General features: G+C 37.8%; 1 protein-coding gene across 1 annotated transcript; it reads right to left on the minus strand.

The window, feature by feature from the left end:
- Positions 1-27,825: 27,825 nt before the first annotated feature.
- LOC104588972 (eukaryotic translation initiation factor 3 subunit C-like) lies at positions 27,826-38,815 on the minus strand. The gene is made up of 4 exons (XM_010247123.3): positions 38,530-38,815; positions 38,021-38,094; positions 36,104-37,921; positions 27,826-29,112 (listed from the first exon to the last, which is right to left on the minus strand). The coding sequence occupies exons 2-4, from the start codon at positions 38,042-38,044 to the stop codon at positions 28,120-28,122; spliced, it is 2,835 nt and encodes a 944-aa protein (XP_010245425.1). The 5' UTR covers positions 38,045-38,094; positions 38,530-38,815; the 3' UTR covers positions 27,826-28,119.
- Positions 38,816-69,857: the final 31,042 nt, after the last annotated feature.

Here is a 69,857-nt window from a genome sequence, read left to right on the forward strand (position 1 = left end):
AAGGTGAGGGATCTAGACTCTTTGCTACTTGGAATTCAATCACTCCCCTCGTGACCTCGTCTGAGCTATCCTAACTCAGGCCTCGTTCACCTCCCATCGCACCTTTGCTAACTTGATCGTCGGAGTCCCCGCCTCGGGTTAGCACCTAGGGCCTCTGATGTGTTCTCTTCCTCCATAGGGCTGAGCTACAAGACCTCAGCCATAGCGGACCTCGAACTCATCAGCCAGCCCTCATCTCGGAAGCGTAATTACCTTTTGCCCTCGGCCCATCCAAGGCAGCAACAATTGGTGTCATCTGTAGGAATCGTTGCTAAGACTTCCCTGGATTAAAAAACTCACCTTAAAATTAACTTCTAAGCTTCTATCGAGATGGCAAGAAACACAAGGAATGCTCAGAACTTGGTCACGATGGACCAATTCCAAGCGTTCCTCTATCGGCTTGACAACATTACGCAGAGGTTGAATGAGGTGGGCCGCCCGACAAGAGGCCGCCCACAGGGTAGCTACTCCGTTGGGAGCCTGGGGCACCATAGTGGACGATCATCTCCAAACCCACTAGCTTTACGCCCAGTCAAACCCGATAGGGCTGACCCCTCAGAGTCCAACAACATTCGACGTGCCAGTCAGCCAACTAGGGGATGACTCAGTACGGTCTCACGATCACCGCCGAGATCACGGACATCGCTGCCGATAGAAAAGCCCCCGAGACAAAGGTGGACGACCGGGCCACCACAGCTCACCTTCGAGGGCTGAGGGTTGACGTCGCACCGCTCCCTCTCGTGTCTCGGACCTCTGAGATCTCCTGAATTGCTGACGGGCCTGAAGGAACCAAAACGCGCCTGCGTCAGAATACTCGGGGAACAGGGCTGACCCGTTTTGCGTCCGAGAGGACTAGGATGAGGCCCAGGCCCCCATCAACCAAAAGATCATCGACTTACAGGCAGAGCTTGGTGCCATCAAAGATGAACTCCGCTTGGTTAGGGAGAGACGAGGCAATGCCTCAACAAGTCAGAACCCTTTGTCTAGGAAAATGGACGCCTTCACTACTGATATCACCTTAGAGCCCCTCCCACCGCATTTCAAAGCTCCGACACTCGAGATGTATGACGGAACCTCCAACCCGAACGACCACTTGGAAAGCTTTATGGCACTCATGCTTCTCTATGGGTACTCCGATGCCTTGACGTGTCGGGCCTTCCAGCCGACCTTCAAGGGGGCGGCCTGCCGATGGTTTTCCGGGCTCCCCCCTTGATCAATCAGCTCATGGGAGTAGTTTGTCGATCTCTTCCTCGCCCACTTCATCAGTAGCCGACGGTGCCAGAAGAGGTCGTCTCACTCATGACCCATGGTCTCCATGCACGTAGCCATCAACGGCCTCTTGCCGGTCTCGGCCCTCAAGTGCTCGATCTCCAAGACACTGCTCAAATCCGAGGCAGAGTTTTTGAAGAAAGCCCAGAAGTACATCACCGCTGAAGAGGCCTCGACTGACGAGCGCCAGGAAGGAGAGGATGATCACCACCACGAAGGCCCGAAGAAGAAGAGAAATGGAGACAGTCGCAACAACAACAACAACAACAAGGACCACAAGAGGCCACTGGCTTACAACAAGTACACGCCACCCAACTCCACCTAAACACAAATCCTTATGCAAGTAGGGAAGGAGGAGTATGTGAAGTGGCCCGAAAAGATGAAAAGGAATCCCAAGAGGGGTAACCCGAAGAAGAACTGCAAGTACCACTACGGCACTGGCCATGACATCGATGACTACTACAACTTGAAGAAGATCGAGTCCCTTATCCGCCATGGCCACCTGAAGGAATATGTGGGTGGCGAGGTTGGTGCCTCATCCTTGCACCAACATCAGCAGCCGCAACAATTAGCTGGCGTCATTGACGTCATCATCAGGGGCACGGTCTCGGTTCGAGAATCCCACGCTAGACAGTTAAACATCCAAGGGTCAGCTCCCAAGAAGCTGAAGTAGAACGAAGCCCTCACCTTCATGGATGAGGACTTGAAAGGGATCTTGGTCCTCCATGACGACGCACTGGTGATATCAGCCGTTGTCGCAAACTTCATGGTGAAGAGGATACTGGTCGATAGTGGCTCCTCAACCATCAACCTCTTCTACGATGCCTTCGAGAAGATGAAGTTTGCGTCCAAGCTCCTCTAGCCCGCCGACGTGCCACTCGCCGGCTTCTCTGGGAACGTTGTCAGACTGAAGGGAAGAATCTCCCTACTAGTCACAGTAGGGACAAAACCTCGACAAGTGACGAGGATGAATGAGTTCCTGGTTGTGAGGATCGGCTCCCCCTACAACGCTACCATTGGATGACCAACCCTCCATGCACTCAAGGCAGTCATTTCCTCCTACCACCTTGCCCTCAAGTTCCCCACCAAACACGGCGTCGGAGTCGTCTAGGGGGATCAACAAACTACCTGCTAGTGCTATGTGGCAGCACTAAAGGCAAAGAAACAGGAAGCTCTACCATTAGAGGGCCTTGGCCTCAGGGAGGAACCAATGAGCCGAGGCCAACTGGCCGAGGACCTCGCTCGGTACCCCTAGATGACATCGAGCCCAAGAAAACGGTGTGCATCGGGTCCAACCTTCCTCCAAACATCCTTTTCGAGTTGGTAAGTTTCCTCATAGCTAATGCCGACGTTTTTGCATGGTCTGTTGCTAACATGCCTAGAATTGACCCTTCATTCATTACTTACAAGCTAAGCATGGACCCGAGCTCTAGGCCAGTTCAGTAGAAGAAGAGGAACTTTCCACCGAAATATTAGAAAGCCATCGGAAAGGAAGTTGATAAGCTACTCGACGCCAGCTTCATTCGAGAGGTACATTATCCTAACTGGTTGTCTAACGTGGTCATGGTAAAGAAGGCTAATGGGAAGTGGCAGATCTGTATTGACTTCACAGACCTTAATCGAGTTTGCCCCAAAGACAGTTTTCCTTTGCCGAGAATCGACCACCTCGTTGAAGCCATTACAAGGTACGAGCTACTCAGCTTTATGGGTGCATTCTCCGGGTATAATCAGATTAAGATGCACCCTGAGGACAAGGAGAAGACCCTGTTCACCACCAAGCATGGCACATACTGTTACAGGGTCATGCCCTTCGGCCTTAAAAATGCTAGAGCCACTTACCAACAACTTGTAAACAATGTTTTCAAGCATCAAATGGGGAAAAACGTCAAAGCCTATGTGGACGACATGATTGTAAAAAACCTAAAATCTGACCAACACACCTCGGACCTAGCCGAGACCTTTGCCACTTTGCGGAAGTACAATTTGAAGCTCAACCCTAGCAAGTGTGCCTTCGGTGTCACCTTAGGCAAATTCCTAGGCTTCGTAGTCACGTAGTGGGATATAGAGGCCAACGTAGAGAAGATTATGGCTGAGTGGCTGCCCTTAGCCGGCTCATGTCAAAGTTGGCCGACTACTACCTATCTTTCTTCCGAGCCATCAAGAAACTAAAGGACTTCTAGTGGACAGAAGAGTGCTAGCGTGCCTTTGACGAGTTGAAATCCTACCTTGCCTCACCCCCTTGGCTCACTTGGCCACTTCCAGGAGAGTTGCTATACCTGTACCTCTTAACCGAGGACAGGGCAGTCATTTCAGTGTTGGTAAGAGAAGAAGATGGAGTGTAGAGACCAATCTACTATGTCAACAAGGTCCTCTGCGATGTCGAGACCCGCTACCCCGAGGTGGAGAAGTTATCTTTCGCCCTAGTGATCTCGGCCAGGAAACCCATACCGTATTTTCAAGCCCCTAGCATTGCAGTTTTGACCAACCCGCCTCTCAAGTCTGTTCTCGCCAAACTAGAGACCTCGGGATGATTGACCAAATGGGCCATCGAGCTGTCTGAGTTTGACATGCAGTACCATCCGAGGCCTATAATCAAAGCGCATGCCCTGGATAATTTTTTGGTGGAGTGCACTTTTAGCAGACCCCTCAGCCAGACTCCTATATATGATGATGGACCTCGGCCTACTTGGAAGTTGTTCATTGATGGATCCTCCAACTCCAAAGGAAGCAGAGCAAGCCTCATACTCCTCACCCCGGACAATAGCGAAGTGGAGTATTCACTGAGATTTGACTTCTCAACCTCCAATAATGAAGCTGAGTACGAGGCCCTACTCGTCGATCTACAACTTGCCAAAGATCTCGGTGTCGAACACATTAAAGTCTTCAGTGACTCCCAGCTGGTGTTGAACCAAGTGAATGACGAGTACGTGGCCAGAGAACCCAACATGGCCAAGTACTTGGCCAAGGTGCAGGAACTTGCCCACTACTTCTAGCGTTTTACCCTATTGCAAGTCCCACGGGCTGAGAATATGAGGGCCGATGCCCTATCCAAATTAGCAAGCACTTTGGGTCCAGCCCTTGGCCGCACCATCCGCATTGAGAAGTTGGCACAACCCAGTATTGAAGAAGTCTAGGTGCTCCCTGTAGAAGTCGAGGCCTATTGGATGGACCTTATTATTGCTTACCTGCTACATGAGCAACTGCCAGCTAATAGGAATGAAGCCGGACAAGTTTGACGGCAAGCAGCTTGCTACATCTTGCTTGAAGGAAAGTTGTACAAAAGATCTTTTACCTTGCCCTACCTCTGATGCTTTCATTAGGAGGAGGGCGAGTATGTGCCCTGATAGATCAATGAAAACATCTGCAGCAACCACATTGGTGGCAGAGCCCTGGCCCAAAAAGCACTTAGGTAGGGGAATTTTTAGTAGATGGTGCCAAAGGCACTCAACATCTCCCATCAGCCAGCCACAATTATTTTAGCTCTCAACAGTCCGTGGTTCTTTGCTAAATGGGGTATGGATCTCCTCGACCTCTTCCCTCAAGCCATTGGAAACAAAAAGTACCTTGCCGTCACCATTGATTACTTCACTAAGTGGGTCGAAGCCAAGCCCTTGGCTACCATCACAGCCAAGATAATACAAAACTTCTTCTGGAAGAACATTATCTGCCACTTCCATCCCCCACATGTTGGTCACTGACAACGGGAAACAATTTGACAATGCGAGATTCAGAGAATGGTGCGCCAGCCTCGGCATTAAGCAACAGTACAACTCGGTAGGCTATCCATAAATCAATGACCTAGCCGAGGTCACCAATAGGTCAATTTTGGAAGGATTGAAGACCAGGCTGGACAGAGCCAAAAGCCTTTGGGCCGACAAACTATACAACATCCTATGTGCCTATCGAACGACACCTCAGACTGCCACGAGAGAGACCCCATTCAACCTTATGGAACTGAGGTTGCCATTCCAACAGAGATTGGCCAGCCAACACTTCGAACCGAGGCATACAATGAAGCAAAAAATGATGAAGAGCTCAAAAGCAACCTAGATCTGTTGGAAGGAGTCTAAGAGTAGGCCCAACTTAGGGTTGTGGCCTATCAGCAGAGGGTAGCCTACTATTACAACTCTCAGGTGAAGGAAAAACATTACAAAGAAGGAGACCTCATCGTCAGAAAAATCATTGCGCTCAAGCCCAGTGTTGGCAAGCTCGACCCCAACTGTGAAGGTCCCTAAAGAATCAAGAAGGTTATTGTCCTCGACACTTTTCGGCTTAGGTATTTGAATGGAAGACCGGTCCCTCGGACATGGTTAGAAAACCTCTGGATGTACTATCAATGAATGTACTCTTTGATGGCTAAACTGTGAATAAAGTGCAAAGTTCCTCCCCCTCCGCTCCAACTTTAGTGTATAAGTTCTTATTTTGCTAACTACTAGGACCCCTCAGACGTGCAACCGACCGAAGTACATAACCTCTTCCAAGGTTATACGCTTGGAATGGACGACAGTCTAGGCACATGGTTCCTTGTGAGCCATACACCTACTTGGCTTTCTCCCTAAGGCAATGAATGGTGGGGACCTCGGCTATAAGTGTCGACCAAAGACTTTGGCCTATAATGAACAAACACAATGAAAATAAACTAAGTACTTCACCGGCATAGGAAGTAAACTCTATCGTCGGCCAAGCGCACCCTCGCGGCCTCGACTACTCGAGAGATCACACCCCCAAATACCCTTAAGGAAGTCCAAGCTAGGCCAGCTAAGGCACAGTCCTCGCCCCAACACCTCGGTGGCATCAAGCTGCCTCGACTTAGCTTCCATAGTAGAGATGAAGAACAAGCTGAAAAATGTTAAGGTTTTCACCTCCCTTTCCTTCCCACTAAAGAAAGGGGCCCCAAGCCCCTTGGCTAAATAGTGTAGCCTCGTCTAACCAATTTTTGGTGGGGGTGAAGTGCAAGTCAGGAAAGCTAAGGCCTTCACCTTCCTTTCCTTCCTGCTAAGGAAAGGGGCCCCGAGCCCCTTGGCACCATAACTCGGCCTCGAATAAACTCCCTTAGCTTCCTAAGGGAACGTCCAAATAATGATCCACTTCGGGTAACTTCTTTGCTACTTGTGGCCTCTCGGAAGGGGGTATCGTCCCCCAAGTAAAAAAGGGGGGTTGCAGACAATAAAGGCACAAGTTATGCAAAAAAGTATTTCATTGATTGTGTTCATTTATCTTTACAAAATCTGGCATCGGTTGGGGAAGGTCGAGCCCCTTACAAAATATATCTAACAAAAGACAAAGAGAAGAAAAAAGGAGCAAATCATGCAACGTCCTCGGCAGGAGTGAAGAGATGAGAGATCCATCATATGGATGGCCGAACCCTGTAGGTAGGTTGGGCGAAATTTCAAAAATTTTTCTCTCTCCCATTTGGGAATCGCATTCCCTATTTTAGAAAACAACATTTTCAAGGATCAATCTTGAACCCTAAAGAAGACCAGATCGGAAACCAAAAGGTAGGAGAGGGATATACCTGATACAGAGTAGTGGTAACTCCCAATGAATGTGTTCACGCCCAAGGAAATCTCCAAAGACTGCTCTCATTGAAGATGACACAATGTAGGGTGGAAAAGAATTAGCAGGGTGGTCCATCAGCAAGAACCTGATTCCTCGCCAAGAATCTGATGGAGGGCGAGCGAGCACGACTTCAGATCAGTTTTTCTTCCAAAAACTGATATCAAAAACCTTTCTTAATCGCTCCTACAGGTGGAGATCGAACTAGCAATGGTGGCAACAACAGGATAAGGCAAGAGTAGAAGATGATGTCAGTCCAACTGCTGTTGTCTTCTCTCTTGAATCAGTAATCTTGAAGGATGATCTGGGGTTTGCCCTTCTCCTCTATTTATAGCCTTAAAGAGAGGTTATCCTAATTCCATTAGGAGTTTCCTAATCCAAATCTTGTATTTGGATCTAGACTCTCTTCAAGAGATAAGGATAATCCCTTATCTTATCTACAGATAAATATCAGCCCTCCTAATCTTATTACGAGTTTCCTAATCCAAATCTTTATTTAGATCTGGACTCTCTTAGTGGATAGGGATAACTCCTTATCCTATCTGCTGATCTAAATCCCAGAACCGCCCCTCTTTAATTAATCATATTAAACCAATTCGAATTGGGCTTTAGGCCCATTAAGTCCATGTGCTCACTTATCCTCCAAACTGCTACCTAGTTGGGTATCCTTGTATGGCATGGGACCCAAACATTGACCTACACATCAGCCACATGGGTTCAGCCCAGCCTCTGTTACAAGGCCTGGCCGAATTCACTGTAGGAAACAGTGAACCCCTGAGTCCATCACCATGGGCTCTTAATGGGCCCAAGATTTACACTAAATGGTCTTTGGGTTAAGCCACCTTATAAAAACCCAAGGACTGTGGGCAGATGGAAGATTAGCCCATCAGGTATTACTCTCAATGGTCTTACACTTAACCTCTCAGCCCATAATGATCAAACACTGCCCGACAAGAGAGGACCTCTCCCTCGGCTACAAGGAACAGTGCTACACTCTCTACTCACATGGATCTCGGAAATTAAAACATTTTGCAAACATTTTGAAACCATAATATATATATGTATATCTCTATATAAATATATTTTGCAAAACAAATTTCAACGGTTGAAATCAATTGCCGACAGTTTTAGTTTTCATCAGAGAGAGTGCATCCCCGATTATTCACTTTGTCCGACAAAGGGGCTGATCCTGTCACTATGATCACCCACTCAAATGAATTCTCAAACTGTCCCAACATACCCAAGTTTTGACCCCCTCTAAGGATCTCACTGATTGGCATATCAAAGACAGCACAATCCAACACCTAATGTAGTATCATAATCGAGTCTAGGGGTCAGGTGTAACATTCCAGTTTTGCCCATCTATCTCCAAGGTCCAGGGCAATACTAGAATTCTGGTCCGATTCAGGGTTTCAAGAAAACCAACACTGCATGTACCTCAGGTCTCACCCTGGCAGCTGAGACAAGCCACCCCAACCAACTTGGCGGCACACCAATGTCAGCCTTGGCAGGATAAATCTCCCTAGATCTATCTAAGGGCTATGAAGATTCTAAACTAACACGAGTCTCATATGTGTCTAGTTTAAGGGTATTACACATAACATGAATCAAATATGTACTTTATTCATTTACATTAAATGTCATAATGTACATCATTCTGATTGGACCTAAGGGCATCACCGTCCAACAACTCCCACTTGCACTTGGGGTTCAATCTGGTACAAGCCGGAGTCCCAGACTTTCCACATGTTTCTCAAACATTTTCTGTGTCAGTGGCTTAGTCAATGGGTTTGCCACATTCTCCGTTGATGCTACCTTTTAACATCAATCTCCCATAGATCCAGTGTTGTCACACAACAGTGGAATGGGTGATGTGCCGAATTCCAAATTCAAGAATGAATACCTTCATTCATTAGGCAGCCTCACTTACGACAATGTGTTCGGCTTAGGTTGTGGACTGTTATTCTTACTACTCAGGACCCCTGTTTGATGTTTTTCCAACAAACAGCACACGATCCTATCGTGAAGATATAACCAGATGTAGACTTTCTATATTTTGGATATGATTGGAAATCGACATCAGTATACCCTTGGATCTGTAGTGAACTACCATCGAATACTAGACAAAACTCTTTTGTCCTTCGAAGGTATTTGAGTATGTTTTTCACAATAGTCCAATGCTCCTGCCCTGGCTTGGCCTAGAATCTGCTAACCACACTCACTGCCTGAGCGATGTCAGGACGAGTGCACAACATGGCATACATGATGCTCCCTATGGCTGAGGCATAGGGAACGTCCTTCATGCCTTCAATCTCCTCGACAGTCTTGGGTGACATGCCCTTGGAGAGAGTGACTCCATGCCTGAAATGAACATTTTCTTTCTTGGAGTTCTCCATGCTGTATCTCTTGACTATCTTGTCAATGTAAGCAGATTGGGATAATCCTATTATTCTCTTCGATCTATCTCTATAGAGCCGAAGACCCAGTATATAGGAGACTTCTCCAAGATCTTTCATGGAGAATTACTGTGAAAGCCACACTTTCACCATAGTTAACATTCCTACATCATTCCCAATGAGTAGAATGTCATCTACATACAGAACCAAGAACGTAACCTTATCCCCACTGGATTTCCTGTAAATATAGGGTTCATCCGGATTTTGCTCAAAGTCAAACCTTTTGACAATAGAGTCAAACTGGATGTTCCAACTCCTAGAAACTTGCTTAAGTCCATATATAGATCTATTTAATTTACATACCATGTGTTCCTGACCTACAACTATGAAATCTTGCGGTTGCTGCATGTAGATATCTTCACAAAGATCTCCATTCAGGAACGCAGTTTTGACATCAATTTGCCAAATCTCATAATCATGGTATGCTACTACAACTAACAAGATCCTAATGGATTTAAGCATGGCCACCGGCAAAAGGTTTCATCGTAATCGATTCCCTCTTTCTCAATGTACCCTTTCGCCACAAGATGAGCCTTTTAAGTCTCAACCTTACCATCGGGGCCCTTCTTCCTCTTATAGATCCATTTGCAACCAATTGCTTTTACCCTTAAGAGCGGATCTACTAGAGTCCAAACTCCATTGGTCTCCATTGAGTCCATCTCAACTCTCATGGCATACACCCACTTCAAGAAATCTATGTCCAACATAGCTTTCGTATAAGTTACGGGATCTTCCTCACTAGTCGTAGCTTCCACCAAGTAACTATCTTGGTCATAACCAAAACGAACTGGAGGCTTGGAAACCCGGGTAGATCTTCTAGGTTGGGCATTACTTGGAGCTTGTGGGACACCTCCCACTACCCCTGAGCTTTCCTCATCAAGAACAACTTCCTGACGATGATTGTTCAGGATGTAATCATCTTTCAAGAAATGGGCATTTTGTCTACAGAACACCTTCTGTTCTCCTGGGTCATAGAATAGGTAACCCACAGAGCCTTTGGGGTAGCATACGAATAGGCAACGGCTGGTCTTGGATTCCAATTTGTCCGCACTCATTCTTTTAACATGTGTCAGACAACCCCAAATCTTCAAGTGTCTTACACTTGGTTTCTTACCGGTCCAAAGCTCATAGGAAGTCTTTGGAACTGATTTAGTTAGAACCCGGTTCAGCACGTATATCGCAGTCTCCAATGCATAACCCAAAAGAATGTGGGTAACTCTGAGTGTTCGAGAAGTGATCGGACCATATCCAATAAAGTCTGGTTCCTCCTCTCTCACACACCATTTAGTTGTGGCGTAGCAGGAGGAGCTAGATGTGATACTATCCCATTGACCTTTAAGTAGTCCCTGAATTCATTAGAGAGATACTCGCCACCTCGATCCGATCGAAGGGTCTTAATTTCTCTCCCTAACTGTTTCTCGACCCCTTGTTTGAACTCTCTGAACTTTTCAAAGGATTCAGACTTGTGTCTCATTAGGTACACGTAACCATACCGAGAGTAATCACCGGTGAATGTTATGAAATAAACGTGCTGGTTACGTGTCCTAACACTCATGGGACCACATACATCAGTATGCATAAGGTCAAGCGTGCCTGTACATTTTTCAGGCTTATCGTTAAATGGTCGTTTCGTCATCTTACCCTGAAGGCAAGGTTCACACATTGGAAGATCTTCTACAGTTAGAAAATCCAAAGTACCATCCTTTACCAACCTTGTGATACGATCTATGTTAATATGGCCAAGTCGGTAATGCCACAGGCACGTGGGATTAACTGTATCACGGGTTCTTTTCTTGGGGATGTCACCCGACGTAGTTTCGGTTATGTTAGTTCCAAAGAGGGATGGAGAACATAGAGACCATTATCAAGTTCTTCGTATGCGAGGAATTTTTTATTTCTTTTGATGGTAATCGTATTACTAAAAAGAACAGAATATCCATCCGCACTTAGTTTTGAAACAAAAATCAAATTTCTTCTCAAATTCTGTACATAAAGACAATCTTTTAGTACAATAGTTCATTCTCTGAAAATTAACTCTACAGTTCATATAGTTGTAGCTGCAACACTTGCAGAAGTCCCCAAGTAAAGAGTTACTTCTCCGTCACTCAGTCTTCTGCTTATCCTGAACCCCTGCAGTGAGTTACACGCATGAGTCGAAGCCCCGGAGTCAATACACCAGGAAGCAGAAGTTACCAACAAATTGGTTTCTATGACATAGGATTCAAAATTACATTGTCTCTTGGATTCCAGGTACTGAGGATAGTTCCTCTTCCAAAAGCCGGCCTGTTTGTAGAAGTGACAAGCATCTGATGCTTTGTCTTTCCTCTACTTCTTAGACTTGATAGCTTTCTTCTAAGGCTTTCTCTTTGCCTTCCTCTTCTTCTTGCCCGATTTTCTAGCTTCAACAAGCATAGCAATGGGCTCATCCTTCTTTATCAGTTCTTCAGCCCTCTACAACATATTTTTGAGTTCCCGAATGCTAACATTTACCTTATTCATGTTATAGTTCATGATGAACTGATTGAAGGAAGGAGGCAAAGAATTTAGGATGGCGTCCACCTTCGTGACATGGTCAAGCCCGGATCCAAGAGCCTCAAGTTCATTAATATAACCCATCATCTTGAGACAATGGTCATGAACCTGTTGGTTCTTGGACATCTATGCGGTCATGAACTATTTCAAGACCTTCTGTCGAGTAGAACGATTATGCTCTTCATACATCGTCCATAGACTATCCAAGATATCCTTGGACAATTCGATCTGATCAAACTGTCGCTGTATCGGATTATCCAAGGAGGCTATGATGTAGCAGCGGGCAAGGGAATTTTTCTCTTCACATTCTTGGTAGTCCCTCCTACAGGCCTCAGAAGCCCTATCACCCGGACGTTCCGGGATAGGATTCTTAGCTACTTTGTCCAACTTCTCTGAAGTGAGGACCAGCATAATGTTACAGTACCGATTGTTAGACAGTTTTGTATGCCCTTAGCTTCAATCAGAATGATATACATTATGAGTTTAATGTAATTGAATAAAAGTACAGATTTAATTCATGTTCCCTTGGTATGTTTCTGTGTAATACCCTTAAACTGGACACTTAATGAGACTCGTGTTAGTTTAGAATGTTCACAACCAGTGGGTCGGTCTGGGGAGACCTATCCTGATAAGGCTGACACTGATGTGCCACCAAGTTGGTTGGGGTGGCCTATCTCAGCTGCCAGGGTGAGACCCTAGGCACATGCAGTGTAGGATCAATTGAATCTTTGAACCGGACCAGATTTCCAGTATTGCCCTAGATCTTGGAGATTAATGGGCAAAAACTAGAAAGTTACACCCGACCCCTAGACTCGATTATGATATTGCACTAAGTGTCGGATTGGGTTGTATTTGATGTACCAATCAGTGAGATCCTTAGCGGGGGTCAAAACTTGGGTATGTTGGGACAGTCTGAGAATTCATCTGAGTGGGTGATCATAGTGACAGGATCAGCCCCTTTGTCGGACAAAAGTAATGATCGGGGATGCACTCTCACTGATGGAAACCAAGACTGCCGGCAACCGATTTCAATCGTTGAGATTTGTTTGCAAAATATATTTTATATGAGATATAAAAGTATAAATATTATGGTTTCTAAAATGTTTGCAAAAGGTTTTAATTCCCAGGATCCATATAAGTAGAGAGGGCAACACTGTTCCTTGCAGCCGAGGGAGAGGTCCTCTCTTGTCGGGCAGTGTTTGATCATTATGGGCTGAGAGGTTAAGTGTAAGACCATTGGGGATAATACCTGATGGGCTAATCTTGCATCTTCCCACAGTCCCTGGGTGTTACAAGGTGGCTTGGCCCAGGGACCACTTAGGGTAAGTGTTGGGCCCATAGAGCCCATGTGATGGGTTTCAGGGGGTGCACTATCCATAACAGTGTATTCGGCCAGGCCTTGTAATAAAGGCTGGGCAGAACCCATGTGGCTGATGTGTAGATCAATGTTTGGGTCCCACGCCATACAAGGAAGCCTAACTGGGCAGCAGTTTGGAAGGCTAAGTGAGCACACAACCTTAATGGGCCTAAAGCCCATTTCGAACTGGGCTGATTTTATCAGTTTAAATGAGGGGCGGATCTGGGATTAAATCAGTTGATAGGATTGGGCCTTGACCCTATCCACTCAGAGAGTCCAAGATCTAAATAAGATTTAGATCTAGGAGCCTCCTAATAGGATTAGGAGAGGACTAATCTAATCCACAGATAAGATAAGGGTTTATCCTTATCACCTAAAGGGAGGCCTGATCCAAATGTGATTTGGATCAGCAACTCCTAATTGGATTAGGAGCTGATCCTTTAGGGTTACAAGAAAAAGAAGGGGCGGTAGCCTTTAGACAACAGAACAACACACTGAGTCTTTTAGTCTTCAGAGTTGAAATCACAGAAGAAAGTTTTCTGCAATCTCTGCAAAACTCTTTCTTGCCGCCTCCTTCCTACCGCCGCCAGACTTCCAGTTCGATCTCCAACTTTGTAGGAGAGATCAAGATTTGATCTTGATATCAGCCCTTTGTGATAGGACTGATTGAAAGCAGTGCTCACGTACCATCCAGTTATTTTTGCGAAGGATCAGGTTCTTGGAGAACGCTGCTGATTCTGCTCCATCCTGCACTACGCCATCTTCAGTGGGAGTAGTCTTTGGATCCTTTCTTGGGCGTGAATACCTCCATTGGGTGATATTACTTCTCCGTATCAGGTATAATTCTCTCCCACTGCTTCTGTTCAGATCTGGTTCAGTTTATAGTTCAAGATTGATCATTGAAAATATGATTTTCTAAATAGGGAATTTGATTCCCAATTGAAAGGGAGAGAAATTTTTGAAATTCGCCCACCTTATTCCGCAAGATTTGGGCGTCCATACGATGGATCTCTCATCCCTTCACCAATCAGCATAGTTTGGGCCCTTAAATTTGTTGTCGTCCAACAGTTTAGCAAATTGTCCGTTTGCCATTTCTGATAAAAAGCAAATATTAGTCAACAACCTAATTTGATTCATGTTTCTACATAGATATAGCTTTTAATCTATGTTCCATTCCCATTTGTTCATCTCTGAGATTTCCCTCCTATCTCAGTGACGAAGACTGTGAATTATGTCTCTGAAAATGTGAGAAATTACATAGGGTGCATGGAGCCAACTGTTTCAGTTGCATAACCCCACCACCTTTCTGTGAATGATAATATTCACTCATCTTATGAGCTTTCCCTTGGCCTCTATCAGACAATGTTCATTGCCATTTTAGGTTAAACCTTTTTGTCCAGTGAGTGCTCACCCATCATGTTCGTGAATGCCAAACCCCTCCCATAGCGGTCTATGACTTCCCCATCATCTCATGAAACAATCCAACAGATCCAACAACAAATGGATAACCCAATTTTATGGTGTGTTTCTTCATTATTGAATGACCCATCTTCATGCTAATGATGGAAGGCCTTTAGAAAGTTCATCATATGAATCTCCCTATCATTTGCACCCATATTTCAAGAAAGAACAAAATTATTATGCCCTAGTTTAATTTAAGTCAAACAAAAGTGGCTCCCACTGACTTTCATAAAGCCAGATTTCGATGGGCCCTAAACGGCTAGGGTTCCGTACGAATCCTCTTGAGGAGGTGTGGGGCCCACCACGAAGGGAGATCATCCAATGATCTTTAGGGACACCATGGCAATGATGTGCATTCAGCCATGGTCTGCGCAAGAGCCACTATCGTATCAGCATGGGCCAAGCACTGATGGCCCATGAACGTTGCACATCACACATCTATACATCACATGCAGGGATAAAATTGATCCAGTCAATTAATATCTGTAAAACTCATTATTAAATTATTGATAACAGCCCAAGAGTGAAAAACTAAGGCTGAGAACAGCCCCCATCGAACCACAGATTTGGTCCAACCAGTTTGGTCAAATCTGGTTCGAATGGGTCTAGGGTTTGATTTTTAATTCAAGAATTAAGTCAATATTATGATCTGAAATTAAATTACTGACAAAAGACAATCAAGAATCAGTACAATGGCTGTTCGTAGATCTGCTACCCTACAAAACAAAGGTTAGTTCGTAGCTTGCAGTTTCTCAAACTGCAAATTGCAGATGGGTGAACCCTAATCTGCGAAAATCCTTCCTTTTGCGCAATCAGCTTCGATTTTGATTGAAATAAAATAGGAAAACCCTAATTTTCTATTAATATTACATCAAATCGAATTCCTATACATTCAGTCTAAAAATTAAAAAAAATAATAATTACAAACCAGAATGTAAAAGAACTGGAAAGCGCAGATCTCTTGCGCCATTAAAGAATTCGATCTCCATTGTTCGAATAGCCCACAATTCAAGAAAAATATAAAGAACCATTCTAAATATAATTCAGATTTATAAAGATTTAATTTCAGATAAATAGCCCTTAATCTGGGAGTCGATTTCCCAGAAAATCTCTTATCTGTGCAAATCGGGTAGAACGTCGTTTGCCCATTTGTGCAATTTCAGATCTGGTCAATTTTGGTTCAAGATTTGAACCTGGCTCTGATACCACTGAAGGGATGAGAGATCCATCATATGGATGGCCGAACCCTACAGGTAGGTTGGGCGAAATTTCAAAAATTTCTCTCTCTCCCATGTGGGAATCACATTCCCTATTTTAGAAAATTGCATTTTCAAGGATCAATCTTGAACCCTAAACCAGACTAGATCTGAAACCAAATGGTAGGAGAGGGATATACCTGATACAGAGTAGTAGTAACTCCCAATGAAAGTGTTCACACCCAAGGAAATGTCCAAAGACTGTTCCCATTGAAGATGACACAGTGTAGGGTGGAGAAGAATTAGCAGGGTGGTCCTTCAGCAAGAACCTGATTCTTCGGCAAGAATCTGATGGAGGATGAGCGAGCACGACTTCAGATCAGTTTTTCTTCCAAAAACTGATATTAAGAACATTTCTTGATCGCTTCTACAGGTGGAGATCGAACTGGCAATGGCGGCAACAACAGGATATGGCAAGAGCAGAAGATGGCGTCAGTCCAACTGCAGTTGTCTTCTCTCTTGAATCAGTAATCTTGAAGGATGATCTGGGGTTCGCCCTTCTCCTCTATTTATAGCCTTAAAGATAGGTTCTCCTAATCCCATTAGGAGTTTCCTAATCTAAATCATTATTTGGATCTGGACTCTCTTTAAGAGATAAGGATAATCCCTTATCTTATCTACAGATAAAGATCAGCCCTCCTAATCTTATTAGGAGTTTCCTAATCCAAATCATTATTTGGATCTGGACTCTCCGAGTGGATAGGGATAACTCCTTATCCTATCTATTGATCTAAATCCCCGAACCGCCCCTCTTTAATTAATCATATTAAACCAGTTCGAATTGGGTTTTAGGCCCATTAAGTCCATGTGCTTACTTATCCTCCAAACTGCTACCTAGTTGGGTATCCTTGTATGGCTTGGGACCCAAACATTGATCTACACATCAGCCACATGGGTTCAGCCCAGCCTCTGTTACAAGGCCTGGCCGAATTCATTGTAGGAAATAGTGAACCCTTGAGTCCATCACCATGGGCTCTTAATGGGCCCAACATTTACAATAAATGGTCCCTATGTCAAGCTACCTTATAAAAACCCAAGGACTATGGGCAGATGCAAGATTAGCCCATCAGGTATTACCCTCAATGGTCTTACACTTAACCTTTTAGCCCATAATGATCAAACACTGCCCGACAAGAGAGGACCTCTCCCTTGGTTGCAAGGAACAGTGTTGCACTCTCTACTCACATGGATCCCGGGAATTAAAACCTTTTGCAAACATTTTGAAATCATAATACATATATGTATATCTCTATATAAATATATTTTGCAAAACAAATTTCAATAGCTGAAATCAACTACCGGCAGTTTTGGTTTCCATCAGAGAGAGTGCATCCTCGATCATTCACTTTGTCCGACAAAGGGGCTGATCTTGTCACTATGATCACCCACTCAGATGAATTCTCGGACTGTCCCAACATACCCAGGTTTTGACCCCCTCTAAGGATCTCACTGATTGGCATATCAAAGACAGCCCAATTCAACACCTAGTGTAGTATCATAATCAAGTCTAGGGGTCAGGTGTAACATTCTAGTTTTGCCCATCTATCTCCAAGGTCCAAAGCAATACTGGAATCTTGGTCCGGTTCAGGGTTTCAAGAAAACCCACATTGCATGTACCTCAGGTCTCACCCTGGCAGCTGAGACAAGCCACCCCAACCAACTTGGCGGCACACCAGTGTCAGCCTTGGCAGGATAAATCTCCCCAGATCTATCCAATGGCTGTGAATCAAATATATACTTTATTCATTTAAGGGTATATATTACACAAAAACACAGAAACACACCATAATAACATGAATCAAATATTTACTTTATTCATTTACATTAAATGTCATAATATACATCATTCTGATTGGAGCTAAGGGCATACACTGTCCAACAAGGAGTAGGAGCCTCGGCGGAAGGAGGGATGCCAGTAGTTGGGACCTCAGCAGTAGGCACTTCAGCAGGAGGGGCCTCGGTAGGGAACCCCAACTGGTGGACCGAAAAGCCGGGCATCAACTACAACACCTGGGGCTTGGTGTCCTCGATGCCTTCCAAGTAAGACTCAGCCTCATAGTCAATGAGCGCCATCTTGTACTCAATCGTTGTCTTCCAAACCTCGACGGCATCCTTGGCCTTCTCCTCGGCCTCCACCACTTGCACCATGCATCCGCCAGAGCCTCGTCCAAGCTGAACATGCTTCAGCTCGGACTGCTTGAGCATGTCATTAGCCTTCTTCAAGGCTTCCTTCATCTCTATAGTAAGATCCTTCTCCGCCTTAAGGTCCTCATCCAAGACCTTCCTCATCTCCTTCTCATCGTTCATGGCCGAGACAATTGAGTCTTGGCCACTCTCGACCTCAATAACCCGCACCTCGAGTTTCTCCCTCTTCTTCTCAGAGTTCTTCAAGTGTTGCAAAAGAACTTCAATCTTGTCACAAAGTCCGATGACATACCGGGATGACTGCAACAAGAACACTTTCGTCAGTAACTTGGAATAAAAAATACAAAAATTCACTAAGAAAACAAGGCAAGAGTGCAGCATACCTCGGCCAAGTGGTCCAGAGAAGCATCACGGAGATCCTGTAGGCTCTGGTTTGTCATTGCAAGACAATCCCCTTGAGGGATCATTCTAGTCACTAGGGCCCTCCTGATGCCCCTTTTGTTGAGGGAGTCCCCCTCTTTGACACTCCACTGAGGGCGGAACATGCATCGCATCACTAGCTGCCCTTCACCCCGCGGCTCGGGTGAGGATTGAGGGTCCAAAGGATGGGACCCCCTGTGTCCCCCTCGGCATATGAATCCACTTGTTAACCTCACACAAATTTTAAAACATGTTAGGCAATTTCTATTACAAAGTAATGTCTTTCGACCTCAAAAACACAAGAGCCACTTACTAAAAGGCTGATGACCTTTATCTTCCAAGACATGATACACAAGAAAATAGTGTTATGTGGATGATGTGGTAGTTAAGGTAAAAAAAGAGAAAAGACCATGTGGAGGTGTTAAGAAGAATATTTACGAGGTGTAGGGAGTACAGATTGAGGATGAACCTTGCCAAGTGTGTCAAATCGGGGAAATTCTTGGGTATAGAGTAGATGTAAAAAAAGTGGCCTACCTAAACAGATTCACCTTGGATCTCATAGCAGCCATAATTTCTTTCTTAAAGTTTACAAAGAATGTCCCTTTTCAATGGAGCTCAAAGCAAGATAACACCTTCCAATAAATCAAACAAGCCTTAAGCAAGTTCACCCACAATGATAGCAATAGGGTGTCTATTAGCACAAGAGAATGAGGAAGGGCAATAGAGACCCATTTATTATACTAGCAAAATCCTTAAACAAGTAGAGAGAATCTACTCACCTATGGAGAGAAACAATGTTTCACCTTAGTCTTTACCACTCAGGAATTCAAGCATTACCTTGTAGGAACATGAGGTCCGGTGATGGTGGAGCTATCATGTAAAATATTTTATGGACAAAACAACACTCTTAGGAAGACTAAGGCCCCGTTTGGCACATATTTTCATGCGGTTTGTCAGCTATTTACAAGCTTAGTAGACCTAATTCGATCTATTCCCATTTGGTTCATGGTAGATCTAGCCGCCAAAATCCGACGTGTCAAAAAGTCGTGAGAAGCTCAAAACGGGCAATTTCTAGGAAGCTCCAAATGGAGCTTTTGTGTTTTTTTTTTCTCCTATTTGTCTTGTCTTCACACGAAAAGACATGCCTTTACCAAATGGGCTTCAGGCTACTTAGATCTTAATGCAAAAGTTCAAAGCTGTCTTTTGACTGTCAAAGCTACAAAAAGATCTTCCCAAAAAGACTTACCAAATGACCCCTAAGTAAATTGCCGATGCAATTGAGTACTTCATTACCTATGTACATCCCATAACTATAAAGTACCCCTATTATTTATGAGAATTGACATTGTGGTTAAGCACTAATGAGAAAAATGAAATGTCGAATTTTTCCTCCACTATTTCTCAAGTTTTCAAAATAAAACCCAACTCATAAAAATTTTGAAAAAGATAAAGGAGTGCGAGCTATTCGCAATGGACTTGATGTTCCTTTGCATAATCTACGACTCAAAGGTCCATGATGCGAACAAGTTTACCTCCTGGCACGAGTGAGTCTGGATGTGCAAGGTTTGAATAAGCTACACTGAGTGTCACCTAGCTGCTCTCTATGCTTCTTTCTCCCTGAAAAATCTTTGGGTTGTCACATCTCTTTGTGCCTATATTTGTCTTAGCGCATGTCGCTCCTACCATGTCTGCCGAATCCACAACTGCAATTCATAGAAGCCATGTCCACCCCTAACTCTACCAGATACAAGGCCCCTAAGGCCCGCAAATCTAGTCATCGAGTCACCCCAAAATCCAATGTGGGATTCTCTTGCCAGAGCTTCTCAGTGGAAAATCCCCATCCCAGCATCCCTTCCTAGAGGTGTAAATCAGGTCGTGCCGCTCGCAGCCTGGCACAGCACGGTATGATGGCACATGGGCCGTGCCAAGCCCAGCATGACCGTTTAGGCCGTGTTGTGTCAGGGGTTCAAAGTCCATGGGTCAGCATGGCCCAGCCTGCGACACAACCCACCACGAGTTAGCATGGTACGGCTCGTGGCCTGTAGCACGACTCACCCAAGAACTAGTCATTGCCCCCCCAAAAGCTATATAACAGCTAGTTTGGGGGGCATTTTGGGTAAAGTGATAAATAACTTTACAATGACCAAAGTGCCCCTCCTAACAACTAAAAAATAACTAGTTTTTAGGGTATTTTGGGCAACTGGATTATTTTCAATTCCTATAAATAGCCCTATCCTCCACCATTCTCATCACACCAATTCAACAATTCTCTTTATCTCTTCTCTCATAAATTCTCTAAAGTTTGAAGTGATCTAAACTCTGATTGATTGATTCTCCAATTCTCAACTTTATTGAAGTTTCAACAAAAAGAAGGGATTGCTGAAGGGATGAGAGATCTATCATATGGATGGCCGAACCTTGCAGGAAGGTTAGGCAAATTTTCAAAAATTTCTCTCTCCCATGTGGGAATCACATTCCCTATTTTAGAAAACTGCATTTTCAAGAATCAATCTTGAAACCAAACCGGACCAGATCTGAAATCAAAAGGGAGGAGAGGGACATACCTGATATAGAGTAACAGTAACTCCCAACGAAGGTGCTTACGCCCAAGGAGAAAACCAAAGACTGCTTCCACCGAATATGACATGGTACAGGATGAAGCATCATCAACAGGACAGCTCTTCAACAAGAACCTTTCTACCAAAAGGCAATATGAAGAACCTTTCTTGATCACTCTCACAGTTGGAGATCGAACTGATAGGGGCAGCAAGAGCAGGAAAGAACAGAAGACAGGAACAGTCAAACTACAGATTCTTCTCTCTATGTAATTTACGAACTGAGTATTGTATCTTGGAGGTTCACCTTGCTCCTCTATTTATAGACTTTAAAGAGAGCATCTCCTAATCCCATTAGGAGTTTCCTAATCCAAATCTTGTATTTGTATCTGGACTCTCTTTAAGAGATAAGGATAATCCCTTATCTTATTTACAGATAAAGATCAGCCTTCCTAATCAAATTAGGAGTTTCCTGATCCAAATCTTTATTTGGATCTGGACTCTCTGAGTGGATAGAGATAATCCCTTATCCTATCTACTAATCTAAATCCCAGAACCGCCCCTAATTAATTAATCTTATTAAGCCAGTTCGAATTGGGCTTTAGGCCCATTAAGTCTATGTGCTCACTTAACCTCCTAACTGCTGCCCAGTTGGCTATCCTTGTATGGTGTGGGACCCAAACATTGATCTACACATCAACCACATGGGTTCAACCCAACCTTTGTTACAAGGCCTGGCCGAATTCACTGTAGGAAACAGTGAACCCCTGAGTCCATCACCACATCCCCGATCGTTCACTTTGTCCGATAAAGGGGCTGATCATGTCATTATGATCACCCACTCAGATGAATTCTCAAACTGTCCCAACATACCCAAGTTTTGACCCCCTCTAAGGATCTCACTGATTGGCATATCAAAGACAGTCAAATCCGACACCTAGTGTAGTATCATAATCGAATGTAGGGGTCAGGTGTAACATTCCAGTTTTGCCCATCTATCTCCAAGGTCCAAGGCAATATTGGAATTTTGGTCCGGTTCAGGGTTTTAAGAAAACCCACACAACATGTACCTCAGGTCTCACCCCGGCAGCTGAGACAAGCCACACCAACCAACTTGGTGGCACATCAGTGTCATCCTTGACAGGATAAATCTCCTCAGATCTATCCAACGATTGTGAAGATTCTAAACTAACACGAGTCTCATATGCGTCCAGTTTAATGGTATTACATAGAAACACACCATAATAACCTGAATCAAATATATACTTTATTCATTTACATTAAATGTCATAATGTACATCCTTCTGATTGGAGCTAAGGGCAAAGACTGTCTAACACTTGCTCTGCTCAACCAACTCAAGTATCTCAAGTTAATTAGCAATTTGAGAGGCTTGGACTATTGGAGTTGAAAGGCTTCAACCGTTGAAATCAAGTTAAGATTTTGAACCAACAATTTGGGTAAATCCAATTAAATTATTTTTTATTTTTTTAGAATTAAAAAATGGCCGACTCCTTCCAAAACCGATTCCCCAACATGTTCAATGTTGACGATATTCAGTTGTATCATGATAGTGTTAGCACCGATATGGATGCTATTGATATTGATGAAACTTCCACCCCTAGTACTAATAATAGGGGAAAGAAAAAGGCCACTAAGTTGGTTAGCCCAGTTTGAAAAATATTTAAAGTAGAGGATGTTAAGGGGAAGGGAAAAAGAGCTATTTGCCAAAAATGTAGGAAAGACTTTAGTTATTGTAGCAAGAGTGGCACTGGCCATTTGGGTAGCCATTTGCTCAATGATGAGAAAGAAGAAGAAGAAGAAGAAAAAGAAGAAAGAAGAGAAACAACAAAAACACAAATTGGGTGGGGGTTTTGGTATATTTAAATATTCTAAAGAAAAAATGAGGCAAGAATTAGCAAAATGCATTGTAGATGCTGAAAAACCATTTTTGTTAGTTGAAGATGCTAAACTTGAAAAATGGGTACGTAATTCTATAAATCCACAATATAAAAAAAGTTTCTAGTAATACTATTAGATCAGATGATTTAAAAAAATTTTATTCATATAAACAAAATATTATTTATTTGTTATCAAATCTTAATTCTAAAGTTGCAATTACTTCCGATGTTTAAACTTTTAAAATTAACATAAGTTATATTTGTGTTATCGATCATTTTATTGATGAAAAATGGTTTTTAAATAAAAGAATTTTAAGTTTTGCTAGGCTTGAATGGCCACATACTAGTCCAACTATTGCTGCAAACATTTTAAATACTTTACATGCTTATGAAATTGAGAATAAATTATTTTCTATTAGTTTTGATAATGCTAGTAATAATGATTTTGCAATAAATATTTTAAAATCTCAATTAAAACCATATTTAAATGGTAAATTATTTCAGATGTGCATGTCACATATTAAATTTATGTATTCAGGATGCTTTAAATGTTATTTCTATTCATATTTCTAAAATTGCAAATTGTATTATATATATTAAAAGCTCTGGAGCAAGAAAACAAGAATTTAAATATTTATGTCAAAATTATGGTTTAAAATATAAACATTTTATATTAGATGTTAATCATAGATGGAATTCTACCTATGCTACATTAGAAAGTTGTATTTCTCATAAACAAATTCTTAGTGATTTTCATAATGCAAAAATGCCTAATGATATTATTTTTGAGAAAGACTATGAAATGACAATTTGTATAAGAGATTTTTTAAAACATTTTTCGGAAATTAATTGACTCTGTATACACTTTTGGCATTGTTATCTTTATCTCACAACATTCCATGCCTTAAAATAGTAAGGGATACAATTACATATGCTAATATGATAATACAAGCTTAACTCTTTGCGATTATGGTGATTCAAAACTGGAATGACGGAAATATTGCAATCTTTTCTAATGCTAAGCAAGTGATTGGCGCATTACAAGAAAAAGGCAGTCTTCCCTAGTCATGCCACTGGCTTTTGTTAAAGACCAAGGAACTGGCTAAGAGAATGTCTAGTGTTTCTTTTCGTTTTGTGCATAGTCTATATAACTAGTCTGCCCATATGGTATCTCAACTAGCTAAACAATATTCTCAATCTATTTTCTTTTTTGATAATTACCCTAGTGGAATACTGAGGGTTCAATCTCATGTAAATTTTTCTGTTAGTGAATAGACTTCTTTTATCCTTCAAAAAAAAAAGAACAAAGGTAAAAGGTATTTTACAAACAAAGGTTAAATGGGTATTTTAAGAATTTTTGAAAAATATATCAGTCGCATGATGTTAGAAATAGTAGGAGTACTTTAAGACAATATATAAACAATAAGGGTGAGTAGTCAATTAGTTAAACCGTAAGGGTAGTTTAAAAAATTGTCTTTTCCGAAACTCTAATAATTCTTTAAATAGGTTTTAAAACTTTAGGTACTTTTTAATAATTGTTAGGACACTTAAGAGGTACTTTAAGTAATTAACCCACTTATAAATCAATTTTGGAGCATTCCGTGATCATATAATCTTTTGTAATTAATTTATTCCAAGCCATGTTCCAGCCCAAGTTCCAACAATTTACATTGGCAATAGGCTCAAGGATTAAAGTATCGGTATCGGGTATCGTATTGGACAACTCGGATACGGATACGTTTTGGAAACACATAATACGAGAAAAAAAGATGGAAACGCATGAATACGCTAGGGATCGATATTTAAATCCTTGAATAGACTATTGATGATGTACCCACAAGAAAGGAAAAAAAATCACTGGTAGATATGAAAAAATCGAAACGATAAAGGTTTTAATAATGGATGGGCGCCCCACCCATAATCATTGAAAGAGCTCATCAAAGTATTTTAGAGCAAAATATTGATGATTCTAATTATCTTCCTCTCAAGCAAAATGAAACTTTACCTATTAGATGGTTAAGTCCTGATTTGGATAAAATCAAAATTAACATTGATGCCTCTTGCATAATGTGGCTAGAGATTTTATGGGCTGCATCTTGGATCTCAAAGCTAGTAAAATTGGGTTTATTATAGTAAATGTAGCTGAAGCCTAGGTAGTTTGGAAAGCCCATAATGTGGCTTTAACTTTTTCAATAGAAGCATCATCATCGAGGGAGATTCCAAGCTAGTCATGGCAGTTTAAAGAAATTGATTCCCCCACGGAGAGTGCATGGATCATTGAAGAGTGCGGAGTTTTGGTCGAGAGATTTGAAGGAAAGGTCATCACTTATAGGGAAGGCAAAGTGACTGCAAATTGGTTAGCTAACTATGCACACTGTAACAAAGTTTCAATTTCTTGTATTCTTAGTCCTTTAGGCTGCATTTGGATGCGATGTAAATCAAGAACCGATGTAAAATTTACATCGGTTCAGTTTTATAGGCGTTTGGAAAGAGGGTGTAATTATGATCAATGTAAAACTCCACTCCAAATTAGTTTTGCGTGTGTTTTGATGGAGTGGAGTTTTACATCGATAATCGATGTAAACCTCATCAAGCATAAGTTTTACATCGATAATCAATATAAAAATTACATCGATTTTATTGATGTAAAACTTTACATTCTTCCACCCATCAAAACCATTGAAGGGAGGGAAGGGATATACTTGATACGGAGTAACAGTAACTCCCAATGAATGTGTTCACGCCCAAGGAGAAAACCAAAATCTGCTCCCACTGAAGATGACACAGTGTGGGGTGAAGTAGAATTAGCAGGATGACTCTTCAGCAAGAACCAAATTCTTCAGCAAGAATGTAGTAAAGGGCTGGTGAGCACAACTTCAGATTGCCTCTTCTAGCAATAAGCAATATCAAGAACGGTCCTTAATAACTCCCACTGGTGGAGATTGAACTGGGTAGGGGCGGCAAGAATAGGAAGAAAAGAGCAGAAGACAAGAACAGTCGAACTATGTAATGTCTTCTCTCTTAACTTAGCAGACTGTGAGTGTGTTTGGATATTCGCCCTACTCTCCTATTTATAGCCTTAAAGAGATGTTCTCATAATCTTGTTAAGAGTTTCATAATCCAAATCTTATATTTGGATCTAGACTCTCTTTAAGAGATAAGGATAACCCCTTATCTTATCTGCAGATAAAGATCAGCCTTCTTAATCAAATTAGGAATTTTTGATCCAAATCTTTATTTGGATTTGGAATCTTTGAGTGGATAGGGATGATCCCTTATCCTATTAGTTGATCCAAATCCCAGAGCCGCCCCTTATTTAATTAATCTTATTAAGCTAGTTCGAATGGACTTTAGGCCCATTAAGTCTATGTGCTCACTTAACCACTTAACATACTGCCCAGTTGGCTATCATTGTATGGCATGGGACCCAAACATTGATCTACACATCAGCCACATGGGTTCAGCCCAGCCTTATTTACAAGGCCTGGCCGAATTCATTGTAGGAGACAGTAAACCCCTGAGTCCATCACCATGGACTCTTAACGGGCCCAACATTTACACTAAATGCTCGTTGGGTCCAACCACCTTATTAAAACCCAAGGATTGTGGGCAGATGCAAGATTAGCCCATCAGGTATTACCCTCAATGGTCTTACACTTAATCTCTCAACCCATAATGATCAAACACTGTCCGACAAGAGATGACATCTCCCTCGACTATAAGGTACAGTATTGCACTCTCTACTCACATGGATCCCAATAATTAAAATCTTTTACAAACATTTTAAAACCATAATATATATATATGTATATCTTTATATAAATATATTTTACAAAACAAATTTCAACGGTTGAAATCAACTGCCAGCAGTTTTGGTTTCTATCAGAGAGAATGCATCCCCGACCATTCACTGTCCGACAAAGGGGTTGATCATGTCATTATGATCACCCACTCAGATGAATTCTCATATTGTCCTAACATACTCAGGTTTTGACCAAAGGCAACCCAATCCGACACCTAATGCAGTATCATAATCGAGTCTAGGGATCAGGTATAACATTACAATTTTAGCCATCTATCTCCAAGGTCTATGACAATACTGGAATTTTGGTCTGATTTAGGGTTTAAAGAAAACTCATACTACATATACCCCAAGTCTCACCCTAACAGCTGAGACAAGCCACCACAACCAACTTGGTGGCACATCAGTATCAACCTTGGTAGGATAAATCTTCCCAAATCTATCCAATAACTATAAAGATTCTAAACTAACACGAGTCTCATTAAGTATCAAGTTTAATGGTATTACACAAAAACACACCACAATAACACGTATGTACTTCATTCATTTACAATAAATGTCAAAAAATACATCAATTTGATTAGATCTAAAAGCATAACTGTCTAACAAGCCCCTCTTTGAAGTTTATCAAAAGATGTACCCACAAGAAGACATCATTCAAACATGGATGTTGGGGAAAACTATCATTCATACACATCTTATGAATATAGTTGTTTGTCCAAACACATGCATAAGAGAAATTATTCTTCTATTACCAAAATAATGATCTTCGGAGCTTCCAATTCCGATGCACTTAGGCCTCATTCGCTTGAGAGTAAGTTTTGGAAAGGAGAGGAAATTGGTCAATGGAAAAGTTGAACCTTTCCACTTTCTTTAATTAATGAAATGTGGGTCTCACAAAAGAACTTTTCTATAAACAAATCTTTAACAATTTACTTGAAAAGTTTTTAAAATTGTCTTGAAAAATTCGCTTATTTACCTATCTAGCAAAAATTAAGGATAAAAATACATTTACCTGAACATATCTTTTCAAATAACACTTGCCTGGATAAATGCATGATGCCTGCACCAATAGAAATTTGAAGCACTCCGTGATTAAATCATCACCATCAAATCAAATTTGGCAGTTCGAAATGTTCAGTGCAACCTTGATACATGTAAGAGGTAGACACCAAGTTGATGAAATAAATAGATAAACAAAGTCACATCTAATAATACACTTAGTCCTATATATATATTTTAAAATCAATAAAGTTGAACGCCTTGAAGCTTCTCTGGAAGCAAAAACCAAAAAGAAACTACAAAAACAAAACTGCATTCCTTAACTTTCTCTTTAATCCTCAGGTCCTTTTGTTCTCTTCTTTGTTTCTCACTACGAACGACCTGCCCTATTGAGACTCACCATGCGGGCTGATGCATCCACCTGCAATCCCCTTCCTGTTGTACCAGTCTGGTAAGATCTACCAACCCCTCCATATGCATCTTGGTAACGTGTGCTCTGGTAGCCAGAAGAATAGCCCCCTGTTCCCCGTGACTGACCTGCTCGATCCTTTGTAAAAACTCCGCCAGAAGACTGAGTGGATGCAGATGGTCTCCCACCAACCCCAAAGCCCAAGCGCCCACTGCTTTGTCTTCCATGAGAAAAGTTCTCTTGCCACTTACCCATGGCAGCACCAGCATAATCCTGGCCCTCTCTACGCCTTGGGGGCAATCCATCCAGCCCACCACCTGTCCTTGCTTCTAAAGCCCTCTCATTGCTCTCAGCAAGAACCGAAAGCTTCTCCGTCAACTGGAATGCAAGGCTCTGCAGTCTTGTGTGCTCAACATTGTGGAAGACAATACACCGAGTTGGTTGGTCCCAGCTTGCATGAAGCTCCTCCATGATCATCATCTTGCTCACAATACTGTGGACAAGGCGGTCTGAAAGGTCAAACATAGTTGTAAGCTGATCTAAGCTCAGGGAATCATAGGATGAAGAGTAAGTGAACAGGTAAGTCCGCAAGGCCTCTTCCTTGATCTTGGACATGAGCATCTCCAAAACATTTTCGCGGTTCCTGAGGAGCTTCCAAACATCAAGGGACTTTATGACACCAAATGACTTTTGGAAATCTCCCTTGCTCAGGGCTCTAGTGGCAGCCATGACATGGTCTCGAACATTTTCAGGGGGACCTGTGAATGTCTGTCTCTCATTCACCTCAAGCAGTCTACGGAATGTCTTACTGATGACCTTGCGTTTGGCATCATGGGCATTAGCAGCCATATTGGGAACCTCCAAAAGCATGGCACTGATCAAATGGACAGCCTCTAGGAGTTCAAGATTTATATGCATGTGGTACGGCATCTGTCGCCTCCTTTCAAGCTTTTCCTTTAAAGGTAAATTACAAGACAACCAAGAACACAGCTCAGGATCATAAACATGTATCATTGATATTGCACAGCTTCAATGTATAAAGAAAAACAGCATATAAAATGATACAACATATTTGCAACTACAAAGAAAATTTTTCTATGATTTAATTTATGTGCCATTTAACAACAATTCCAATACAAAAATCACATTATTAATGAATGCAGTGATTCTAGTGATACTACAGGTTGTATTTGAAAAGAAATCCAACAATTACAAGGAATAGATGTAGCAATACTTCTTTCCAATAAACAAGAAGTTTTAGCCCATCCCCCAATTAGAACACATCCATATGAATACTATACATAAACGGACTTCAGTGAACGGAAAGTTACATGGAAATAGAAAAAAACTGGTGAAGCATGTTCTCAAGACAGGTATTTGCACAACCTACTCCAAATAATGATTAATGATTAGGCAAGTTCTGATGGGCATTTAGTATTTTAGTATCCAAACCTGATTCAAACCCAAACACAGTTCAACTGAACAAACCAGCTAACGTGCCAGGTTTTGCTCCAGGCCAGTTGGGCACAAGTCAATGCAAAAATCAACTTTCAGATAGGTTTAAAGATGCTGCCTAGTAAACTGGTAAACTCGGGTAGGGCTGTCAATGAACACTTAAAAGTCTGATGCCCAATTCGACTCCGAATCCGATTATCCTGGATTTGGATGTTAGAACTTGCATCAGATTAATAATCAGATCAGATGTAGATTTACACTATCTGATCCAATTGAAACCCGAATCCAATTAAAAAATATTATTTAATGTATATATGTAGTATAATTATGTATAAATATAGATATTATGTATAATTATATAAAGTTTATGATTGATAAGTCTAATGTTTTATATTTATAGACATTTGTTATACATAAATAAGTTAAAAATAATTAGTTTTTTTAACTTTTTGATCATTTTAAACACAATAAGATGGTTGTGGATTAAATCCAAATCTGATCTGATATCTGACATGATAATCGGGTGTGGATATGGATCTAGAGGTATCATAATCGGATACGGTTGCAGCTGGATTCGATCTGAATCTGATCCGTTTACAGCCCTAAACTCGACATTATGGGGTCCATACCCCAGACATGGGACTGTCATCTTTACACATTCAAACCACAGACCCCTGATCAATGATGCTCACTAGCATACCCCTAAATTAATAGAAAAAAGAATCATAGCTTTAAAAGTACCTTAATTTTATTTTCTATCATCAGAAATGCAAGAATATATTGCCTTTTAACCAGGAACGTTATCATCTTCATTTGTAAAAAATAGGGAAATGTCCAAATCCATGTATATGCCACAGTTCAAAGTAACCAATTAATAAAAATCTATTATAGCACAGATGCGAGGAGAAAGAGGAGATCAGAGTCCAATAGGGAAAAATCTCATATATTCACCTCATCCAAGAGGGAAAAAGCACATGCACACATAACAAAAGATTGAATGAGGTAATTTGGCAGCCAGGATTTCAATAGGAGACTGAAAGCCTATGAAGTGGACAGCCTTATCTCCCTCCTAGAAAAATAAAATCAATCATATATTTCCTTAGAAAAAGAAAAAAGAAGGTAGATCATTTAGATGGTTCTGTTTCTCTTTTTGGAGGATCAGACTTCCTTTTCATGGAAGTGAACATGACCACTACATATTTCCACCAAAGACTCAATCAAGAGATTCAATCAAAAAGGTATGATCTTCTCTTTCCCCTTCAATTTCACATGAAAACAGGAGCCCCGCCCCATCCTTCTTCCTTCAATTTCATGCCAACACAGAGGCTCCGCCCATGCTTTTTCTTTCAGCTTTTACTTCCATAGAAGCTCTTCTTTCTTTCTTTCTTTCTTTCCCCTTTGATTTCATGCCAAAACAGGGACTCCACCCATGCTTTTTTTTCTTCAGTTTTTACTTCCATATCAGGGGCTCCCTCTTACACTAAAACAGGGGCTCTGCCCTACTCTTATTTTTTTTAATTTATCATCTCAGTTTTTACTACCAAAATAGGGGCTCCGTCCCATTTTTCTTCTTCCATTTATCTTTGTTTTTACACCTAAAACAAGGGCACCGCCCCATTATTCTTCCTTGATTTCCTGCTGCTTTTGATGTTGAAATAAGGGGTTTTCTCTTTTGTATTAGATTCCAAACGAGGAGTTTCAACCCATATTTTGTGTTTGCCTTTTTTTATATTAATTGCTATTTTATTTGCATATACACACAAATTCCTTAAAACAGCACCTTAATATTGTTTGGTAGTTGAGAAATATTGAAATAACTCAATATTGTTTTTACATATTCAGTGTTAATTGTCAGCTGTGAACCTGTCATTTGTGTCATTGCCTACTCATAATAGATTTTGTTGTGGTCTTGTGGATTCACATTCAGGTAAACTTTTTAAAAGGTAAACACATTTATTTTCTATATTTTTCTTTCATGGTTTGTTGTATTTAGTTTTTTTTTATTTTTTTATATTTTCTAATACAGTTACACTCATAACTCAATTCAAGAAGAGAATGTATTTTTTCTTTCAATAATTAATTTAGTTTTTTCATAGAATAAAGGTTAAGGTGATTTCATGCTTAAATATCAATATTCAATAAAGAATGGCTTGTGTGGGTGCTAGTCAAGAAGGAACTCAAGGAAATAGAAGGGATCCAACTTGGAAGTATTGTCACTTGCATGATCCCAAGAACACCAATGGAGTGACATATAATTTTTATGGAAAAGTTACTAATGGAGGAATTTAGAGTCAATGAACACATCATTGGTGGTGGGAGCAATATAAAAACTTGTAGTAAATGCCCTAAAAATGCTAGGGAAGAGATTGGCTTATATGAACAAAAAAAAACAATAAAAGAAGGCATGATTAAGGAAGAAGAGGGTACTCGCATTTTAAATTTTGATGACTTTGAAAACATGGTTGAAGATGAAAATGATTTGGGAGATGCTGTTCAAGTACTTGGAGTTAGTAGCCAAGGGAAATTTACTGTGAAGCATCATAAATCTTCATCTCCATTTATCGGTACCAATAGTGGGAGTGCAAATGCAGCTTCAAATACTGGGTCTTTAGGGTTTAAGAGATCAAGTTCTAAGCCCATTAGGCCACCACCTATAAAATGACAAAGGGGCCCCATGAATAAATTTATTTCTACACCTAACCCAGAACAAATTGTGGAAATGCAAAGACAGCAAAAAAGATTAGCAAGCAACCATTCGTGATGCCATCAGTGTTTAAAAAGCGCAAGGTGCAAAAAAGGCCAAGGGCCAATTTGCACCCGAGGCAAGAGGTGCACGCCTTTTTAAAGCAAGGCGCAAAAATACAAAAAATTGCTAAAAATTCAAAAAAAATGTCAGAAAATTCAAAAAATGCCAAAAATTCAGAAAATGCAGAAATATTAAACATGATATTAATAAGAAATATAAACTTAATTTTTAAAATTAATGTTTTAAAAAACATATTATCTAAAATTAAAATACATAAACATAACATGTAAAGCATATTCAAATGAAAATTTAAAAATAAAATCAAACATATAAAACATTTTCAAGCATGTAAAGCCCACGATCTCTTTTTTTATTCAATTGCATTACTTCAAGTAGCTAATGTGATGTAACACATATTACATTCCTAATTCTACTGGTCACCTTTGTGCCATGCCCCTCGAGGCAAGCCCAAACAAGTCCATGTTAGGGCCTTAAATTCTTAATTCTCACACAAAAATAATGACTTTATAATTTCATTTGCCCTTTAAGAAGATATTTTATTAAGATGAATGAATGAACAACAGAAGAAAATAGAGGGTTCTAACTCCGGAAAAGCGTACAGTTTTCAAAAGGTGCATGCCTGGGCCAAGGCACAAGGCACATCAGGTGCACACCTAGGCAAACCAGGCATGCACCTTTTGAAAGTGCTGCGCCTAGGACCTGGGTGAGGCACCTACCCTAAAATGTGCCTCGCCTATGCGCCTAGAAACACCTTTTAAATCACTGGATGCCATATAACAAAGAGAAAAGAAAATAAGTTTCTATATGAATTGGTAGATGGTTCAACCAAGTAGGAATTCTTTTGAATACTATTCGTTTAAAAAGTTTCAAGGCAATGGTGAAAACAATTAATATGGACTGGGATTTAAAGTCCTAACTTATTATGAGATGTTGGTCCCTCTTTTATATTTTTCTATTTTTGTTTTTCTTTTTTTTTTTTGAAAATTTTGTGAACCTTTTCAAAAAGGTGTGGAGTTTTGTGCCCTTTTCTATGCCTCACTTTGAAAACACTGGCTTTATTGAACTCTTAGTTAAAGATTGAAATTAATATATTTAAGTGATGAATATGATGGCATTTTATGTTTTTGCATGAAACTTACACTTATTTGAAAGATTTCATGTAATTGTTGCTGAATATATGATGGCATTTCATTGAAATTAAACATGAAATTATTACTGATAGTTAATGTACAGGTTTGTTGATTCGTATACAAGACTAAGAAACTAGCTTAGGAGGGGTAGGGATCTATAGATTTTATATTTTCAAATTCCAGAGCTCTTAGTTAAAGATTGAAATTAATATATTTAAATGATGAATATGATGGCATTTTATGTTTTTGCATGAAACTTACACTTATTTGAAAGATTTCATGTAACTGTTGCTGAATATATGATGGCATTTCATTGAAATTAAACATGAAATTATTACTGATAATTAATGTACAGGTCTGTTGATTTGTATGCAAAACTAAGAAACTAGCTTAGGAGGGGTAGGGATCTAAGATTTTATATTTCCAAATTCCAGAGCTCTTAGTTAAAGATTGAAATTAATATATTTAAATGATGAATATGGTGGCATTTTATGTTTTTACATGAAACTTACACTTATTTGAAAGATTTCATGTAATTGTTGCTGAATATATGATGGCATTTCATTGAAATTAAACATGAAATTATTACTGATAGTTAATGTACAGGTTTGTTGATTCGTATACAAGACTAAGAAACTAGCTTAGGAGGGGTAGGGATCTATAGGTTTTATATTTTCAAATTCCAGAACTCTTAGTTAAAGATTGAAATTAATATATTTAAATGATGAATATGATGGCATTTTATGTTTTTGCATGAAACTTACACTTATTTGAAAGATTTCATGTAACTGTTGCTGAATATATGATGGCATTTCATTGAAATTAAACATGAAATTATTACTGATAATTAATGTACAGGTCTGTTGATTTGTATACAAAACTAAGAAACTAGCTTAGGAAGGGTAGGGATCTATAGATTTTATATTTTCAAATTCCAGAGCTCTTAGTTAAAGATTGAAATTAATATATTTAAATGATGAATATGATGGCATTTTATGTTTTTGCATGAAACTTACACTTATTTGAAAGATTTCATGTAACTGTTGCTGAATATATGATGGCATTTCATTGAAATTAAACATGAAATTATTACTGATAGTTAATGTACAGGTTTGTTGATTTGTATACAAAACTAAGAAACTAGCTTAGGAGGGGCAGGGATCTATAGATTTTATATTTTCAAATTCCAGAACTCTTAGTTAAAGATTGAAATTAATATATTTAAATGATGAATATGATGGCATTTTATGTTTTTGCATGAAACTTACACTTATTTGAAAGATTTCATGTAATTGTTGCTGAATATATGATGGCATTTCATTGAAATTAAACATGAAATTATTACTGATAGTTAATGTACAGGTTTGTTGATTCGTATACAAAACTAAGAAACTAGCTTAGGAGGGGTAGGGATCTATAGATTTTATATTTTCAAATTCCAGAACTCTTAGTTAAAGATTGAAATTAATATATTTAAATGATGAATATGATGGCATTTTATGTTTTTGCATGAAACTTACACTTATTTGAAAGATTTCATGTAACTGTTGCTGAATATATGATGGCATTTCATTGAAATTAAACATGAAATTATTACTGATAATTAATGTACAGGTCTGTTGATTTGTATACAAAACTAAGAAACTAGCTTAGGAGGGGTAGGGATCTATAGATTTTATATTTTCAAATTCCAGAGCTCTTAGTTAAAGATTGAAATTAATATATTTAAATGATGAATATGATGGCATTTTATGTTTTTGCATGAAACTTACACTTATTTGAAAGATTTCATGTAACTGTTGCTGAATATATGATGGCATTTCATTGAAATTAAACATGAAATTATTACTGATAGTTAATGTACAGGTTTGTTGATTTGTATACAAAACTAAGAAACTAGCTTAAGAGGGGCAGGGATCTATAGATTTTATATTTTCAAATTCCAGAACTCTTAGTTAAATATTGAAATTAATATATTTAAATGATGAATATGATGGCATTTTATGTTTTTGCATGAAACTTACACTTATTTGAAAGATTTCATGTAATTGTTGCTGAATATATGATGGCATTTCATTGAAATTAAACATGAAATTATAACTGATAGTTAATGTACAGGTTTGTTGATTCGTATACAAAACTAAGAAACTAGCTTAGGAGGGGTAGGGATCTATAGATTTTATATTTTCAAATTCCATTGCCTAGGCACCTTGGCGCCTGGGTGCCCAGTGCCCTGTGGTCATCTAGGCTTGCCTAGGCACCTTGACAACTATGTTTTTTTTTATCAGAAAAAAAAAAGTTTCATTAATAACAGAGAAGGAACCTTGACAACTATGTTCTTTAATTCATAATCAATATAATGTATTGTTGCTGACAAAACATACTCTGTTTCAATGTAAAAAGAAAGGAGGCAAAAAAAAAAAAAAAAAACTAAATATCCCATGCTTGGAGATGTATCAAATAACAATAAAGATTATACAACTAATCCAACTCCTGTAATAGATATTCACATTCTTTTAAATAAAATTCTGCCAGGAAAACATGGAGGAAGTAAGCAATGCAACAAAAAGTTACAACAAACAAAAAAATGTACCTGTTCTGGAGTCTTGTCATGATAACGGCTCTGTGACACACCCTGTGCAAGTAACTCCTTTACCCTACCACCTGCATATAGTTCAGAAAGGCATCCATGTGCCTCTGCTATTAGCCCAACCCTAAATGCACAAAGACCAAGTTGAGCCATAGCCCTGTTGAAAAGAATCTGAGTTGAAATATCCATGTGTTGAACCCCATCCTGCAAATGACTCATCAATAATAAATCACGGGAAGTTGAAAATTCATCCAGAATAGCATGGTGGTATATATCACAGAGCATTGCACGGGCTTTAGTTCGCTCATCCCCATACTTGTAAATGAGGGAAACCAGTAGATCCATCAATGTCCTGCTATTTTCCGGAAAAGTGGGCCTTCGAGGCACAAGCTCAAGAGTAACAACAAAGGAAGGAGGGCCCCTAGTTTCCTCAACTGCTTGGGGCTCCTCATCTCCTTCAGCTTCCCCATTCCCTCCACTCTCTGTATGCTCAACCAGCTTCCTCATGGCATTATAAACTTCTTGGGGTTTATAATATATCAGCTCAACACGTCTCAGTGCAACCTTTGCAGCTGCCTTAAAATCTCCAATCCTTTCCAGATAATCCTGAACATTCTGGGCAAGAACAAGGAATGTAGGCTCATCCCTCAGTCTCTCAACATACTCCCGAGTGTGTGGATCAATGCATTGCAAGCTTTTAAAAAACTCAGCATCAATCCTCTCAAGGAATGCAACCAAATTCCCCCAAACACGAATTGTCCCCTTATAGTCTGTTCCTTTCTGGGTCTCCTTTTCCTCAGGCTCAACCGAGTCATCTACCACAATGTTTGGATATTGTTCAAGGATGTCAAGTATCACAAGCATGTTTTGCACACACTTCTTCCATACATTTATAGGCATGTGTCCACTGAGACTTGGGTTCACATCAAACTGGGCAGAAACAACATTAAATAGGATTTCAAGCTTCTGGGCAGGAGTCTTGGCAACCCTTGTGAGGAAGGTGAGCTGCTCAACCTGCTCAACCCTTCCAGTTCCTTTCCGACCCCTTGCAGCAACAATCTCCTTAAGCTTCTTATCAACTGTATCCCAGGTGATTTCACTCGGGTCTTTCATGAATTGCTTGTCCATAAGTTTATCTTTCTTGCTCATCTTTTTCTCCCAAACCCCAGTCCCCTCAGCTTGGTTATCCCCGCCCTCTTCATCTTCTTCCTCATCCTCTTCCCCAGAATCCGACATCATTGAAATCTTTGATGGGTCCTCCTCAAACTCTGATCCTGACTCATCCTCATCTTCTGTCTGCTCTTGCTCTCCTTCATCCTCACTCTCAGGATTTTCCCTGTATTTATTAATCAGATCCTCAAATTGCTTATTGTTCTTCTTAAGCTTCTGTTTCATCGAATTCAATGCTTTGGCATTGCTACTACTCATCTTCTTCTTTGCATCCTTATTGGCTAATGCCTGAGCCAAGAAGTCCTCCAACATCACAAGAGTCTTGATATAAAGTGTAGGGACCTTTTCGGACTCTGTGACCCGGATAACCTTCTCAAGCTGCTTGTTTATCTTGTCAAAGCTCTCCTGGAGACTGACCCAATCATTTATCTTCATGGCATTCTTCATCTGGTCCACAGTAGCCATCATCTCCTCAAACCGCTTATCCTTTGCAGATCTGACAACACGCTTCTGACCATCTGAATCATCACTATCACTTGCATTCCCTTGGAGATATCTGCTTCCAGCAGCTTCTCCAGCAGTCTCACCGGCACCACCAGCATCAATGTCATCCTCGTAATCACTCTCCTCCTCCTCGGTGTCATTGTCACTCTAAAACAAAACACACAACGTATACAACTTTTACATTAATGGAATCTACATGCGTCTCCAGAATTTGATAATTGTGCGAAGTTAAGAGAATGCACAAACCTGAACCCAGAATCGAGAAGCCATTGTTTCGAGTGTTTTAAGCTCTCAAACCAGTCAAAAGCCTTGAAAAACAACTGCAAAACCAGGCAAATGGAACATGAATTATTAAAGAATCTGACTAATCAAATCACTTGAAGATTGAGATACGGAAAGAACATTATGTTCCAATAAAGACTGACATCAGATGAATTATATAAGATCCGTAAATTCTCAAAAAAAAAAACAAGAAAAAAGCTTTCCACAATAAAAGCTTTTCCACCGAGGGAAAAAGGAAAAAAAAAAATTGCAACATAAGGAGGGGGTTCCCTTGTGAAATTGAAGAAAGCCCTCTGTAACCCATGGCAGATCGGAGAATCTATAAACTAAATACAAAACGATAAAAGCAGGAATGTTGGGTTTTCAATTGAAAAAACGGAATTACTGTCCAGTCTTCGTCTTGGATTCTCAGCTTTTTCATAAAAAAGGGATAATACTCAAGCTAGGGTTTCATCTAAAAGTGTATTAATTACCTATAGATGCAACGCAAGATTTTCCTCGAAATCTCGTCCACTTCGACTTCAAGCCACAACCGCTCAAATGGCTCTCGTCTTGAATTGAGTTGAACGTCAACCCTTCAACGTATCGGTTCTCCCTCAGAGTTCAGACTTCAAAAGCCTTCAGTCGCTCGTTCTTTCTTGTTCTTCCGAGATGGGTTGATGGCAGTTCTAAGCCGTGAAAACACTAGGGTTTTAATCGAGGGTTGCAACTTGTAACGAATCCAAAACCTCAAAGGCATGAGAGATTACTTCCGAAAAATGGACGGACGAGATTGGTTTGAGCCTTCGAGGTATCAAGGGGGTATTCGCCGGCCTATTCGGTGCACAGTGCCCCTTGGAAGGTGGGCCCCATACGGATACTACTTACAACACAAGGGTATTCGGGCTGGGCCGTGGGTGATACGAACAGGGTGCTCAACCGAAGCCAGTCGGTTAATCGGTTGATCGGTTCGGTTTGTTGATTTTTTAATTTTTATAATATTTATTATAAAAAAAAATATATATATATATATAATATAATATAGATAAATATATATAAAATATATAGAAATATATATACCAGTCGGTTTGATTAATCGTTGATTTTTTATATTGGTTAACCGAAACTGAACGGGTATCTTCGATTTTTTTAAAACACCGAATCGACCAGTTCGATCGGTTCAGTTTTCCAGTTTTTTTGCTCACCCCTAGATACTATTTTATTTAAATTTTTGAAAATAAATGTAATGCAAAAGTTTAAATAAATTAACAAAATAAACAAAAAATTGAAAAAATATCTTAAAATTTTATTCCATAAGAATTTTGATTCATATAAATATATAATTGCTTGTATATGAAACAATAAAATAAAATAAAATAAATAGTATAATAAAATCTAAAATAAAAATTTATATACATATATATTATATAATAATTATATATGTAAATATACTTATTGTAAGATGATGGCAATACATAAATATGTAGACCCGGTTGACTCAGGCTGAACCTGGGTCAAATCGGTCCATTTTCACATCAATTAATTAAAAGATTAAATACCAGACATTTTAAAATACCAATAAATCAGCATGTGTCTTAATTAAATAATTGAGTATCGTAGAAGAGCAAAGCATTGAGATTAAGCTGCAAATATTTTAGAAAGGTAAATAAACATGAGCACTAAATAAGTAAATAACGAAAATTGCAGATTAGAGGGTAAATTTCAAAAAAAAAAAGAAAAAAAAGAAAGATCTAGACTAAGAAACTTCTGGATTTTGACCCACTCAAACTCTATAAATAGGAGGCTCCATACCCATTTTGATGACTTTTGGGACCCTCCCATGTTGATCCATTTATTCTCTTTCCTTCCCTCTCCTCCTTTTCCTTGTGCACAATAATCATTTTCTTTTTCTATTCTAGAATTTGATCTTCGGCAAATTTAAACTATATTGGCCTAATTCCTTACAAAAGAGTATATAAATAGTCTCCTTTTGGGGTTGGGCTTCCCTTTCTTCTTATTCCCTTTCTCTACTGTCGTCAGTAACCAGTTCCTCAGATTTCAGGGTATCCATCGACACCATGCCTTACATTAAAAGTCTTTAGTTAGGCCCTAATATCTAGGGGAGGTGGACCAAAGACTTCCGGTTTTGTGCCTAAGATCACGGATAGAAATGTCCATGACGATGTGCCAGAACAACTAGCCGGTTTGATGAGGTTGAGATTTCAAGCTTTACTCAAATTCCACTAAAATTAAAATTCCAAACTTACTCCGCATGGAGGCTCCCAATAATCCAAGATCAAAAGCTTTGATTTGGTTACAACAATGGTGATGGAGACAGTCTTATATATTTTCAATTGCCTAAGAGTGATAGCTCTGAATTACTTATTCTCATGTTATATATTGCGAAAACAACTTGGTTACGATTGTTGAACCCTTTTTAGTTAGAAATATCCTTTTTTATTTAGTGATTATTCAGATAAGTTTCCTTTCCATTATTCTATGCATTTGACACTTGCTGACAATTTTCTCTTAGATACATTGAATAAATTTAAACCCATTTGTATGGTGCTTGATTAAGTGTTCTTCAAATGGGTTTTCTTTAAATTATTTAAGTTATATTTGTTTGGTGATTGACTGGTTGTTAAAAGAAGTACTTGTTGCACAAGTACTTTTTAGAAGTGCTTATTTTAACAATCACTTAAGGTTGTTTGGTGACCCACTTGTCAAATCATTTATTATATTTTTAAGCACTTATTGGGGTGAGGATGTTTGGTGAGCTACTTTCCCCAAAGTGCTTATATTGATACAAATGACAATTTTAACCCTCACTTCACTCATACATATAAACAATACTTTTCACATATTATACTATGCATTTCAATGAAAAATCGCCATATCATGACAATTGAGAGCCCGCGACACACATGGAGCACCATGTTGACCCAATTAATAGTAATAATAAATAATAATAATAACAACAACAACAACAATAAAAATAAATATTATTGATAAATAATAATAATAATAATATCATAAATAATAAGAATAACTAATGATAACAAATAATAAATAATATTGATAAACAACGCAAAAAAATCTACTCATGCATAGGAACCATCACATAGATAATGTAAACAAAAACAAGCAAATATTTTGGATTTTCTCACTTGAAAAATCTGAAAAAAACGAATCCAAACAAATATTCACGCAAAAAAAACAAGAAAATAACATCAAGCATGGTGGGGAGAAGTTTGGGCGAACTCACCTTCGTTCACAGGTAGTTGAATGGTCGAGTGTCGCCGGTAAACTTGCCAAATCACAAATTTGCGAACAGAGAGAAGAGTGCCTTTTCGGGCATTAAAAAACCCAAGAACAATGCTTCAAATCGAATAAAATAAGCAAACAAATAGTCACAAAGGGAAAAATGGTAGGTTTGCCATCCGTATTTTTGCACTATCGATCATCGTCGGTGGACCTGCAACTAGAGTCCCCGCCCTCTGCTTGTTGTGTTCGAATAGAAGGAGAGGGAAGAAAACCCTCACATGGGGCAAAACTGGTATTAAATGAATTATTTAGGGACTTAATCATCCCTAAATAATTCATACCCATTTTCAATTGGAGCGCCATCTTGACCCAATAATAATAATAATAATAATAATAATAATAATAATAATAATAATAATAATAATAATGAATGATGATGATGATGATGATGATGATGATGATGATGATAATAATAATAATAATAATAATAATAATAATAATAATAAGAAGAAGAAGAAGAAGAAGAAGAAGAAGAAGAAGAAGAAATAATAAATGTTATTGATAAATAATAATAATAATATCATAAATAATAATAACTAATAATAACAAATAATAAATAATATTGATAAATAACGCAAAAAAAATATACTCATGCATAGGAACCATCACATAGATAATGCAAAAAGAAAAGCAAATATTTCGTATTTCTCACTTGAAAAATCTGAAAAAAAAAAACGAATCTATACAAATATCCACCCAAAAAAACAAGAAAATAACATCAAACATGGAGGGAAGGAGTTTGGGCGAACTCACCTTCGTTCGCCAGCAACTAGACGGTCGGGTGTTGCCGGCAAACTTGCCCAATCACAGATCTGCAAACAGAGAGAATAGTGCCTTTTCGGGCGTTAAAAAAACCCAAGAACAATGCTTTAAATCAAATAAAATAAGCAAAAAATAGTCACAAAGGGAAAAATGGTAGATTTGTCGTCCGTATTTCTGCACCGTCAATTGTTGTCGGTGGACCTGCAATTGGAGTCGTTACGCTCTGCTTGCTGTGTTTGAATAGAAAGAAAGGGAAGAAAACCCGCACACAGGGGTAAAACTGGTATTAAATGAATTATTTAGGGACTGAATCATCCCATTCGTTTTGAAAAAAACACTTCTCCAAGATGTGCTGAAAAAAAAAGTCACTCTTAGGTCACTTTTTCTATAAGTACTTCTTTTAAAAAAAAAGTACTTCTTGGTGACTTTTTTTTACCAAATACACATAAGTACTTTTTTACCACTTAATGTGTGGTCCCAACACTTAAAAGAAGTACTTGTTAAAAGAAGTACTTTTTAGAAGTGAAATCAAATAGGGCCTTAATCTGATTCAATCTTGTTTGAGAAGTGGTTGACCTATTGTTCCATGATAGTTTTTACTTTCCATTCAACGGGTTTACTAACACTTGTTAGTCCCAATGAAGTATCTAATCATTTTTCAATAGCATGAATGCCACTAGTTGAATGGGGAGCTTCTTCTCAACATTTGTTTTCATGAGCAATGAAATTATGGCAAATATTTTGTAATGTTGGTAATAATTAATTTTTTTAACCTGCCCTTTGATTTCAGCATTCCCCTATTGGGGCCAATGGCCTTAGCCAAGAGGGGGTGAATTGGGTATAGCTTAAAAACTTGGTTTGATTCAAGCTTAAAACCTTCCCCAAATTTTAATTTTAGCCATCTTAAAGATTCAATACAAAATGTAATGGAATAAAGGCTTGGTTAAAATAACAGTTGTTGTTAGAAGATTAATCAATAGGATCAACTAACTACTAAGAGATACACTATATCTAGATACAACTGAAAAAATGTGCAATAACAATAGTTATAAATGTTACCAATTAAATAAAGATAAAACAATAATCACAAGTAACTATTTAAAAGTAAATAGCAGCTAATTAAAAGTAATTAGAATAATAAAGTAAATAAGTTACTATAAATGTTAGTAAAATGCAGCTAAAGTAAAAATTAAACAATAAGCTCAAATAATTGCAAAAATGTAAAGGTAACTGAAAGTAAATGAATTGAAAAATAAATGGAAGTTGTAGAAGATGTGTGTGTTGAGTTTTGCAACTAGAGATTAATTGGGACCAATCATAAGATGGTAGCCAAGAGAAAGACTAACTACTAGTAAATATTGACTTGAGATTCAAGTTAGTTGAATGATAAATAAAATAAAAGAACTACTACCGAAATCTTAAGAACAATTTAACTATTGAAAGTAAACAATGTAGTTGAATAATAAATAAATTGATAAATGTAAACAACTATAGAAATGCAAAAGTAAAGAAATTAAATGTTAGTAGTTAATAATTAGTAAGAGTTAATAACCAATGAATCTTAATAATTGCTAAATGAAAATATTAGTGCAATAATTAGTAGGGTTAGTAAAATTAGTAGCTCAATAATTGCACTAAGAAATCTATATCTTATAGTTTTAAAGAAAAATAAACAAAGTAAAGTGCAAAAAATGTAAGATCCGGAGATATTTAAAGTTAAGCATTTAGCTAAAGAGTTAATAAATGTTAATAACAAAGCAACAACAGAAACTTAAAAATTAATGAAAAGTTAAAGCAAGAAAAATGACAAAGAAGGCATGCAAGATTTTTATTGAGATTTGGTAGAAACCCTTGCCTATGTACTCTACCTTAGACATCTTTATCAGCACCTAATTCTTACTCGGTCTGCCACCTGAACCTCTAATTTACCCCAAACACCAAATCAAGCCTTTCTGATCCCTTCAAATTAAACACTAGAAAGCCCAAAGAACCCAAATTTTACCCCGAGAGCCCCTAAATCTACCATTAAATTTGCTTGATACCAACCCAATGATAATGATTAACCCCTGTCTACACCTTGACCCTCATATCAGACACAATTGTTAGACCTAAGACCTCAAAATACCTACCCATGAAATTTTAACCCAAGATTCTCTCGTTTACCCTTTTATTAAACCAAGATTCCATTTCAGATCCTCTCGTTGACCCAAACTCCTACGACCATGACCCCTTGAACCAATCAGATATTACGACCATACCCCAGATACCCTAAAATACTGACCTGTAAAATTCCATCCCAAAATACCTTTGTTTTCCCCCCAATCGCACTAAGATTCCATTTCGAAGCCTAGATTGATTGAATCAAGCCCTTTTTCTAGATTTACCCGATCGAGGCCTAATTGACCCAATTTGACATCACCAATCAACCCAGAATGTCCAAAAACCCCACCTTGCCAATTTTCAGCCATAAATACCCCAATTTACCCCCTTATCTAAAAAGATTTCATTTTAGTCAATCTCACTAGCCCGAATACACAAAACCACTCTCTGCAGTCAGATCCATCTCAACCCTTTATTTTTTGACCCAAAAATCCCCACCATTGAACCAAAAATTCTGGATTTACCCATGGACCAGTTTTGACCTATGTTCATAAAATTACAAAAATACCCCTAAAGTTTACTGAATTTATGAAAATACCCATGAACTCAATATAAATTTAATCAGATGCTCACTGCCATTGCTCATCGTCTTCTTCGTTGAACAGTGGCGGTGATTTTCCCTATTCCGGCATATAATCATCTTCCTTTCCCCCCTTTCTCTCTCTCTCTCTCTCTCTCCTTCATTCGACAACATCTTCTTCTTCTTTTCGTTCTTCTCCCCTTTACAACACTTTGCTCATCATGGTAATCTCTGTAGGAGTAAGTCATTTAATTGGTGGTAAAACTCCCCTTTCCTATCGGTTTTATTCGAATTTTGGTTGTTTTCAATCGGTGGTAAAACTCCCCTTCTCAGTAGTATCTTCCATCTTCTCATCAATCCAATGGTGGATCGAGGCTTCTTCTGTTCTGCCCAACGTCCCCTTTCGAGACAAGCAAGTTGCACACATCCTCCTTAGATCCTTACGCACGAAAGGTGAAAGCCGATTCACTTCTTTCATCCTAGCCCATAGCAGTTGGTAATAAACATGTAAAGAGTCAATCACATTCGATTAGAATTTCAGTTTGCAACATCTAGGAATTAGACAAGACATCACCCATGTGAGTTTGAACCGAACCCTCTCTAAATTTTCTTTTGCAATAAGGATTTAAGGTTCGAGAGCAGGTCGATGGAGTAGGTTCCATCGAATTCACTCCTATAGACTTTCATCCCTGACCCAATCCGACCTGAGATTTTCTCTCATGTGTTAGCTAGATTTGATTGCAAATATTGGTAGTGACTAGATTACTATTGATTTTCTTTTCTCTTTCTCTCTTCCTATTTTACTTCTGAGAGGAGATTTCTTATTGTTAGGAATCCCATGTCGGCCCCACCTACTAGACTTGGGAGAGGGGTGCCTAACCCCTTCCCTCTCCCATCTGAGTCTTACCCATACTGGTTTAGCCGGTGCCTCAGGCTACTGGAATCACTATTTGATAAGAATGATTTTGATGCTATTCTTAAAGGTCCCATCACCTCCATTTCCATAACTAATGGGTGGCGATTCCATTTCAGCCCAAGTGAGTCGTTTTCCTGAAGCTCACAGAATGGTGACTCCACTAGGTAGTTCTTGGACCAGAGGTAGGGCTCACATGAGGCCTGTTTGGCTTGATTGCCTTTTTTTGTATATATGCATGCTTCTTTGTTGCTTTCATTTTGTTAGAATAATAACTGCTTATTTCATGATGATTATTAGATAGTTGTTTATTGCTCTATTTCTATTATTGCTTATCTTCTTGTTCACACTTTGCACACATCATTTGCATTAGTTCTAGCATTCTATGTCCCATTAGGAGAGGGGTTAGTATGTGGTCAAGATGCGACGGACCTTGCTCCCTACGGCCGCACACAAAGCCCCTGAACCAACTACTAACCTAAGAAGCCCATTTGTCCAATGGGTGGAGGTTTGAAGGCTGACAACCTTGTTGGAACCTTGAGTCTACATGATAAACCTACCCTTCATGCATCACACTTCATGTGTCAGCCTAGTCAATTAGGATGTCAACCACCTAATTTGGTTTGCTTGTGTACCCCTTGTGGAGCTTGTGAAAAAATAATAACCTAAAATAGAAAAATAAAAAAAATAGAAAAAAGAAGAAAAAACAATTGAAATAAAAGGGGCAGGGAAGTTTAGTTAAGCACAAATACACATACAAGAAAATAAAAAATTAAATTAAAAATCCAAAAAATGGAAAAAAGAGAAAATAGAAAGAAAAGGGAAAAAAGAAAAAAGAAAATAAAAAATATAAAAGTATACAAAATAATCAAAATTCCCAAAAAATTAATAATCAAATAAAAAGTAAAAAAATATAATAATAAATCTCGGATATCAAAAGATAGAAAAAAGTTAAAGAGGAAGTTTTTATAAAAGAGAAAAGGAAAAAGAAAAGAAGAAAGAAAAAATGCAAAGAAAACAAAAATAGAAATAATAATAATAATAATAATAATAAAAAAAAAGAAAAGAAAAAACATAAAAAAAGAGAAAAAGAAAAAAAGAAGATGAAAGAAACAAAATCATTTAAATAAGAAAAATTCTGCATATTTCTTTGGAATAATTAAGAAAAATTAATCATATCACAAATATAAAAAGTAAAAATATCGAAATTCAAAATTCAAAAATTCAAAAAAATAATAAGCATATAATATAAATTCATAACAAATAAAAAATAATAATAATAATCTAAAAAAGAAAAGAAAAAAAAGTAAAATGAGGAAAAATAAACTAAATTATTTAAATGGAAAAGATTAACTATATTTCTTTTGGATAATTAATTAGAAGACAAGAAAAGATAATTATAGCAAAAATAAAATAAAATTAATAAAAATCTAAAAAATAAAAAAATTAAATCACTAGGTCAAGTCAAAAAATAAGTAATAACTAAGTTGTAGTAAAAATAATAAATAAACGCCATAAAAAATCCAAAAGTAATAAAAATAATAAAAAATGATTCAAAATGAATGAAGGAAAAGAAAGAGAGAAACAAGAAGAAAGAAAAAAATTGAAACATATAAACATTATAAAGGGAATTAAAAGAAACAATAAAAAAAGGAAGAAAAAGAGAGGAAAAGAAAAAAATAAAAAATAAAAAAATAGAAGGGTGGGGAGATATTAAAGAAATAATAATAAAGGATAAAAATAAAAATAAACAAAAAAATCAAGGTTAAAAGGTGCAAAAGCCTAAAGATTAAATAAAAATAAAATTCAAAAAAATAAAAAAAAACAATAAAAATCCAAAGAGAGAGTGAGTGAGAGCAGAATAAAGAAATAAATAGTTGCTAACTAGGTTATATTGACAAGAGAATACCATTGGGAATCCTAAACCTCCAACTTGTTGTGTATTAACTCAATCAAGTTGCCCGAGCCATGACACAAGACTCACCCAAGTATGATCCTACAATCGCCTCCTTATCTACAGGTTTGTCTGTTTCGGCGAACCCAAATGTACCAACCTCGATCCCATATACTAAATACCTCAGGCTTCAAGAGAAGCTAGAGGAAGTGATAATCCAATTTGCAGCCTTTTGTGAAGAACATACCTGATCAGAACCACCTCCTCCTCCCCCAACAAATCAAAGCACCCAACCACCAGCATCGTACGCCTTTCCCGTCTTCACACCTCCAAGCACATCAACAACTTTCCCACCTTTCACATCCTCTTCGTTCTCAACATCTGCCACACCCAATACTACCTTTACACCCCCTCCTTTTATGTTCACTACTTTGTCACACCAACCTCCACCCCAATTAACATTTAGCTTTCTAGAGTAGTCCTATTGCCAACCTAATCCAACCCTATTCGACAAGGACGATCCCAAGATTACTACTATACCACCCCTTCCTATGTCCCAAGCCCCTTGAAAGGATGATATGGAAAAATTAAAGGAAGAAATGAGACAAGTGAAGGGAGTGCAACTCAGGTCACTTCAGATCTTGAACCACTGAGGATTGCGATTACGCAACTGACATCCACTGCTTTCCCACGCAACTCAGGTCACTCAGATCCTGAATCAGTCCAAGAACTTCATTCTCTTTAAGATCTAAGGCTTGCCGCCAAATCAAAGGAGACAATCTACTAGTCTAAAGTCTTTTTCTAGTGATTTCTTCCAGCTTTGATAATTATGATTCCCTCCGATTTTGGTGGTTCAACTTTGACAGTGATCTGGCATCACAATGGAGAACCAGTATTAACCCCCAAGATTACGTGATCCCCATCACCATATTCGGCCGAGATGCACATTGAACACTACTGTTTTGTTTCTTTGTTTGTTCTTCATGCTAACCTTTGTTTCAATGACGGAAAGTACGAACCATATACATGACTACTCACCTGTGGATGCGATGATCCATTAGTAGTTTGTTGCCACAATTAAGACGATAGGCCGGTGTGGTCTCCTACAGCCACTTCCCACGATCGATTCCAAGTGAGTTGCAGGGCAACGACTCTTATTACATTGACAAGCAGAAGCTTTCGTCCTCGTGCAATAACCGTTATTGGGGATTCGGGAAACACCATCTAAGAGAAAAAAAGAACCTTGTTACTGACTGGCATTGAAATTCCCTTCACCCTCTATCATTAAAATTTATTGACAATTTTAAGATGCTTAGTAAACTTTGAATGGTTCACTATAGATATCTTTGAGATAGCTAGATTATTGTTTGAAGTCTATTCATCGCACTCATAAATCTTAGGGAATCCAAGAGTAGCGTATTGCCTCCCCAAGCTCTGTTGTGGTATATTGTTTCATTCCACTATATTAAATTTTGATTAATAAAACATGGCCAGACTCATGCCCTACACATGTCCACTCTTCTGACACGAGGTTGCTTTCTTCGACTTCTCTAGGTGTTTAACTCTACAAACAGACGAATTCCCAATCCAGTTAGTGTTATATGAATAGTCCAATCAGTGATTTAGTAGTATGTTTTTTCAAAATATCTTCAAACTAAAAAAAAAAGAAAAAAACAATAATAGATGTAGTAGGGTTCAAGACTCTTTTCTCCCTGAAATCATACACACGGTTTTGCCACCATACTTTCACCTCATCTCTTGCTTGGATCGATGGATTTTCAGCTTGAACATCCATGACTTGGAAGAAGATGGGCAATTGCTGGTAGGTTTCTTCCAACTAGCATTGTGAAACCCTAAATGCTTTTCTAGTTCCCATGAATATAGGATAGGGTTTTAGTTGCCATAGAATTGAGATTAGACCTAGCAATTGGGTTGGGTGGGTTAGGTTCGGGTTGGGTCAAGATACTTCGGGTTGATTTTGGGTCGGGTTGAATTTCAGGTTGGGTTATCAAATGCTAGATCCTAGCCCTAAATGTTGGGTTTAGGGTTGACCCATGGGTCAATTCAGGTCATCCCAAAAAATAACTAAAATTTATAAAAATAAAGAAAATCTACACGAAAAATGCCAAAATTAAAGGAATTAACCTTAAAATTCCAAATATAAAATAAAAAAACTTGAACACTTAACAATTTAAAGAGTAAACAATAAAGAGTAAAGACTAAATAGAAAAAATTAAAGAGCGGAAACTTATAACAATGCATAAATAGTCCCAATTAGACTTGACAATTGAGTCAGCGGGTTGACCCATGACCCAACCCAACCCAAGCCAAATTTTTCCGAGTTGGATTGGGTTGGGTCATTCTCACATTCAGGTAGCTAAATATGAGACCCTAACCCTGTTTTTTAGGGTTGGGTTGGGTTAGGTTCACAGGTTGGGTCAACTTTTTGCCAGGTCTAATTGAGATTATTCCCAGGATACTTGGCCTCGAATTTGCTCTGCTAGGACCAGATTGAATCGAACTACTTTCATATAAATCACCCCGTAGAATAAAACCAGACTCCTATCCAAATTACTTGGATTTTATGACAACCCAACCCATTGAATTGTTAGCATAAGTGGTGGTCTATTACTCCTAAGTTCCAACCACCTATTCTCCTATTATCATGAAAATTGGTATGAAGTCATGAGATTGAAGAATAGTTGGATTCATGCCCTACTTGCTGATTACTCAAAGAAAGAACCCTTGTTTCTCAGAACTGCTCCATTTGTGTCCAATAAAAGTTGGTCCATGCTCTCTTTGACTTGTTCCACACATTGGTTGGTTGTCCAATAATTTTGTTAACCCTAGCATCTACTATCTTGTAAGTCTCTTCTCAACTTGTTAGGCAATAAACAATAGATTGCAAGATTTCTTTCTTTGGGTCATCATTTATATCCCACCACAACATCAACATGTGTCAAAATTCGAAATTTGATAGTGGAAGGGAACCAAAGATAAAGTGCCAACCACACTACAAGTTTTGTCAAAAAACACAAAGAAAGTTAAAGAAATCATAGGATCCAACCCCTTTGAGTCCAGGTACTGGAATACTAACCTTTTCAAAGCAAGAGAAAAGGTATCCTCAAATTACAGGGTTCATTGAATCTTCTAGATTCATTATTGGTCCACAAGGTATCCTCAGGTTAGGTTTCATTCTTGTATTTTAAATTGTCCCAAAGAAAGAGAGAATTCCTTATATTAGACCATATGATATCACCATATCTTTGTTAAACACCTAAAGGCCCTATTCGCTTTTTGGTAAGTTATTTATCCGGGTAAATGCAGTTATCTGGGTAAGTTTTTCTTGGGAAACACTTACCCAGATAAGTGTATTTACCCATGTTCTTTTATTTCCCAAGTAAAAAAAGAAAATGACCATTTTAGCCATAAAAATCCATTATTAAATGGGGCATTTTTGTCCCATCTAAGTGTTGGAATCTTTCTCCCCAGGTGGAAAAGTTATTTACCCGCCTAGGAGATAGGTATCACTTACCCATCTCCTAGGGTAAGTGATACCCAAGAAAATAAACTTTCCCTGGTTCTCACATTAATCTGAAAAAAGAACATAGTATTCTTGGTCAATGGGAACCAAAATCCCATTGACCAACTTTCCTCCTCTCAAAATCCAAAAAAACAACGCCCTCAAAAAATTAGTTAACCTACGACAGAGTTCCTTTGAATTTATTTAACAAATAGATACATTAAGGGAATAAACAATCAAACTACTTGTTACTAAAGGATTTAAGCTTTACCTGCTAAGAACAGGAAGAAACTGAATAAGTCAAGTAGGTAGGGAATCGAGATTTGTAAATGTTGACTGTGACCCCGGATGGTTGCAGGTTAGTAGATTCACATAGGTTATGTGTTTTGATGTTTATAGTTTTCATTCCGTGAAATTTTGATCACTTGGACACCAAGTGTCAATTGTTGCACTTTGACTGGGAGGTTGTGTTCCTTTCCCACTAAACTTTCCACAAGGCCTTAAGACTTCCTGACAGTAAGTCTTGGGTTCATCCCCCTATCCACCACCTCCACGTAATTAGGATGAAGCCTACTCCGGTGATTCTCAGATGGTTTTGCTTACATTTTTATGCACAAGGAATTTTCTGATCTCTAAAACATGTTCAACCCAAGAATTTTCCAGGGCTTTCCTATGCCAGGACTTATGTTTTCTTACCATGCAGTATGGATCCACTTAATAAACATTTTAAACAACACTAGGCAATTGGTTGTGTCCTCATGTCTTGAGGACAATCCATGTGATTATCTTCTAATCGGTTGTCCCCATGATTTTAGAATTAATAAACTCTTAAGTTTTGTCATCGGAATTGGAATCCCATTCCCATTCCCATTCCTGTTGGAATGACATTCCCCTATTTGAAGGAATGGCCATTCCCAACCCCCTCCTTAGGGAATGAAATCCCATTCCTACTGATTTCAATTTCCATTCCCATTACTGTCTGAACCAAACAGACTATGGGAATGGGCCATTCCGATTCCGATTCTGGTGAATTTCAATTCCAATTCCGATTCCAACTGCAAACCAAATGGACCCTAAGTTCAAATACTCTACCCTTTTACATTACATTACTATATGACTCCCCTTTGATAAATAAATTCTCAATGAGATAGGTCAACAAGGCCCTCCATGTGCCTTGCTGGTCATGGATGGCTGAACAATTATTACTAAATTTGGAATAATGTAGAATGAATTTTATCTCACACCTTTATTTTGCTCCTTGACAACTTCATAGTTGTGTTGTGCATTAAATCGTTAGTTTAGATCATTAATTGCTAATATCTGATATTTTTCTTATTATGTTACTTATTTATTCTAGTAGCAAATTATCGGAATCGTTTGATTGCTATAACTTCATTATATATAGAACGATTATTTTGAAATTTAGCTTTGAAGAATATTTGTTTAATGCATTGGTTTTTAAAACCGGATCGGAAAAATCGGGAATTGGATCTCTGAGCGATTCATTTTCTGGATTGGTTTTAAAAACCTTGATTTACTACCATTTTGTTAGACAATGTATGCCCTTAGCTCCAATCAGAATGATGTACCTTATGACATTTAATGTAAATGAATAAAGTACATATTTGATTCATGTTATTATGGTGTATTTTTGTGTAACACCCTTAAACTGGACACATATGAGGCTCGTGTTAATTTATAATCTTTACAGCCGTTGGATAGATCTAGGGAGATTTATCATGCCAAGACTGACATTGATGTGTCGCCAAGTTGGTTGGGGTAGCTTGTCTCAGCTGCCAGGGTGAGACCTGAGGTACATGCAGTGTGGGTTTTCTTGAAACCCTGAACCGGACTAGAATTCCAGTATTGCCCTGGACCTTGGAGATTGATGGGCAAAACTGGAATGTTACATTTGACCCCTAGACTCGATTATGATACTGCACTAGGTGTCGGATTGGGCTATCTTTGATATGCCAATCAATGAGATCCTTAGAGGGGGTCAAAACCTGGGTATGTTGGGACAGTCCGAGAATTCATCTGAGTGGGTGATCATAGTGACATGATCAACCCCTTTGTCGGACAAAGTGAATTTTCAGGGATGCACTATCTCTAATGGAAACCAAAACTGCCGAGGGAGAGGTCCTCTCTTGTCGGGCAGTGTTTGATCATTATGGGTTGAGAGGTTAAGTGTAAGACCATTGAGGGTAATGCCTGATGGGATAATCTTGCATCTGCCCACAGTCCTTAGGTTTTTATAAGGTGGCTTGACCCAGAGACCACTTAGTGTAAGTGTTGGGCCCATTAAGAGCCCATGGTGATGGGCTCAGGGGTTCATTGCTTCCTACAGTGAATCCAGCCAGGCCTTGTAACAGTGGCTGGGCTGAACCCATGTGACTGTTGTGTAGATCAATGTTTGGGTCCCACGCCATACAAGGATACCCAACTGGGTAGCAATTTGGAGGCTGAATGAGCACATGGACTTAATGTGCCTAAATCCCAAATCGAATTGGTGTAATTTGATTAATTAAAGAAGGGCGGTTCTGGGATTTGGATCAGCAGATAGGATAGGGAGTTATCCCTATCCACTTAGAGAGTCCAGATCCAAATAATGATTTGGATTAGGAAACTCCTAATTAGATTAGGAGGGCTGATCTTAATGTACAGATAAGATATAGGTCTATTCTTATCTATTAAAGAGAGTCTAAATCCAAATACAGATTTGGATTAGGAAACTCCTAATGATATTAGGAGCTGCTCTCCTTAAGGCTATAAATAGAGGAGGAGGGTGAACCCTACTTAATAAAAATAAGATCTCAGATACAAGAAAGAAGACAACTCCAGTAAGACTGACGCCATCTTCTGCTCTTGCCTCCCTCTATTGCTGCCGCCATTGCCAGTTCGTTAGTAGGAGTGATCAAGAAGTGTTCTTGATATCAGCTTTGGAGAAAAACTGATATGAAATCGTGCTCACTCACCCTCCTTCGAATTCTTGCTGAAGAGTTCGGTTCTTGTTGAAGAACCACCTGCTGATTCTGCTCCACCCTACGTTGTGTCATCTTCAGTGGGAGCAGTCTTTGGTGTTTTCCTTGGGCGTGAACACCTTCGTTGGGAGTTATTGCTATTCCGTATCAGGTACATCCCTCTCCCATTTGGTTTCAGATCTGGTCCGGTTTGGGGTTCAAGATTGATTCTTGAAAATGCAGTTTTCTAAAACAGGGAATATGATTCCCACATGGGAGAGAGAGAAATTTTTGAAATTTCGCCCTAACTACCTGCAAGGTTCGGCTATCCATATGATGGATATCTCATCCCTTCAGTGGTATCAGAGCCAGGTTCAAGTCTTGAACTGAAACAGATCAGATCTGAACTTGCACAAATGGGCAGAAGGTGTTCTACCCGATTTGCGCAGATAATTGATTTTTTGGGAAATCGGTTCCCAGATTAAGGGTTGTTGATTAAATTAAATCTTTATAAATCTGAATTATATTTAGAATGGTTCTTTATATTTTTCTTGATTTATGGGTTGTTCGTATGGTGGAGATCGAAGTCTTTATTGGCGCAGCAAATCTGCGATTTTGCAGTTCTTTAACTTTTGGTCTGTAATTAATTTTTTTTTAATTTCTAGACTAAATGTATAGGAATTCGATCTGATGTAATATTAATAGAAAATTAGGGTTTTTCTATTTTATTTTATTCAAGATCGAAGCTGATTGCGCAGAAGGAGGAGATTTTGCAGATTGAGAATTCGCTATCTGTGATTTGTAGTTTGTGAAACTGCAAACTGTGATCTAACATCTGTTTTGCAGGTAGCAGATGTGCGAACAGCCCTAGTACTGATTCTTGATTGTCTTTAATCAGTAAGTTAATTTCAAATTAATTCTTGAATTAAAAATCAAACCCTAGACCCATTCAAACCAGATTGGACCAAACTGGTTGGACCGAATCTGTGGTTCGATGGGGGCTGTTCTTAGCCCTAATTTCCCACTCTTGGGTCAAGATATTGGTATTTAATTGCAAGACCTAATTCGGCCCACACCTGTAAACCCCAGTTTTAAAGTGTTAAAACTGCTTAAGCCCACTAACTGCATAAAAGGTATATGGGCCGAACTGTTCTTTGCTATTTAGCCCACATACCTAGATGATATTAATCAATAATATTATGGATAATTATGGGCTTTAATGATGGGCTTTACAGATATTAATTGATTGGATTAATTCTATCCTTGCATGTGATGTATGGATGTGTGATGTGCAACGTTCATGGGCCATAAGTACTTGGCCCATGCTGATACGATAGTGGCTCTTGCGCACACTATGGCTGAATGCACATCATTGCCATGATGTCCTTAAGATCATTGGATGACCCTCCCTTCGTGGTGGGCCCCACACCTCCCCTGAAGAGGAACCGTGCGGAACCCTAGCCGTTTAGGCCGACCTAAATCTGGCTTTATGAAAGCCAGTGGGAGCCACTTTGGTTTGACCTAAATTAAACTAGGGCGTAACTTTTGTTCCCTCCTGAAATATGAGTGCATGTGATAGGGAGATTCATATGATGAACTCTCTAAAGGCCTTCCATCATTAGCATGAAGATGGGTCCTTCAGTTATGAGGAAACACACCATAAAATTGGGCTATCCAAGTGCTGCTAGATCTGTTGGAATGTTTCATAAGATGATAGGGGCGTCATAGACCGATGTGGGAGGGGCCTATCCTAAAATTCTTGCTGAAGAGTTCGGTTCTTGCTGAAGAACCACCTGCTGATTCTGCTCTACCTTACGCTGTGTCATCTTCAGTGGGAGCAGTCTTTGGCGATTTCCTTGGGCATGTTCGTTGGGAGTTACTGCTACTCCGTATCAGGTACATCCCTCTCCTACCTTTGGTTTCAGATCTGGTCCGGTTTAGGGTTCAAGATTGATCATTGAAAATGCAGTTTTCTAAAACAGGGAATATGATTCCCACATGGGAGAGAGAAATTTTTGAAATTTCGCCCTACCTACCTGTAGGGTTCGGCTATCCATATGATGGATCTCTCATCCCTTCAGATTTACTACCATTTTGTTCTTTTATAGCTGAAAAGAGGTCCTTGATGCTTGTCTTTTCCCTCAAAGAAATTAAGTTTGATATGTAGTCAACATTACTGGGATACTTCATACTAACAGGTATACTAATGCATGAGTCTCTACGGCTCCAAACTGCACGCCTAGGTAATATAATAGTGTTGGCTGAATTCCTAAGGGATAATAGTTAGGGAGGGCTCATTGACAATTGTTTTACATATAGGTAATATAATACTATGGTTCTTATTGCTTTCACATCCCAATAGGGTATACGTTTCTTTCTAGATCATAAAATTAAGACTCTCCTCATATGTAATAGCCTTCTAACTTGTAAGTGATAATTATATCCGTTGACCCATTGTCTTAAGATCTTATTTTAGAAAATACCCATATATTATAGAACCCCTTGCTCCTTTTCTCCCTTATTTTGATATTTCATCTGGTGCATAGATATATGCTCCCTCTTTTCAAAAATCGGACACATATGCTCTTTGGACGATACATTATAGATTTTGTGTATCAATTCACACATAACAAACTTCATTATATATTACCATCTTTCTAATTAGTTCACTATTATAACTAGGGGCCAGGGGTTATGTGCTTAAGCATTAATAGATAGAAAATTGGATTAATTATAAGAATGGTAAAAAGAAAAATAATGAAAATTCATTGTGCCGCTTATTGATTGATTTTATTTTTGACATGTTTCAACTTATAGTTATTCAAATCCAAAGCTCTACATATAATTTCAGCTCATGAAGCATTACCTAGTCCCAACATCTTACTATGATCCTTTCAAAACAACTAAGAAAAACACACATGATTTTGGCATTTTAATAAAGAGTTATTTTCCAAAATCACTTTCAAAACATATTATTTCTGCATGGTATTTCTAACCAAACAATTACTTTCAAAACTTGTTTTCAGCACTGCATCCCAATGTATCATGACTTGGTTGTGAAATTATATTTTACCATCATTTTTTTCTCTCTCAAAACATGTTCTAAAAACCGGTCTCATTTACTTCACATGATTCCAAATTCATCTAGCATTTTAAAATAAGTTTTAAGCAAACATTTATGCATTCATCACATATCTTGTAACTTGCTAACATGTTTTTTACAACATCACATAGAAGTCTTGAGCAACAAGCACTAATCACCAACCCAACTTACTTATTACAGGCCTGGTCTACCACACCCGGGCTGGCACCCTAGTTGTAATAAGCCCTGGTAACCCAAGGAGCTCATCACAATTCCCTAGCAACCCCAAGCACAAATCTCATTTCCCTGGCAATCCTAGGAGTGATCTCACATACCCTGGAAACCCCAGGATCGATCTTACATACCCTGGAAACCTAGGAGCAATTTTACATAACCTAGCAACCCTAAGAAGGCCCTAACAACTTCAGGAGTGATTTTACATACCCTAGCAACCCTAGGAAGGCCATGACAACCTTAGGAGTGATCTCACATACCTTAACAACCCCAAGAAGGCCCTGACAACCCCAGGAGCAATCTCATATACCCTAGTAACCCCAAGAAGGCCCTGGCAATCTCATGAGCAATCTCACATACCTGAAAACTCCAAGAAGGCCCTAATAACCCTAAGAGTGATCTTACATACCCTGGTAATTTCAAGAAGGCCCTGGCAACCCCCAGAGGGATTTTATATACCCTAGCAACCCTAAGAGCGATCTTACATATCTTGGCAAAAACATGAAGGCCATGGCAACCCCAAGAGCAACCTTACATACTTTAGCAACCCCAGGAAGGCCCTAGCAGCCTTAGGAACGATCTTACATACCCTGACAACCCAGGAGTGATCTCACGTACTAGCAACCCTAGGAAGGCCCTAGCAACCTTAGGAGCGATCTCATTGCACATTACTTATGAAGCTATGAGTAACAAGTCCTAGGCACTAGTGATTTACCTTATCTTTGCCTATATCACAAACAAACATGAATATAGCAGACCATAAAGCTTATAATTGCACAAGAACTCAGCACTAGTGAGCTTCGACGCCGCTCATTTTACGCCAAAACTAGCGGATAAAACACTCTTTCAATTGACTGTTAATAGTTCAACACAATGACCAAACTACGTGACCATATATCCCATACATAGTTCAAATAAAAATGCATACACGCATCATGACTTGCAATATTATCATTACGGGTTTATCGGTATGCTGTAACAAAGTAATTACAACAAAAGCTTAAATCACATCACAAGAATAATACTATATTCCTTCCAAAATTCTGTATACTAAATAAGGGCTTCCTATCACATAACCTGTGTGCCATATTTTATCCCCTACCTGATACTTCATTATGTAAGAGTCCTAATACTTTAAACTATCTTTGAACCTTTTCTATTTTTGGAAATCCTCCAACAACACATTAATCACATTGGCCTCACAACGTATGCTTATCGAAAGCACTTTGTAATCATTTGGTGTCCCAACAACTTTAGGCATTTATCTATGCGCCTAAAGTTCTATATACCTCTCAACAAAACATGCTCAACCCAACCCCAAAAGAATTTAACTAGGGGGATGCAAACTAGACCTGACCTTTTATCTCCCAGATGGTTCCTAATAGAACACTTTCTATCAAGAAACAGGGGGTCATAAACTTAAAATGACAAGTCATAGCAAACATGTTTCTTGATAGAAGGCCTTCCATCAAGAAATAGGGGGGCTAAATTAGAGGAAACATTGAGCTATACCTCAATAAATGCCCTTACAGTTTCACCATCACTCATACCTTCAACACTTCATATGTGACTCGAACGACCAACAAAACAACTGTAGTTAGTACAACAACACCAATAAGGAGAAGTCCAATCTTAACAACTAGGCCTAGCCATGCCCTTTAATAGAACATAAAATCACCAAGCTTCCTTTCACGACACTCATGAAGCTGTAATCTGCAAATCAATCAACTCTTTCATTATCAATCATTTAATCAGATACACAACACCAAATGAGACAAGAAAAATTCAAAGGATGCTTATTGACAAGAATACTCTAATCAATAAGCAAGGGGCTAATTGTAAGTACATGTAATTTACCATCACCGAGATTATGATGAAAATGCCGAAGGAAAACCATATGTAGGAATCCCGATTGAGATACCCATGCAACAGTACAAAAACATTATATCGAAATAATGGAAAGATCATACACTTGCAATAAGCACAGAAAGCCACCTCTTGGAACCTGCGATGAGCATAAAACACTTGTTGGAACTTGTGGTGAGCAATAAACATCACCTGAGTCTTGTGATGAACATAAAATAACATTGCCAGTCTAAGACAAACCCATTACACTGCTATCACCTTGCGATGGACACGAAATGACAATCCACGCTGTAATTAATGGTGGACAAACCCCAAGGCTGGCGACACCTGCCTATGGGAGATCAACATTCTGGTCGTGACGAGTTATGATAAGTTATCCCTAAGGAAATCGAGCAAACACTCGAGCACGCTAGTCAGATTCAGATCTTTTCCTTAACACATAGTCATAGGGAAACCCATAAGGGGATGTAGCCTACACACGCCACACAAGAATCCTTAGGAGAAAGGAAACTTTGCCTTTGAAGGATCTCACTGGACATGTGGCAAAATCCCAATGGTGTTCCCTTGATAGCCGACATAAAGACAGAGATCACCTTTCCTAATAGGGAATGTCTCCTTTTAGATCCTTCTCCTTACAGCATCGGGGTCTTTTCCATAAAAGGGAGAACAACTCTCCTCCCACATCAGACAACCCTAGAACCTTAATCCTAGGGTTTCTTAGAACATCTTTCTCTCTCCTCACCACCGTTCTCTTTAATGATTCTTCTCCATCTTCTTCTCTCTCCATAACCATTCTCCCTAGACCCTCGGATGCTTGACCAACCGCTGACTAAAGCCATAGAACCTACAATATCTAAATCCAATTTTATTGATGATATTCACATTGGTTTTTGATTAGTCATGTCAGCCTTTATGCTTTGACCCACATCAGAAATTCCGTTGGTTATATCACCCTCTATGGCTTGACTCATGTTAGCATATTCCGTTGGTCATGTCAACCTCTATGCTTTGACCTACATCAGAAATCCCGTTGGTCATTAGCCTTTATGCTTTAACCCGTGTCAAAAATCTCATTGGTCATGTCAGCCTCTATGCTTTGATCTGTGTTAGAAATCCCGTTAGTCATGCCAGCCTCTATGCTTTGGCTTACGTCAGAAATCCCATTAGTCATATCAACCTCTATGCCTTGACCCATGTTAGTATAATCTGTTGGTCATGTAAGCCTCTATGCTATGATTTGCATTAGAAATCCAATTGGTCATGGAAACCTCTATGCTTTGACCCATGTCGGAAATTCTGTTGGTCATGTCAACCTCTATGCTTTGACCTACATCAGTATCCCGTTGGTCATGTCAACCTTCATGCTTTAGCCTATGTTAGAATTCTAGGGGTGTCCACGATTCGGTTAACCGAACCATGGGCAATTTTTGTAAATAGAACCGATACCACCGGTTAACCGGTCCGCCAATTTTGGTTTTTGACCGGTTTGGTTCTTCGATTTTTTATATTTATATTATATATCATATAAATATATGTATAATATTATATTATAAATAATAAATGATATATAATATATAATATGTTATAAATAGTATAAAAATATATAATATATAATATATTTATAAATAGATTATTATAAATATAATATATGTATATATTTATATATAATGATGAATATATATTTATATATAATATATAGAAAATATGTGACAATAATTAAAATATATATAAAATATACATATAAATATATACTAGTCGAAACCACCAGTTTTTTATAGGTTAATCAAAAACTGAACCGATCCTTCGGTTTTTCAAAAATACCAAATCGAAACTGAACGATCAGTTCAATTAACCATATTTTCCGATTCAGTTTTCTCGGTCCGGTTTGGTTTTTTGTTTTTTTTCGATTTTTCATGGACATCCCTACAGAAATCCTATTAGTCATGTCAGCCTCTATGCTTTGACCTGTATCTATCTTCCGTTGGTCACATCAACCTCTATGCTTTGACCCACGTTTGTCTTCCATTGGTCTTGTCAACCTCTACGCTTTGACCCGCATCAGAAATCCAGTTGGTCATGTTAGCATCTATGCTTTGACCCACATCATTATTTTGATTGAGTAAATGGTGATAATATAAATAATAATAATAAATCATTATTATTAATTAATGACAATATATATAAATGGTGGTTGGCCATAAATCAACCACCATTTAGCCTAAAAATAGTATATATATACATTTTAATATAAATATAAAATGTATAATATTAAAAATAAAATTAATTAGTTAACAACTTGATAATTTAACATTAAAGAATAGAAAAATCAAGAATATATTAAAATTTTAATTTACTTGGGTCAGTTCTTGTTCTTGCTTTAACGGCCACAAGATCTGCAAAATCACTTAATGCTTACAAAATATTTTTGCCTTAATCGAAAATAATAGATATTAGTATCAAATTATCAAAATACATTATTATATAATTTATCAACTTACATAATTACATTTTTACCTCTTGTAAGGCAAGGGCTGCTCTGGTTTCATCTAGCTTGAACCGTGTAATAACTTTTTTCAAAGATGACAATAAATCCTCATTCATAGCAAGATCATGATCATTTTGGAAAGCTGGGTTTAAATAATATGCTTAAATTAAAGAAAAAATAATATTGTTAATTGCATTAGCATAAAAATATAAAATATTGGAAATTGTGAACAATATTTTATATAAAGTAAAAAAAAAACCTGCTTTATGTAAATTGTGAACAAGTTGTGCATTCCATCTCTTGTTTATAATGTTTAGGATGTGCTTATTTGAATTTGGAAATTTCTCTTCAATCATTTTCTTCACTCTATGCATTTCCTCATATACAATTCCCATTGTTGCTCTTTTTTCACCATCAACAATTCAAAGCATTTTTACAAGGGACTCAGTCATCAAAGCATATTGTTGAACTAATTTTCAAAAGTTGTTGTCATTGATAATTTTCTCAACTTCTCTCTTTTTTGTATTTGCTTGTGGTAGCGATTCCCATTCATCTGAATCAACCATGCGTCTTAATGTTGTTTTTTGAGAATTCAAACTTTTAAGAGCAATATAGTGAGTAGCAAAGCGAATTGGCCTTGAACATATTAACTTTATATTATTTGTGTAACTCCTCATCAAGTTGAGAATAATTGAATGATTATAAATGACATTGGTAATCGTTTTTCCCCTTTCAATGACTCTGGACACCATAGAAACTTTAGCGATATCTTCTAACATTAAATCAAGGCAATGAACTGCACACAGTATCTAATGCAAGTGCTTTCTTTTTTGTTTTAACATTTTGCCAACTGCTTTATAAGCACTTCCATTATCAGTCACAATTTGAACAATATTTTCTGCACAAACTTCATCAACTACTGTATTCATTAACTTAAACAAATATTATGCATTATGTCGATTAGTAGATGTATTAATGGATTTGTGAAACATTGTTTTTCCATTACAATACACTATAAAATTGATGATCAACAATCTAGTTGGTCATGTCCAACCATCACACATAATAGTGAACTCATACATTTCAGCTTTTTGAAAGAATGTTTTGAAATGGCTTTTCAACTCTTCAACTTCTTCATCTAAGAACCTCCCCATAATTTCATAAGGTGTAAGCCCCCATACACCTTTTCCTGCTTTTACAATTTCATCTATCATGATTTTATAATATGGAGATGTTGTTGCATTTGCAAGGATATGATTGTATAGAAAAAACTTTGAAACAACTATTCTAGCATTATTTCCAAATCCATGGTCATAACACTCCTTAATTTTTCTTTTGTCTAGCATCTCTGTCTCTATACAAAAATCTGTTCATCTCTTCTATATTGGGAGTGTCACTTTTTGAGGAGTTATTGGACTTAGAGGGCTTAAATATGTTAAATGCTTCTTTCCAACTCTTTGCTCGAAACATATCACTCTTGCTTTTAGATAATTGTGGTTATGAAGAATCCCTCTCTTGATGTTGCAATTTTTTAAATTGGGTTCTAGTGCTATGGAATCTTTGCAATTGTTTTTGTTCCTATTGAGAAATTAGTGATGCATGTCTACCCATATTGAATGCCCTTTGCTCTACATCATCATTATCATCATCAATGTTAACATATTGAAATATTTCATCATCATCATCTTCTTCTTCCTTATCCTCATCATCCCTTCTAGGCCTTAATGTTCTTCCTAACATTTTTTTTTCTTTCTTTGTTTTTGTTTCTTCAACATCTCCCATTCTTTGAGATATTCTTTCATTGCCTTGGAATTTTCCATTGGGCACTTTGGACAATTAGAAACGTTTGGATACCCTCTAGCCAAGTGATATTTAAGACGGATTACACCACCGCCTTTCAATATCTACCTACAAAAATTACATTTGGTATGGGGTCTATTATTATTTACTCTAGTATCATATCTCCATCTAATATTTGGGTCTTCCTCCCTTTTAGGTGCCATATCAAAGACTCGATAAATGAAATTTCAATTTTAAATATCCAAGAGATGAAGAGCCAAGGGACCAATGCTTCCAAGAGATCCAATTAATTTAACTATTATAATTCACGTAAACTATAAAAATAAATTAGAAAACACTTCATAATCATATCCATATTTATTCAATATAAATGCCATATTTATTCATGATTCACATTTCAAAATCATTATTTAAATTTGAATAAAAAAGCCAAATGATCTATGGAAATGATAGATTAGCCATATATTAAGAATATATTCAGTGTTTATGGAAAAATCACAATAAAATATAAATAATTAATATTCATTTTTAATTCTAAAGATGATATATAAGCCATATATTAAGAATATATTCAGTCCTTAGTCCTTTGGGCTATATCATAACAAAATGTAATTAAATATTATTTATTATTAATTCTAAAAATTACAAAAAAATAAAAAAAAATCATAGTTGAATAGTAAATGTTAAATGATCTATGGATATGATAAATCAACCATATATTAATAATATATTCAATCATTAGAGCTATATCATAACAAAATGTAATTAAATATTATTTATTATTAATTATGAAAATTACGAAAAATTCAAAAAAAATCATATTTGAATGATAAATGTCAAATGATCTATGAATATGATAGATCATCTATATATGAAGAATATATTCAGTCCTTAGGGCTATATCATAACAAAATGTAATTAAATATTATTTATAATTAACTCTGAAAATTACAAAACAAATTAAAAAAAAGCATATTTGCATGATAAATGTCAAACGATCTATGGATATGATAAGTCAACCATATATTAAGAATATATTCAATCCTTAGGGCTATATCATAACAAAATTTAATTAAATATTGTTTATTCTTAATTCTGAAAATTACAAAAAAGATTAAAAAAAATCACATTTTAATAATAAATGTCAAATGATTTATGGATATGATAGATCAGCCATATATTAAGAATACATTCAGTCCTTAGGGCTATATCATAACAAAATGTAATTAAATATTATTTATTATTAATTCTAAAAAATTCAAACAAATTAAAAAAATCATATTTGAATGATAAATGTCAAATGATCTATGGACATGATAGATCAGCTATATATTAAGAATATATTCAGTCCTTAGGGCTATATCATAACAAATTGTAATTAAATATTATTTATTATTAATTCTGAAAATTACAAAAAAATAAAAAAACATATTTAAAATAATAATCAAGGGAGGGTTAGACCCTTTCCATATGAATACCTACTAGACACTTCCGAGATTTTGAAGGCATAAAGGACCAAAGTGGCCTTTTGATGCTATTTCTTAAGAGCTAATTCATAAAGTCATAGAAAAGGGTCAAAGTTGCCTTTTGGTGCTATTTCTCAAGAGTGAACTCATATAGTCAAGCAAGGGATGACGACCTTGAAAAAAATGAGCTCATTAAGTATTTTAGGTGAGAGTTTGATTTTGATTGAGAGTTTTAGATTTGATTTTGATCCTAATCCCATGACTAAATTCTTTATTGGATTTTTATCTTATTTACGGATTATTCAAATGATAGCTTTGGAATTAATTGTGATTCAAGTTTTTGGCTTAAAAAGTTTGGATTTTATTAAATAAAATTATTATTATTTGACTTTAATTTAAAAGCTTATTTGGGAGACCTAACTTAAATGTGGATTAACATTAGTATATGAAACTTGAGCTTATACGAAACATTTGATAATTTAAAAGGTGTTTTATTGTCTTTTGGGGGAAGATCAATGGTTTTCCTTTTAAATGGATTGAAAGAATTTGGGTTTTATTTAGATCCTACTTATGAGGATGGCAACCACATGGTACAACAGTCTTAGTGTCCTAGATCTAGTCGCACTAAGGTTCTTTCTATCCTACTTTCATCTAAGGCTACTATGTAAGGGTATTGTAGGTGCAATGCATGAGGTTGTTAAGAAAATTCTATACTCAAAGGCTTTAACAAGGTTGTTAATCTTCAAACCTTCACTCATGGACAAATGGACTTCTTTGATTGGTGACTAATTTGAAGGGTTTTGGTGGAATTTATAAGAACTAATATCTAGAGGCATACACCTACTATCATTCCTTTAATAAGTTGAATAGGGTTCTAACACTAATTCCGTGAAAGTGTATGTTGTTGTGATCGTTCAAACATGTAAGAGAAAAAAAAAAAGATAAATAGGAAGAAGCAAAAATGGGGGAATGCAATCACATATTGAAATTTATAAAAAACTAGTAAGTGTGCACATGGCAATTCTAGATGATGATAATGATAGTAATAATGTATCCAAAATTTTGTATAAAATTCATGTATATTTTTTTGTCTTTTATTATTAATCGGATGCAGATTGCAAAATTCAAATGGGTTACATAAACACCTCATATTGGGTTGGAAAGTTTTGAGTATATCATTGTCAGGCCTACATGCCTAGTTGCCCTCTTCTTTTTGTAATATTTTATTTTCTTAGTGTATCTTTTTTTTTTCATTTATTAAAAAAGTGTAAGATTTAAAGAGATGAAATTGAATGAGGTAAAAAGTAGTAGATTCAAACCTTATAATTAAATAGGGATTAAGTATTAGTCAAAACAAAGTTCCACAATCATATTCATTTTTTTAATAGTAGTATAAATATAAAATTATAGATGTATATTATGTATTTCATTTTCATCATCAATAAAAATAATTACTGTTTATCACACTTATTTTTTAATTTGATTATTAAAAATATCATAAATGTGTCTAAATTTTCTACTTTTTTGTACTTTTATATATTTATTTCTTTTTAAAAATATTATGATTAGACTATGACTTCATGGGTTGACCAACTTGATTCAGATGGTTGAATTACTTAGTCATTGCTTCGATAAAGAATGATTTTGTTTTTGAATTAGTTTTAAAATACATGAGTTTATATTGTTAAAATCATTGGACATAAATCTAATAGTAATATTTACCAGTGAAAAAAATAACTTAAATATAGGATTTAATAAGAGAGAATGAGAGTTAATACCTTAAAAATAAGACTTAATGAGAAGGGAATAAATGAGGTGAAAAGCAATAACTGAAATTACATTGTCAACCCTCATAATTAGAGATGGACTAAATACACAAATATGGGCATTTTAGTCAATAAAAGTTCCACACCCTCATTCATACTTTTAATAATAGTATAGATTCTATAAGTTTCTAAGTGGGCACATTTGGGGATTTAAGAGAAACTAAATTCTTTTGATGCATATTGAATAAAACTAATGATAAAAAAGAGATAGAGTAACCATCTAAACATTTTTAATAATGTTTAAAGATAAGAATAACTGTTACACAGAATAAAGAAGTTTGCAACTTTTTTAAAGGGGCCACTAGAAGAAATAAGAGGGGGAAGGAACTAAGTCACCAATAGACACAATAGGGGGGAGCTAGACAGGAACTACAAAGTTTTTCAAGGGTGATGGGCAAGGAGGCTGCCTCGTGGTAGACAATGTTGCGTTGGGCAAAGTGAGGTTAGGCGAAGCGAGGTGGCCTCACGATAAACAAGGTTGGGTTGAGTGAGGCGAGGTTGTGAGGCAAGGTTAGGCAAGGTTGTGTAGTACTTGATAATGATGAGGTTATGCAATGCGAGGCTAGCTTAGGTGAGGCTACTTCATGGTAGATGAGGTTGTGTTGGGCAAGGTGAGGTTGTGTATGGTCACCTCATAGTAGACAAGGTTGCGCTAGGAGAGATAAGGATGGACGAGGCTACCTTGTGGTAAATGAGGTTGTGTTGGGCGAGGCTGCCTTGCGATAGATGAAGTTGCTACTCCAAATTGCAAAACTAATAATACTTACCTCTTAAGATTGAACCTTAATTGCACACAACACTTAGGCTCAATTTGGAAGGAGTACATATACAAATTTGTAGAGTACAAAACCTTACATTTTATATTATTTTGTATGTATTTGTACTCCTTCCAAACTGAGCCTTAGGTGAAAAGTTAAAGCTCAACAACTATCAATAGACAATAGTGATCCAAAACTTAAGTCCCTAGTATAGCCACCAGCTATGAGCTTTGGAAAACTCATGCCCATTTTCTAGAGGAAATGAGCCCTCATTTCAGCTTTGAAAAATTGATTTTATTTGTAAAATAGTGACTCCATTTATCCATAGGAAAGCCAATCAATCTAGAAATCTTGGATCCAAATGGATAAGGAAAGGAAAGGTGTTAGGCACCCCTCTCTCCAAGTTGCTGTAGCACCCAATATTAGAGTTGTTTAAGATTAAACTCCAACAAAGACTGACAACAGAGATTGCTAAGGATTTCCAAAATCTTATGTTAAAATGCTTTCAATTTCTTCTAAAACTTGTTTGAGGAGAAGTTATTGGGCATTTGGTACTAATTTTCGTAAGACCTTCACCTCTCTACCTCTTTATCCAAGTCTAGAAGAATTTAAAAATGAAAGTTCCCCAAGTTTTTGTAATTCCAGGCAACCTAGAACTGTAAAAAACTAAGGAACTACAAACTTGATGAGCCAAAAAGACAAAGAGAGAGGTTATCTCTCATATGTAACATTGAAAAGGATTTTCAAGCAATGAAACCAAGTTGAATGAGCTCTTAAGCTTGTAGTGTGCTTTTAGTTTACCCTTCAATGTGAGGGAGAAATTGAAACTGTCAATGGAACTGAGTCAAACATAGTGGGGTAGATTTGAAGCTCAATGCCTCGATTTGGGACCCTATTTATAGAGATCAAAGAAAAAATAGCTATGAGACTCATCCATTCACAAAGCAGGGATTCTATGGTGGTGCTTTTATGAAAAAACAATCAAGGATTTTCATGGGAAAAGGTTTTTAGTCAACCTTTCCTTCTTAGTGCAACATTTCTCCTTGATTTGGGACATGGGTTTTGAGCATGTAATGAGAGTTACGGACATTCTTGGCATAGAAGGCTCATATTTGGGCCCTCCAATAGCATAAAACGTAAATCTGAGTAAGCTATAAATGTCATTTTGTCTATTCCTAGCTTTAAGTGTGGGTATCATTGGGTTCTTTTTAGGTCTTTTAAGTCTATTAGGCTCGTCCAAGTGTTTTAATAGGTCAAATAAGGGGCTGAAATCAGCCCTTACCCTCTTTAAGTTTCAGATTGGGATAAATGAAGGGGTGATTTGATTTGGTGTGAGGATGGAATCTTTTTTATTTAATGGTGAAATGGAGGAATTAGGTTATGAATATTCTGTTCTGGAATACAAGGGATTTAGGAAATGACACCACAATTCGTTGGCTTAAGAAATTGAAAAATTCTCATGATGCGGGACTACTAGCTTTTGTTGAACCCAAAATTTCTGCCACTCATATGAGTTCTCTTATGCAAAAGTTAAACATTGGAGGTTTCTTGGTTAATGATGATGCTTCCTTTCGACTGGTAATTTTCTGGCACTCGTCATGGACTGTCTTTTATTTTTTCCACGGAGTCTATTACTTGCTGTTTAGTTAAATCTTCGGGTTTAGACCCTTTTGTGCTTTTTGTTGTGTATGCTAGATGCTCTACACAGGATCGCAGACAACTGTGGTTGACTTTAAATGATGCTATTAATAGTCTACCATTGCCTTTCTTTTAAAGATTTACTTTCCTGGTTTCTAAGTAACAATATGGTATAATGATAACAGACATTTATAGTTCTAAATCTGGTTTCCAGGTAACAATATAACTGTAACCAGCCACATTGTCTTTGTAAACTCTTCATTTGCTTAATGTCATGGGTATGGGTCAGCTACCTAACTATCAACTAGGCTACCAAGCTAATCCTTTGAGGTTAGGTCAGCTCAGGCACCAAATAACAACAATCTAAACTGCATAAATTTTGAATTGCCTAGAAAGATTCATGTTGAAGCATACATATGAGTTGTTAGCTCCCTCCAAGGTTTAGCTTTTGATGGGGAAAGCAAATGAAATGTCTCACATTTGGGCTCAAATTTTGGATGCAGATAAATTGAAAGAAACAAGGAAATATATTTTTATCAATAATATAATTTGTATTCAATCAGGAGAAAACTCCCTGCTACCCAAAAGACTGATAGAAATAAGGAAATATT

The sequence above is a fragment of the Nelumbo nucifera genome, chromosome 1 (assembly GCF_055504915.1).
Source record: "Nelumbo nucifera cultivar China Antique chromosome 1, China Antique-T2T, whole genome shotgun sequence".
In the NCBI taxonomy this organism is placed as follows: Eukaryota; Viridiplantae; Streptophyta; class Magnoliopsida; order Proteales; family Nelumbonaceae; genus Nelumbo; species Nelumbo nucifera.

Bases quoted from the DNA above. Each gene is read 5' to 3' on its own strand.
- LOC104588972 (XM_010247123.3), bottom strand. From the start codon at position 38,044: ATGGCTTCTCGATTCTGGGTTCAG. The intron at 37,922-38,020 runs GTTTGTGCATTC...GTTTTGTTTTAG, and splicing joins CTTCTCGATTCTGGGTTCAG to AGTGACAATGACACCGAGGA. The intron at 29,113-36,103 runs GTACATTTTTTT...TTACCTTTAAAG, and splicing joins ATGACAAGACTCCAGAACAG to GAAAAGCTTGAAAGGAGGCG.